This window comes from Poecilia reticulata, linkage group LG7, assembly GCF_000633615.1.
Source record: "Poecilia reticulata strain Guanapo linkage group LG7, Guppy_female_1.0+MT, whole genome shotgun sequence".
Classification (NCBI taxonomy): domain Eukaryota; kingdom Metazoa; phylum Chordata; class Actinopteri; order Cyprinodontiformes; family Poeciliidae; genus Poecilia; species Poecilia reticulata.
The window spans coordinates 16,810,639-16,882,727 of record NC_024337.1 but is presented as its reverse complement, the minus strand read 5'-3'; the positions used below and the strand labels follow the sequence as shown (position 1 = coordinate 16,882,727).

General features: G+C 37.9%; 3 protein-coding genes and 1 long non-coding RNA gene across 4 annotated transcripts; 3 read left to right on the top strand and 1 right to left on the bottom strand.

The window, feature by feature from the left end:
- Nucleotides 1–18,794: 18,794 nt before the first annotated feature.
- On the bottom strand, nucleotides 18,795–40,405 carry LOC103467762 (uncharacterized). Its single transcript, XR_534110.2, has 5 exons — nucleotides 40,366–40,405; nucleotides 39,336–39,407; nucleotides 39,129–39,236; nucleotides 38,757–38,825; nucleotides 18,795–19,095 (listed from the first exon to the last, which is right to left on the bottom strand). It is a non-coding gene; the product is annotated as an uncharacterized LOC103467762 (long non-coding RNA).
- Nucleotides 19,382–29,367, top strand: scrt2 (scratch family zinc finger 2). The gene is made up of 2 exons (XM_008414428.2): nucleotides 19,382–20,723; nucleotides 25,038–29,367. The coding sequence occupies exons 1-2, from the start codon at nucleotides 20,564–20,566 to the stop codon at nucleotides 25,835–25,837; spliced, it is 960 nt and encodes a 319-aa protein (XP_008412650.1). The 5' UTR covers nucleotides 19,382–20,563; the 3' UTR covers nucleotides 25,838–29,367.
- Nucleotides 40,406–40,458: 53 nt separating the features above from the next.
- Nucleotides 40,459–43,446, top strand: srxn1 (sulfiredoxin 1 homolog (S. cerevisiae)). The gene is made up of 2 exons (XM_008414429.2): nucleotides 40,459–40,754; nucleotides 42,041–43,446. Exons 1-2 carry the CDS (start codon nucleotides 40,515–40,517, stop codon nucleotides 42,248–42,250), a joined length of 450 nt encoding a protein of 149 aa, XP_008412651.1. The 5' UTR covers nucleotides 40,459–40,514; the 3' UTR covers nucleotides 42,251–43,446.
- Nucleotides 43,447–55,572: 12,126 nt separating this feature from the next.
- On the top strand, nucleotides 55,573–60,044 carry tcf15 (transcription factor 15). The gene is made up of 2 exons (XM_008414431.2): nucleotides 55,573–56,402; nucleotides 57,833–60,044. The coding sequence occupies exons 1-2, from the start codon at nucleotides 55,923–55,925 to the stop codon at nucleotides 57,893–57,895; spliced, it is 543 nt and encodes a 180-aa protein (XP_008412653.1). The 5' UTR covers nucleotides 55,573–55,922; the 3' UTR covers nucleotides 57,896–60,044.
- The last annotated feature ends 12,045 nt before the right edge of the window (nucleotides 60,045–72,089 follow it).

The following is a 72,089-nucleotide window of genomic DNA, read 5'->3' as shown; positions in this document are numbered from 1 at the left end:
GTGTAGCTGCAGCTCTTTCAGCTAGCAGACCTCCTAGCTTACATCAATAATGCCTTCTCTTTCAAAATGTATTGAAACATGAGGCAACATGGCAATTATTTACTGGAMTTTGATCAAATTTGGTCGTTAGCTACAGAGCAGCTTAGTGTTATCATTAAGACTGGAGATGCTCATATGCTGCTATCTGGAATAGACTTGTATAAATGTGGTATATTTTGTTTTGGAGAACTTTGCAGAGCTGTGAAATCAGCAGTGAGTCAGTGAAAAGCTGTAAAACTCACAGATTCGTCTTTTAATGGGACGTTCTGGTTGGTGAGTTTTGCCCCACAGGAACATGAAGCAACATTGCACAACACTAACTCAGCATCCACGGCTTTCAACGAAGCAGRTCTGAGTGAATCCAAGTGTAATCACCAAGGGTAAAAGCTTTGTGAAAAATAAATGCTATTATGAAATTCTTGTGTTAGAAACTTTCTATCCATTTGGATGTTTACAGTTGGACAAAGTAACGGGTAACTGGTTTAATGCAGATGCACCGCAGAACACTTTTACATAAAAATATGCATTTGTAAATATATACAGTTTATCCCAGAAGTATWCAAAGCAGAAATAGGTTTGAAGTAGTGGTTTTTGTTTTGTCCAACATGTACTGGAAGTAATATTAGCATTTTTTGAAATGGTTTTTAGAAGTTTCTTTTACAGTCTTTTGGAAGATTTTATGGCTTTGACTGCATGTTATTGTTGTCAAATTGCATCTTCATGTAGCTATAATTTCTATTGAAGAACCAACTTAAAGCGGAATAACAACCAAAGACAACCAAAAACCTACATAGAAGAAATAAAATTATCCTGCCAAATCAGAATCTAAGACCTGTGGATTATCATATTTAAGGCCAACCTATTTCCTCTCCCAAATGAATTTAAGACATTCTAATGCCTTAATTTTAGATACATGAATTTGAGACTTTTTAAGGATGCGCGGACAYCCTGCAGAGCTGGTTATAATGGGTTTAAATCCCTGGATTGAGGCTGGAACGCGTTTCTTTATCAGATTCTGCAGTTTAAAACATCATTACTGATTTACATTGTCTAGATGTGTAGCATCATAAAGGATACAGGAGCGACTGCTCACTTGTCAAAGGTTTTCATCTCGTATGATAATGAAATAAAATATATTACACCTCTACAATAACCACAAGGCATGCACAAGTCGGTAATTTTTTTTWAAAATGTGACACATTTTGATCTCCAGTTCTGCTTAGGTGCAAGAGAAATATTTATACTCAGCACAACTGTACAGAAGTGAAGCTGTTCGACTTTGCTCTCGTGTGATGAAAGAATGTGAATGCTCGGCGGTAATCATGCTGGACTGACAAATCTGCTAAAAATGCTAATCTTCTGCAAAGTATGTCAAGAAACAGTTCAGCGCCRGCTTTTCACAAACACGCTATTTTTGTTACAGTCAGTTTTTACCTGTCAGACGAGTGTACATTCAAGTGTCAGATAAAGAGAGCCACCATCAGAGCTTTATGGCTATTTATGAAAGACAATGAGGAACAGAGAATGGGAGCCTTATTTAGACAAAAGGGGTTTGCAGGRACATCAGACATCATCGTGTGACACTTCAGTCGCAGGCTCAGCGGTTGTTTATACATAATTCCTTTGTAGTTTCAGGATCGTACTCTGCGGCTGATCATTTTCTCCTCTGTCTGTGCTTCAGAAGCTGACCTGTTGTTCAGAGATGTGCATATTTACTTTATTCATAAGCTCCGCGCAGCTCACATGCTACAGGCACATGTTCATTACTAAGTAGCCTGTGGCGACTGTCATGTGTAGACAATGGTTGAGGACAAAAACAGTGCATCTCTTCCACACTTGTAGCCCAACTATGGAGATTGCACACAGGAGCAGCAGCAGCAGTCCTTTTAATCATATTCACATAATCTTGTGAGAGTCATTTGTGAAATCACAGATAAGCCTCCTTATGTTGCTCAGATATTCCTGCAAATGAGCATGTCTGAGAAATGTAACACCTTGCACAGACTCTTGCATTTTAATTTCTGTGGCATCTGTGACCGGTCCGTCATGTCCCTAACCCCCTCGGGGGACCCCCAACCTATCTGCTGCAGACCCCCCCACCACCCCAAAACCCAAGAGGATGTAAGGAGGGGGGTAGGGACACATTTGATTGATGATGGTGTGAATTAAACAGAAAGAGATGGAGAGAATCCTTTTATCAGGCCAGAAACACGAGTGGATTAAAATGTAGTTGTACAACCCCTCTGTATAATGCAGCAGCCTGGCCGCATATCACGAGGCGACAGAAGCCAAGATGAGAGACGCTTGTTATTATTGCCACCACCCTGACGTGAAACTTTGCTGAAGCAGGAAAACAGGACAGAAACGTGTGAAACAGGGCTGGAGATTGAGCTGATACAAATGGCAAAGGATTTATCTAAAACTCCTTTGACAATGAATAAATCATTCCTGTCATTGTTCGGCTCAAAGTGGAGAACACATTTTCTGCTTTTTATTATGTATGTTAGAGGGAAAAAGAACCAGACATGAACAGAGAAACCGAACGATGAACGGAACCAGACGGTTTTTAACTTGAGCTGAATTGATTGGAGAAACGATGGTGGGGAAAAATAAACAATCTTATAAAAAATATGTTTTCTACATTTTTAAGAATTCAGAAAATGTCAACGTTACATCCTGTAGCTTTCATATCTAGTGCTTAAAGGTAGAACATATTTGTAAGCATGGACAACTATTTAGGATACTTCAACTAGAAATCTTGTCACACTCTTAATTTAATTGACATTTGTTTAAAAGATATTTATTACGTTCCGTTTAATCGGCTTCCCTGTTGGTTGTCAAAGCTGCCTTTGTTGTTTCTTGCAGTTCCTTAAACAGTAATGATGTTGTTGAAATAAGTTACTTAATATTTAAATTGATCACATGATCTCTGTCTTTCCTGAGCTGGGATCTAAGCCATTTGCATTGATATACTTTGTTTCATTTTTCCACAACTATTAGGGTTGAATTTTGGGAAATATTATTCCTTTTGGTGCCTCCTTCTCCTCTCTTGTCTCCATCTTTTCTTTCTCCTTCTTCTCTCTCTTCATCGCTTTTCCAAAAAATTCTGCAATAAATTTGTTTTAAGAAACTTCTTCATTCCTTCAGAGGTCTAATTCTGTCAAAACAAATATATAAATAATAAATGACTTGATAAAGTAATTAATGTGGCAAATATTACATCCAAACTTAGACCTTAAATCTTGATACTGACCAATAGGACAGAAGCTGACTGACTGCTCGCCCACCAGCCTCTCCTCCGTCTTTAACACTTTACCACCAGTTCTTGAAAACGGCTTCAAACAGACGTGCAAATTATACAACTGTACATCTTTGAAAAGCATTAGTAGCGCCTCCTACACAACCACCAATAATGCAGCAAGTGGTTTCTGGATGGAAAGTCGACAACAAAACACTTGTTTTTTCCAGCAGCCATTGTAAAACCAGCTGACCAAACATGCTGGAGCTCTCCTTTGGTTGCTAGGTGATAGACTGGATTTCACTGGGGTTACTAGGTGACTTTACATTCCAAAGGTTTTTGAAAGGGTTAATTTTCCAGACAACAGAAAACTTTAACTTTATCGCCAAAAACTGACTTAGACATTTTTTTTTTCTTTTTCCAAGCATTTGCGCTGTTTCTAGAAGGAGTTGAGACCCAAATGGATTTAAAAAGGTATGCAAAATTTAAATTTTGCATAAAAAGTCCCCTTTAAGTTACGGACATACTCTGAAGAAGTTAGCATGACACTTACATCTTTGGACTGCTTGGTAACGTTAAGACGTTAAGATGGTAACTGTTGGAGGAAACGAGGATTGATCACTGGTAGCTGCACCTCTAGCGTTGTTGTTTTTTGGTAGCGCCCCGTCTCCCCCAGTCGCTCCCGTCCTCCGCCAGCTGATAAGTTTTTATTTTAGCTTTGTTTCCATGTTTTGATTACCTACCAGATAAAAGCCAACCACTGTTGGCTTGCTAGCAAAGGATTACGTTTTTACCTTAATAAATTAGATTTAATTAGATATGACACAAAACAAAAATTAAGCACAGACAGGGATCAGCTGGTTAACCGTGATCAAAGTAATAATTTAGCAGAGTTTGATACTTTGCTGCAGGCAGCTGATATAAAAGGCTCCATTTGTGCGCTCTCCAGTAAAAACCAGAAAAAGCAATGTAACCGAAACAGTCAATGACAAGAGGTCTGGTCCTGATTATTGAACCTTACATCTTTTCTATGGCCATACATCTTCCTCTGCCAGGCCTCCCAGGGGCTTCTGGCCATCCAACACCACAGGCCAGCTCATGAGAAGGAGGAAGGGACAATAGTACCTGCAGGTCCCTATCCAGACTCGAAAGATGCCACCGGGGGCCTCATTGACAAATTGTCCTTGTCTAGCCGCATGAGGGAATGGGGATTGCGGTAATTGCATATTTTCCTCTAATTGCATTTGTCACATGTGGGGTCTGCGGCTATGGAGCAGGGTCTGAGACCCTTCTCAGTGATGTGTTAAAGCAAACAGCTGAACTCTCACCTGCACCACGAGAAGGCGATGTGCACGAAGAGGCCTGCAAAGAGGGCAATAAATTATGTAGTGGCACAAAACATCAGCAGAGCAGCGGTGGAGACGGGCACAGACGGAGACATGCTGCAGGTCCATTAAAGACTCAGACGTGGCCGTGGAGGACTTTACTCTACGATGCTGATTAAGGACAGTCAAGGGCTTTGGCCTGAATGATCACACGACACTTTTACTGCAGTTACAGAAAAAAAAAAAACGCCCTAGTTTTACTGCAAGTTAAATGTGTCCGATAAGGTACTTTTTAAAATAGAATGCAACATACAATTTTGGATACAAAAATGATCCAATTCAACTGGTGAATAGTTAGGTTAACCCCAAAGAATAGAAAAGTTAACCAACCAGTAAAGGAAAAACATTTCAAGTAAGAAACGCTGAAGATCTTTGATGTTGTGCAGTTAATCAGAAATATCTGAGCTATTGTTGACATTTAAAAATATTTTTGCCAAATTTTACTGTAAGTGGAACTCTATTAAATTTTTTTAGCTAGTTAATTCAGGGATTGTAATTGATTGATCGCAATTAATGGCATTTTAATCAAAAACTATATGTTGACAATATTTTAAATTCAAAACCCCTTTTTGCTGCTAAATTACTGGATAAATAGACAAATGAGCTCAACAACAAAGATGTTTATTGATTTTAATCTGCAGCCTTCAGATTTTGCAAAATGCAATTATTCGCATTCAGCTCTCAAGTGTTGCAGGAACTCACAATACAAAGGCTTTGGACTGTTGCATGTAAAAAAGTAAAATGCGATTGATTCTGTTAAAATGTTTAATATGCTAAAATCTATGTAATTGACATGCTAAAGTGCCAGGTCTACATTTGACCAATTACTGCAAATAGCCCAGACAGCATTACTAACTAAAAGGACAGCAATAGTTCCCAAACTCTTTGGGAACTATTGCTGTATTTGCTTACTCACAAAAATCCAGTGTACGAGATTCTGGCATATACTACCGGTTGAAAATACAAACCAAGTCAGTTAAACAAGCAAACATTTTCTGTCTTAAGTTGTTTTAATCTCTGCCAGCATTTGTGGCATAAGTACACTAATATAAATTTTGCCATTTACCTTAAACTCAAGTCCAGCTTAATTTCCAAGACAGTACAGTTCCCTTAATAATTTTCAAAAGGCTGCAGGCATTTCTGTATCCAACATGCTCCATAACAGACAGAGGTTGAAGGCTTGAAAGGATAAAACAAAAACACTACGTTATATTTTGCCTTCCTGTTATTTGCTGAAAGTCTTGGTCTCTCTTGCTCAGTAGCAAACTGCATGCAGAAAATACATGTTCCTCTGACCTACAGAAGCTCATTTCTACAGAGAATCACTAACTTTGAGTCTTTTTCCTGCAGTCACAACTTCCACACCGAAGAGTGTCGATGTTAGCATGACCTAGCAACGGTTTAAGTAGAAGAATTGAAGCAGAAGAAACCAAAACAGATAAGACAGAGGGGCGAGAATGACAACCAGGAAGGTAGACAGACACAAACAATTAGAGCAGTTTTAGTCAATATAAGACCCACATTTGAGTAATTCCCCCTCAAATGTATAAATCTCCCCCTCATGGGGAATTCACCTCCATTTAAAGAGGCATTGTTATGTATTTTCCAGACAGATAATGTAATTTTTAGCACAATTAAGTAACTATGTTAACTTCAGCTGTTATGCAAATGTTGTATATATCAAATGTGACTTAAAAGAAATTTGACTTTGTAATTTAGCGCCTTGAAATTGGGCTTTATCTCTTTAAAAAGTCTTACTCTTTCTGAAACTCCGCCTTGAGGAAGTCATCACAACATTGCTCCTCTATTAACTGTCTAGGAAGGTTTTTACCAGCACTGAGACATAGCTTATACAATAAGCTCAGCTGATGCACAGTTCCACCAAGTATTTGCTAATTGATACTGGCTAGTCTGAAGGAGCTCAGTGGGAGAGGGCTGCTCTGTGAGGAGAAAGTTCAGAAGCTTGGAAACTGCACCTTGAAGGCGGGGCTACGTCCACCCAGGCATTTTGCAGAGCTAAATGGTTGCCATGGGAGATTCAAACAWGCATGAAAGAATCAAGGCAACACAGGTATGTTTGTGAGGAAGGAATAACATCATAACATGACGTAAAGCTAAAAAAATAGTTGTTTTTATTTGAAACTGCTCTTTAAAAAATGAATTTYAGGCTCTGATACTGTGAGAATCTCATRCTGACCCATACCTCCTTCCAACACTTGTCCAGAACTAATAGTGGTGGACATGTAAAGCAGATGACCTGCTGCATACTGTTGTCCCTTCTTTCATTGGACACGATAGATATAACTGGAGCAATGGAGGCAAAGAGCGTTACAATTTGAGCRCTGACCTGGTTTTCACTGTAGTCATCATAAAACACAGAGCCAGCATCCTGGGGACATGTAATAACATCAGGCCTTTGGTGTAATTCACTATCTCAGTGTGTGGCAATATAGCAAAACCCATTACATTTGCCTTGTAATTTGATGTCGCCCCAGCGAGGGATTCAGGTGACTGCGACCCCCGTTAATGGAGTTCCAGTGATAAGAACGGGTCTGTTTATTAGCCACATGCGGTCAAGCGTGGCTGGAACAGCTGAGCGCAGGCAGGTGTCAGGCCCTGCAAGGATTCAGGCACCGCTGGCAGGCCGTGGCGCTCATTTCACGCACGTTATCGCCACACTAGCTCCATCGAAAAAGGAGGTCGCCGGGTGCACAACAATATAACTGCTGAGTGATGAGGTTCGCTAAGARGCACGCCGCTATGCAAGACTCCTGGCGGTTTGGTTTGTTTGTGGAAATCAGTGAGTCATCAGCARTTTTGTCTGGCGTCAACATGGAGGAGGAGGAGCCCTGTTTTGCTTTTTATTTTGTTCCTGAAAGCACCCAATTTCCAAAGAGTCATCCAAAGGTATGAATTTATACTGCTGTGCAAAATCAAATCGCTGCAAATGAAAAATGAACATTTCATTAGGACCCAGAGACAAAAGGATCGCACTGAAAGGTTGTCTAGTTTGGAATGTACGCTTGCAGACATTTACAGAGCCTTGAGGAGAAAACGAACTTCAAATTAAAATGTCTATTTGATGCATTATCGTAATAGGGACGGATTGGGAGGAGTGGAGTCCACCGTGCTCTCATCCTTCAGCCTGAGGGGACAGACTTGGAGAGTTGTCATTACCAACTTAGTCCATCAAGATGAGCCTGTTGGGAGGTGGATTTACAGAGATTGTCTGCTGTTTTGACAGGTGTCTGTACTGGTTAATTTATCAAGCAATTACAACATAAATGGGGCCATATTTTCAAACCTGTCTGAAATTATTCAACTTTTGAATTGGACTTAAAATTTAAAGAAAAAGCAGCCAGCCAACGCRAGGAGTGTGTAAGCAAGATTGGTTTGCTTAATGTRTTTGCTAAGCATCTTCAATAGCTMTTAATTTGTCCTATATCTCTATAATCTCTTTCCTATCTGGTCCAATTTAGCTGGTCATCTAAATTTTATGATTTAACTAAAATAAAATGTCTATTATTTCTTAGAATGCCTTTTTTTTTAAATTAACAAGCTTGTTTCTAAAAAAGATATTAGCATGTTTTTCTGGCAAGCCAAATTGTTATATCATTTTGCTTATATAAAAACATATACTTTTTGTTGGTTGTGCAGGAGGCCCCACTTCTGCTTTTCAAAGACGTACGTTTGTATAATTGCGCATCTGTTTATAGCCATTTCTTGTGTGCGAGTGGAAACGTTGAGTTGGGAGGCGTTGGCAGGAAAAGCTTATTTGTAGTGCGTTCACACCAAACACGTTTTGAGTGTCAGGCGATTTGCATTCAAGGTATGTGGAGGTGCGTTGAGGGCCGTTGCGGTGCGTTTCGAGCRTCTAGTGGGGGCACGATTTGAACCTCATTTGGAGCGTTTGAAGCTTTGAGCTCATCCACGTAAACCAGACGCGCCTGACGCTGAAAACGCATTTGTTGTGATCGCACCAAAAGGGCACACGCATCAAACTTGAASCGTCMGACGCATTTTTGACGCGTGTAACGGGTTTGGTGTAAAAGCACCRTTAGATTTAAAGTGACAAGASGCCCTAAAACAGCTCAGATTAAAAGGAGTTCAAGTTAAATTAAAATCTAAAAATTACTTTATGCAAAAAATGCTATGAGCATGTCATGTATAGACCGTAGACCAACCATAACCTGTTCAAGGAAGCTTAACAGGAAAACTTTAAAGTAGCTGATACTTGTTACAACAATGAATTCAWTCATCATTAGATAAGCTTTTACACCTTAGATAAGCTTTTACACCTAAAGCCTACAAAACATCTTCCATGGCTTATTTATCATTAACAATTATCTGTATTTTCAAAAGAATAATTGTTCTTTGTAAAAGAATAATTTTGAAAGTACAGGCAGCATTGTTATTATAAAACTCAAGCTGGTTACCAAACTCCAACATGTTTTAATCAACTAACTGGTCCATTCTGGATTTAAAAAATATATTGCTTCTCCGTCTCTATCTGCACTATAGCCGTTATGGAGGAGCCAGACAGCAGACGGACAGGCAGCCTTTATGCAGCCTACATAATGTGTGACCCAGGAGCCCAGGCTTCCTGTAAGTGTGCCAACGTGGACGTGCTTCCAGCAATAGCCATGTTTCTGCCAGCTGCATCATCTGTGCCTGCACAAAAGCATGCCCTTTGAAAGACGCTCAACACACACAAAAGCAATGATGCGTGGCGAACATGCCTCAGCGTGCAAACGGGAATGCTCACATTACTCTTTACACAACTTAACACGTAWCCACCAAAGCTGGAAAATAGCACAGAAACTTGTAACAGAGAAATAAATTACCTCTCTCCTGATGAGTTTTTTAATTTTCGACTAAATGCCTGCTTTAAAAATCTTTAATATGACATCTAAAGATTGAGGCAGGAGTAACAGAGCTGATTTGTCCTCTAGCAGAAAGACTCACAGTGACTCATAGCAAGTGCACACATCACTGTAGAGGCGCTCAATTATGATTCAAATCTCCATAAAGGGGCAGAAAAGCCATTTGTCATGTGACCATCTGCAGCGCATCTTCTCAGATTCTGCCTGAATGTAGTTAGCCCCTCTGAAAGTGCAAAGAGCGGAACGCGTGGATTTATTAGTGTCAAGCTCCAACTGTAATCACCACCAAATCAGCACTGCGTCGATGGGAGAAAAAAWCCCTTCATTTTCTCTGAATTTTGTACTTTACTCTGGGAGTTTAGGTAAAGAAAWCTATCCCTCTGGCTATCTCTCTTTTTTTTCCCCTMCTCAGTTTTAAAAACAATGTGAAAGTGTAGAGAGAAACACCGGTTTTAGTCCCARCACTGCAATTATCGCCTGCTTTTCGTCTCCCAGGGACATTCACGGACAAGGGCCTCATAACAGGTGACAGAATGCCTGCCAGCCGCCCCCGGTTCCCCACCCCCACCCAGAATGGTTACTATTATAAACCAAAAACGTATGCTCTCAATATATATGCAAATGATGCTTGGTCCCAAGGTGAAGTTCGTAGAGCAGCAACAACGCTTGCCTCTGTTTTGCTCATTTGCAAAAATGTTGAGAGTAACAAAGACCACAGGAAATTGAAAAATTGTTACTAAGTATTAGAAAAAGCAATCATTTTCCCTTGGCTGCCTAATCCTGTGGAAATTGATCTCACCTCTTTCCCTGACACACACTAGTGGGGAAAAACACATAGCAGTAAAATGCCTGCCTGAGTATTGCCTTGTGGGAAATTTGTTTGGTTGCAGATTTCTTTCATTTCGTGTTTTTTTTCCTTCTTCTTCTTTTTTATACTGCACGGTCAGAAACTGGAACATCATTGCTTGTCCCTTTGGCTGCAAACAGAAAATCTTCAAAAAAGAAAATTAGTAACTGGTTTGTAATCGTTTTCCAGACCTGCTGAATACAACGCACACATCTCTCTACTTGGCTGGTCTAACACATGCAAATCTGACCATTTTGTTGTCCAATTTTAAACTGGCTGATATGATCTCACTAATGCATTTGCTCTTCCTTTGTGTGAAAGTACAAATTGGAAACGACAGTCTATTACCCAGCGCTCTGACCTTCATGATAGAACATAATGCGAAAAGACCTACGGTGGCTTTATTTGACGGAGGCAGGGCGAGGACACGGCGGTGATTAATTAACACAATTAATTCAGACTAAGATTATCTGAACAATTATTCCTCGATAAATCAGACCAAGATGTGATCATTTTTACAGTTATACTTTCATTACGGGTTAATTTGTTTCAAAAGGAACCGACTTGAGCAAAAATATTGAGAAATAATTGCAACATTAGAATGAACTAATAACAGTCTCAAAGCCCAAAACTGTACTGGGCTCCAAGCAGAATTTCATTTGGGGGCCCCCAATTCAAATTAAGCTCATTACTGACCAGATGCTAGTATCTCTTTTACATTACCCATGAATTATTTTTCTTCTTTTTTTTTTTGCATTGTGAATTTAACTAAATTTACCTTACAGTGAAGCAGAAAGAAAGCAGCAAACTCCTTCATCTAGAGTATCTTGTTAAAGTATTTACACCCTTAAAATTTTCACATTTTGCGACGTTACAACAACAAACCTCAAAGTTTAAGGAAAATGATGATTTGCCATTTTTTAATAAAAAAAAAACAACATAAAAATGTGTTGCCCTCTTTGTTTTGTGTCTCCAGCAACTTTGCACATTTTTTCCCCATTTTATTTTGCAAAGTAGATAAAGTTCAGTCAGATTGGATGGAAAGCATCTGCAAACATTCCTTTTTGAGTTTTCCTAAATATATTTGACATTTTAATAATTGTTCAGAATGATGTGTYGGTTAGTTTCCCCAACGCAGCTTTATACATGTAGGCCAATAATTAAAATTTGAATCTCATCTGTTCTTCCATGTTTGCTGTGTGGGCGTTCATTCAGGTTTGTGGTTGTGACAAAAAGGGAAAAAGCTGAAAGTGCATGGAAACTTTTGCAAGGTGCAGTAACTGTACACGGCAAGTTTAKAATCCAGACCAGGTAAATGCAATGAGAAGACCGCAAAAAAATGCAAATTCTGGTCCTCCTAAAAAACCTAGGTCTCTAGGTAAGCTAGTCTGGCACGGTTCAAATACATATGTGCACACCAAGTGGACCAGAGACTGCGCCGAAAACAGGAAGCAAACTATAATGCAGAGCATTCTGGGTAAATGGAACCTAAACAAACGTGARAGTCTAGTGCAAGTGGGAAAAATGGCTTGCAGTCTTTTACCAAAGACAAAAGAGAAATCCTACAACCACTAAATTCTGACGCCACTCCACTGAAGGTGGAATTTACGTTGATGTCTTCTACTGAGTTTTTTGTGTAATTTCATTCAGTAGTGTTTGATGCAGCGCCACYACAGGCGAGGAGGGGAACAGGTTTTTCAAAGGATTTGGTTTGTTTGACACGTTGCGGTGTGGAAGAGAACCGCAGCAGCTTAAAATGTGAAAATTGTTGCAATMGAATCCCAATCAAAACAAATCTACTGGAATATCAGGTGTGAAAACATCCTTGCAGTCACACACCAGACAAACACTTGGCCTGATCAGTCACAGATTTGCCACAATGACCGTCTCTACCTTATATTCTACCAGTTTCAAATTTTACATTTACATTCCCAAGCAGACCTTTCAACATTTAACAAAACATCAATATTTAACATCCTGGTAGAAAGAGGTTTGGGCACACACCTACGAAGGTAACGTTAACAGGAGTCTTCAGACACACCTCCAATAAGGAGACCCTGCGTCATTCAGATGAAGGAACACACTGACAGTCAGTGCACCCTGTAATCCACCACTTTCCTTATTCCTAGAAAAACCACCCATGYAAACACTGAAACCCACARCAACTACAGCTACTGGATGTTAGAGGCAGAAACCTCCAATTTTCTAAAATGTCTTATCCCTTTGCAAGAAAATATTAGRTCTGTGACACATTTCTGCTTCTTTTTGAGGCACACAAGAAGAAAAAGCATCAACATTTTCTGTTTGTAGCTCCATTCTGAGCATGTCTGTGGGCAGCTGGTAGATTTCATATGGTTTATTGCTCTCACTTTCACTAGGATTATTTATTGAACTGCCAGCGTGGCCCCTGCTCTCCACAGCCACCCAGTGCCTTGGTGTCCCTCAGTATGATAGAGGAATTTATGTCATATGAGCAGCATACTGAACTCGAGTTTAAGTGTTATTAAGAAGMATCGCTCATGCATAGAATACTATTTACAGTAATGCATTCACACGTGGTGTGGCTTCCTATGACGGCTCCTAAGAGAAGCATAATGATATGTGTGCGGGGTGTGAGGCTGTGAGAGAGTGCAGAGGGGGGCAAGGTTTCAAGAGTACCACARGCTAAAAGAAGAAGAAACATGCACCATACAAGACAGTGAAGGAGAAAAGATTATCATCTGGAGATGAAAGGCAGGGATAGAGATTCATTCACTGCCACACAGCTGTCTTATTTGCAAGGTGTTGAGAAACCACTTTTTTTTTCCTCCAAGAGGATGAAAAGATTCTTCTGAAGCCAAAAGGGTCTGCTATCATTTTTGGGCAGCTTGAGCTGTAGAGATGTTATTAGCATAAATTATCTCCCCCACCAAAGAGACAGGAACATGCTCGCTCCTTTCTGCTTTTCACACTTAATTGCCCTATTTACTGAACAGTTGCCTGTGGAYAACAAATGCACACACGCTCCGAGATTCATACAGGACAACARGCAGACACAAGCCAAATAGGGCATGAGTGATACACTGMACTGTCTGACAAACAGTATTAGATCCAGGATGACTTGGAAGGAAGTTAATGTCCTTTCATACTTCATATTAGGTTATAAATCAACAGAACAACGTTTTATAACTGGATTCATGACGTTCTTCACTGAGGCATGTCTCATGCAGTGCTGTGAAAAACGATTTTCCTCCCCTACACAGTTCTTCTGTTTTTGCATTTTTTGTCACACTTAAATGTTTCAGAGGCTTTGGGACTCCAGCGGATCACAGCGAGAGCCGTTATACACAAATGGAGAAAACATGGAACRGCGATGAACYTCGACAGGAGGGGACAGCTTACCAAAATCCAGGAGGTCACAAAACAACCCAGGAGAACATCTAAAGAACTTCACTCCACAGTCACATGTCAATAGGTTACGGCATCTTAAAGTTTTACAAAACAAACGTAAACTTACACGTTTTAGCATTAAAAAAGACATGAAACCGAGAGCATGGGGACAGTTCTTGGCATAAAGCTGTTGAATCCGACACRGAACAATGAAAAATTAGGATTTTAACTACAGAGGCAGAGGTGRAAAGTGATGAAGGAACAAAATAAACTAATCAGGGGGAAATGTGGAGCAGCTGAGGCAAGCAGGGAGACTATCGGGTTAAGCACTGGTGGGCTGAATGAAGCTGATGAGAGTCTGATGGAGCAGAATAATAAACACAAAAAAACCTAAAACAAGACTCAAAACTCCAGAAACCAAGCAGGAAAAAAAGCTTGACAATAAAACAATAAAATAAAAACTCAAGCTTGAAATACCTTCAAAAATACAAGAGACTAAGCAACAAAAATAAAGATGCAAACATAAAAGAATGAACTTATATGGCAACCCTACACAAACACAATGATACATGCAGAGAAAATCTGGTAAGACCCAAAAATAACCATGSGGGCCTAATCAAAGTCCAAATTTACATCTGATTGAAATCTGTCTTCCCATGCACACAGAAAATACTAACTACAACAATTCTGCAAGGAAGAGTGGGTTGAAATTCCTCAGCAGGAATATAAATGACTTATTACCAATTTTCAGTCATTGCCCTCATAGATGGCACAACCAAGTTATCAGGTTTAGGGAATAATTAATTTTTTTTTACATGGGAACAAATTGGTTCTGGTGTCATTTTTTCTGCCATAATAGATTAAAAAAGAATGATTTTATATTTCATCTTTCTTAAAATATGCTTGAAGGTCTGAAATTTCTAATGTGACAAAATGAGCTGAATTTTTTGCATAAATAATTCAGGTCTCTACACAAGCATTCAACTCTGGGAAAAATTAAGAAACCATTTAAAATGATCAGTTTCTCTGATTCAACATTTTATGTTTGAGTAAAACGAACATTGCTCTTTTACTCTATAAACTACTAATGACATGTCTCCAAAATTCAAGCAAAACTTTAGTATTTATTTGCAAGAAATGATAAATGGTCAAAATAATGAAAAAGATGCAGAGCTTTCTACCCTCAATAATGCAAAGAAAACAAGTTCATATTCATTTAGAAACAACAATACTAATGTTTTAACTGAGGAAGATTTTAGAAATGTCCCCCCTCATGTTGTTGTGTAATGGATGGTTGTACTGGAACTGCAATTCCGTTGTCTTTCTGACAATGGCAATACATTTCTTCCGATTCTGATTCTGAGAAATCAAGATTTGGTGGAATAAGCAGAAGGTTTTCAGTCAGGTTCAGTGCAGTGGGCTCTTTGTTTTTTTCAAAGATGTATATGTTTATTGTGGAAGATTTATATGTAAAGTTATCATGTAATGTAGCATTGGTTTGCAGTTTTTTGTTTTTTTTTGCTTGATTTTAGTGAGATCTGACCAATAAACTATTGGAGATGTATGTAATTAATTACTACACTGGCTTTTTTCAGTCTTACAGGATTACTATCAACGTGTCCAGGGACTGCACGTGGAAATTAGCATTTTTAGCTTTTAAAAGTTTCTCTCCTTTTAAAAGGTTAATGAAATGTTGCACAATGTTGTGTCTGTGTAAAATAAAAAGAGTAAATTTTATTTTAGTTCCTGCTTCAAAAAACAAGTCTTTTCTAAATTTAAACTTTGTAATGATTAGGCAGGCSTTGCCATTTTAAGCAGTGCATTGGCTTTGTATTGTACCAGCATAAAAAAGCCTCAGTCAAGTGACCCTGTAAGCAAGAGTGAGGTGAATTATAGATGAATACTCTTAATGGACTTTTAGTTYCTCTTCCCTTAGCCCAAAAAACCTTTATAAAACCAAAGCTAGCATGCAGCGCTAAAGTGTCAGGTTTTATGCATACGAGTCCAATTTTTAAATTATTCTATACGTAAGACTTGTCATTTAATTTGCTGAAAGTTTAAATATTGAACAGACTTCAGGTGTCTATAAATAGAAATGGCAAACTGACTTGTAGATGAGGGAAATGTAAGCAGTGTCTCTTGTGTGAAACAGCAAATCAACCAGCCTGATCTCATTCATTTGGCCAGCCAGGTCACATTTCCATAACCCTGGAGGGTGATACAGGATATTAATGAGGCTGATATTCACAGCTTCCCCTCTTCTGACCACACTACAGATTTTTACATCCTGTTCCAGCACAGCAGAGTAAAAATCCTTACTCTGGCCTGAAGRAGGGCAGCGACTGTAGAAACGCCCAGTCACCACATCTCAATGTGAGGATATTGGAACTTATCTAACRTATCAATGAGTTGCTGATATAATTATTTAGGAATAAATGATCATATGCAATGAAACAATTGCTTCAAAACATGTTTATGAAGGCATAGACTGGTGACTGTTTCACCCTATTTCACCTGTTGACAGCAGYRACAAACACCAGCCTCCTCTWAACCYATAATGGGATAAACAAGAAACTAATTATAAAATGTTCAGTATAACTGTTTAAGTCTGCTGGTTTGTGCTTTTACATTACATTAATACATCTATTTCCTTAACTGAATTTAAACACATCAACATGTAAGGAAAATGCATTGGATGTTGCAGGGTGTAATATGAAACTATTTCAAGCTGTGAATATCTTACAAAGCTCAGTTCAACATCTTATTCAGAATGTGAAGGAGGAACTGCAAACTTACCCAGACATAAACCATCAATCAATGTTTTTCATGCATATTTTACATCGCATCCAAGGTTGATGAAAATGGAAAAATTCAAGACAACGTTCTCAAATTGGTAAAAAAAAAATMATTTGAGGTGGTTTGTAGCTCTTTCGACAAAATAATTAAAGTGCCAATGGGGAGAGCATAACACATCTGCCRAATAAGTTCTAACTTTGTAAACATTTACTTYACACGACTGATCAACTGTTAGAATTGCATWTCTTTCTCTGCGTCTCCAGATAGCAAGTAACATCACCCAAACTAGTTTCCTACTACAGAAAAATTACAACAACACATTCYTGAAAAACCTTTCCAGTATTATGGTCCATGCTAGCTTACTTCCTTTACTTCCTGTTTGTTGCAGCCATGTGTAGCGTCAACTTCTGGTGAAATGACGCTCTGTGTAGCCTAGTTGATTTGCCCCAAACTAGTGGGTGGAAACACATAATTCACATTTTCTTTTGTTTTGCATCATTTTAAAAGAATGATTGAAATTTGCATTGTTGTTAGATAGAAACATATATATATATAGCTGTCCCTCTAATTTTGTCTCTCTGCATTTGTTTCTCTTGACTGAAGCAAACTGAAAACATGGCAGAATGCCACGTTAAGAGTATTTTCACACCTGATAGTCCTGTAGACTCAGTTGCAACATTTGTTAAATTTTCAGCTGGTGAGGTTCACTTTCACACCGSACWGTGTCAAACAAACCAAACTTTTWGATAAATCTGTTCCCCTCCTTGCCTGTGGTGGCGCTGCACCAAGAAATACTGAAGGAAACAAAAACCTCTGAACAAGATATGACCGCAAATTTCTTCTTCACAAAATGTGGACAAAGATAGAGTTTGATTAAAGTGGACTGAACAGTAGTACACAAAACATATATCAAACTATAATTTCTGTGTACTGTCACACCCCTACTAGCATTACCAAAGTAGTGGAAATTAATTGAACTGTCATGTACTACAAGTCTGAAAATATTGCAAAAATTACAATGACTAAAGCATTTCCCTCCAAGATGATTAAAATAAAAACCAAAACCAAACTGCACTTCAGCTAATTGTTTTCAACCCTTTCCTTCACCCATCTTGTCCTTGGCCCTGCACTACATGCCAGGCTTGGTGACAACATCAACTTGTTCCGTAATGTACAATCACATAACTGCGATAAATGCTCACTGCGGTGATTTAACATCGCTGGCCCCCTCTCGGCTCCAGCTGCGTCCGAGCTGCAGGGTCACTCTAGGTGGTGTGGGTGATTTAGAGCGACCCAGGTGGAAGGGCATGCCCTTGTGTCAGAGGAAATCTATGAGGCCTTCAACCAGATTCAAGCACTTTACCAAAACGTAAATAAATTAAATCAATAAATCTCTTGAGGTTGGAGTATATAATACTCTTTTTATTGTAAACCTCCAAATTTTTAAAATTCCTGCATTTCTATTTCCTATTTTCTATTTCCTAGTAAAAGTAAATGTATTTCAGTAATGTAATTAAAAAAGTGCACTTGGGTTCCTAGTAGGAACAATAAATGACAAGCAATGGGCTACAGCACAATCATACTGCATCCTACCAATCGCAACTGGGAAATGGTCAATGTCGTACTGCAGCACATGCATAGTTGAAGTACAAAAATCATCGGTTTGTTGAATTTGCAGCACAATCAATAAAAATGTAGAGTAAAGGCCTTTTTGTAGCAAGAATTCTTCTTGAAGTTTTCATTAAAGTAATATCAAGGTGTCTGCAGGTTTCACCAACTCAAATTTCCATTACGAATTAAATTAAGACCTAGATGTTCACAGAAATGTACAACAAATGTCAGTCAGCCAAACTGGTGACAAATTTGCACTTATCAATGATAGAGGCAAAAAAGCTACTGCTGGCTAGCAAGGGTATGTTAGCAGCTAGTTAACGCTAGCCTCAATAGCATTGAAATGCATTGAAAATGTCCAGTGATTCAATCTTTAGCCTGAAAGAAAAGTCTAGCAAGAAAAATAAACTGCACAGAATATGTGAGAATAAATTGTCCCGCCAAGACAAAATTTAAGACTTGTGATTAACATATTTAGGCCAACTTATTGTTTTTCCTGAATTTAATACATTTTTAAGACCTTAATTTTAAATACGTCAATTTAAGACTTTTTAAGGCTCTCTGGACACCATGGATATTAAAATCTCGTTCCCACTCGTTACACTCGTAATATMAATAATCTTGCTGCATGTCAACTRTTTTTAAATCTTTGGCCAACTCCAAAGTTTTTACCATAATTCTCAGTTTAATGAAACAATAGAAAAAATATATAACAGATGCAAACTTACTTTACTTTCTAAGTTTTTTCACCAACTCTTGTTTAATAGTTAGTGGTTTTATATTATACCATCAGGGGTTGYGGTAACCAAATATTTTGCTTCTTTGACAGGGTCAGCGTCTAGTGTAGCTGAACCACTGACGCAGGATTATTCGGCATCAGGTAACACTCAGAGTCTTGCCAACTTCTGATCACTTTGAAAACTGACACTGCAAAGAAAAAAAATAAACATATTCAGCTTGATGATGACTTAAGGTGGAATTTCTGTCCAGCTAGTTGAATATTGACTCAACAGAATGAAAATAAAATGCAATTAAATGTTAATATTAATGTTATTATGACCGTCAGACAAAATGACGGACATTGAAAAAGTCTAGCATGACTTCTGTATACCAGGTTAAGGTATTTTTAACCAAAGGAGTAGAAAGAAGTGAGGAGACACAAGTGTTTCCTGTTGATTCACAGTGAATCAAACAGGTGCATCATTTCTACTTTATTAAAAATAACRCTCTACCTGTTCTGCCTACACACTGAAAGACACAAATAAACTCTATACCAGCAAATTCATTTACACAAATACATGCCAAGAGATATGTGGCCAATTTAGAAAGCACAGATCTAATTCTGGATTTCACCCTAATCAAAAAAGATGTAATTAATTAATCAGATAATTCACTGCCACGCATGGCAGGACACACATCTGTGCAGCAGTAATGGGGAGGGAGACGGCAGCGCTGAGCTGAGCAGCTCTCAGACTCCTCAACGGTGCAGGAATCCAGTTCAACTTTAAAAGAGAAAGGAGCGGGGCTCTTAAACAGAAACTCAGTGCCTGCTGTTGGTTTGTGAGTTCAGTGCGGTGCGACCACGGGAAGGAAAGATCTGAGGCTATTTGAGGAAACGGAGATGACTTGAGGGAGGCAGAGCCGGTGCAAGACAAACATAAACTGTGCCACTTCATCTGAAGACAATGGGGGACAGGACACCGAGTGTGCTCTCATCCACATCTCCATTGTCTGCCCATCTCTTTTACTCCTCCTCTGAGCATGGAGCATAAGCGGGGTGAAAGGAGGAGGGGAAGAGAGGAGGAGGGGGAGCAGCAGGGGGCTGGGGGGGGTCTGGCTGTGTTCTTTCTCCTCTGTCTGTGTGCGAATGCACAGACGGTTCAGTAGTAATTTGATGTGTGTCCCTGGGGACATTTGATGGATTAAAGCTAAGCAGCTCCATTTCGCAGCACCACCTGATCTTCCTCTGCCTGTGCCCCATATAAAGGCTGGCGTGATTGCTGATCTCAGCTAGTCTGACAGTCTCTCTCTCTCTCTCTCTGCTGCACTCTCTCCCTCCTCTCTCTCTGTCTGTCTCCATCTCTTCTCTTCCTCACTGGTCTCTTAAGCCTGCTGCATCACAGGAGCTATCCAGTGCTGAACAGGATCGCTTTTATTTTTTATTTTTTTATTTTTTCTGGGGGACGCTGGGGGAACCAAAGAGTATCATCCCAGCACTGCCATCAGCCTCGTTCTCCGCCGGTTTCCATCTTTTTTTCCTTTCTTGTCTTATGTTTCTGACCACATCAACCACAAGGATTTACCRTCAAGCCAGCTCCGCTTGTTTGCGTCCTCAGAGGGTCTTTTATTTTCTCTCATGCGTTTCTCTCAGCCCCGTGTTTTCATCCACTGAAACATGCCCCGCTCTTTTTTGGTGAAGAAGATCAAGCTTGATGATTTTTCTTCGTCCAATGTGACCAACTCCAACCATCATCACCACCTGGACGACTCGTTCACTTTTGCCCGCTCCATCACAGACTCGGTGACCAGTCTCGGGGTTCGCCTCAGCGAGAATGGTGAGTTGCAACATGCCTCTAGTTAAAGATGTCCTGTAAACAAGCTCTGACGCTGATTTCAGCATGCCTGGGTTTTCTTTTGCTGGGCGAGATTTTTTGTTTGAGTCAGCTAAAACGACCGAAACTGTGTAAATTAATGTGACACGTTACATGCATCCAGCTGATTTTCCGCACCAACATCCAAAATAATCCGCTTCCGAGGCACCCCACCCCCATCGCCGTGCTCCCAGACTTTTGTTTTTTGACTCCGGCGAAGGACAGACACAATTCAGGTCACAGCCACGGATTAGTTTATGTAAATAGGGAAGCAAACATGTGTCTAATCAGGAGAGCTGGGATACGTATTTGTAGAACTGCTAGAGTCCTGTGGTGGACAAACACATGCAAGGCTGGCAATTTCTGCTCATCATGTGGAGTAAAAAATTCATGAATATGAGAGATGAGTATCAGATGATACATTTGTCCTTAGCTGTTATTGTCCTTGAGTCCCATCATGGTCCGATCCTCCCTTGCCCCCCTCTTCCCATCCAAATGGAGCAAGCACACAGTCTCCCCACCCCCATCGCTCCGCTACATCTTTCTCTTCCTTCCGGGCATTTGAAAACTAGCAGGGGTTAGAGTTTCAGCCGAGCAGGCCTATTGCCGCCACAAGAGACATCAACACACTGTACAGCGGAGCTGAGAGGGAGGCGGGGAGCTGAAAGAGCGCCGAAATGAGGCAGAATAAGGATAGAAAAATGCTCGGGGCAGCAATGAGGCAGATCACGTGACGGGAGGTTGTACAGTAAACACGGAGGCGAGGCGCATAACTGCGCTGTGGTCAACGCTCGGACTGGCCGGGCTTCCGGTCAGAGGCGAGGGGCGACCTTCACTTTCGCAGCCTGCTTTGGGATCGTCGCTTCCATTTTGTGGCCACATTTTGGTGGGCCACATGAGAGCCTTTGTTGTGATTCCCCAAGTCGTTTTAGCAGAAGGAGAGGAGTCACAGAGCACAGCTAGACCCTGTTGATGATGCCCACCTGTTATTCAGCCATTTCACTGACAAGGTGAAATTTTAAGCAGCCAGATTACAATTATTCTTATTGTTTTGCAAAAAGAAAAAAACCCAGCAAATATTCAAAATAAGCAATAAACCAACATTTAAAACTCAAGATATGCAGTGATAAAATAACTATTTATCCTCACAGGGACGTGTCTCTGCATGTGCTGAATTTAAATTATTCTTCCTGCACTTAACAATCCATTTGTACAGTTTTAGTCACTCTATTGTTCTTCTCTCTATTGTTCAACGGCATGAAAAATAAGCACTTTTATTAACAGAAGAAGAGAACAATAAGTCACCATAATAATCTGGACAAAAAGCTTTTCATCTGAAAGAGAGAATTATCATTTTCCACTGAGTCCAAAATAAAGGAGATAAAATAAAAGATTTCTCAGCGCAGCTGAAAAGCCTAACGTCAGCACTTCTGCTGCTCCGGGAGATTTTCTTTCCCCCCATTGTGGAGACATTTGACTTGAGTGTCTGTCGAACAACAAAGAGGGGTGGCTGAGAGGGTCCATTAATTACATGCTTGCTTTGCATTACAGAAATGAGTCTATGAGCTGTAAAGGCTGATACAGCGCGAGTCCTAAATGGTGAGCTTCGTGTCTGACCTTGAGTAATTGAAACACGGTAAACACCTCTGCGTACAGTGATAGCACACGCAGCTTTTTGTTGGCAAGAATAATAAAAAAATATATACCTCGCTATAATGCAGAGCAAACACTCTCTGTGCCTGCTGCTAATGTGGCTGTAAAACAGGTGGATTTGGCTGCTCATCACTACTGCAACAGCAGMATTTATGCATTTAGCAGCAGCTGTAGGAATGAAGCTGACAAACAAATCCATTTGTTTGGTTTTCAGAAAGAAAGTGACGCCGTCTCACAGACAAACACCATCTGTGCGGTTTAAACTCGTGAAGCCATGCAGTGTAGCATAATGSCGCGTGCACAGGCCTGTAGTTTCCTTGTCCCCGGGTGTCACGGTCACGTCTTTGACAAAGGGGGTGTGCGAACCGAAACCCTTGGGAATGGAGAAGCAGTAGTAAGAGAGCACTTAAACTGATTTCTTAATGGCTTGTTTCTTGAAAGCACTTCAGCAAGCTCGCTGCTGCAGACAGGTGACCCTCTTTGGAAACATGGTGCGTGATGCCATGTCTCACATTATCAGTCCTCCAGCAAACTGCATTCAATAAACTATTATTGTGTCTCTGAGACACTTGATCTGTTCCACGCTATTATTTCTATCTTCTCCAGCATTGGAGTCAACCAACAGATGCACTATTTTACAGATGATAGGTTATTGATCAGTTCAAAACTTTGAATTTCATTAAAAAGCAGTCAATACCTAATTTCCACTGCTTGCTGCACGCAGCGCTTAGGAATGCCTTTTTTCTGCCTCATCTGTCTCAGGAAAAGAAATTCACCACATTTTGAGTTTGCGCTTGAAAAATATCAACCCAGAAGACAGAATGCATTTAGTTTTTTATTGAGCTGCACACCGTTTCAGCATCTATCAACCTCTGTTTGGGTTCATTTAGCTGCCAGCAAGCCTTTTAGCTGCTCTGTCTTCGAGTTTCTCCGGAGGTAAAAACGAAGGACGAGAATTATGGCGACTAAAATGCATCCTATAGTGAATATGTTGAAGGAAACACATAAACAGTTCACGGTGTCCTGTGGCTACCTGCGTCATCTTAAACCCTGCTTATTGCAGAACTAAAACATGACATAAGCAGGTTAGTTTAAACGATATCCTGCGTACTATAATATGATGTAATCATGTGCCCACTGTCGCCACATGCTTGATTCAGAGGAAGAACTGCTGTGAATATCACCGACTTGCAGCAATAGCAGTTCTATTTCTTCGCATCATAAATGGGTAATATCATATTATAATAATGAATTGCACCTGGTTTTTCTAATAGAGATTATTTTTGTGATGAGCTTGCAGCTAAAAAAATTATTAATAAAAATGTAAACTATGATAAATTCTGAAAATCAAGGGGAAACGGTTTGTATTTAAACAGAGAACTAAAATCTTCTGTGATCTTTAGTTCATTGGCCCGTTTATATCCTACATGCTAAATTTCACTGAGTCATTATGAGAATCTAACAATATAATTCAGAGAAATATCACAGTTTTGCCACAGCTCGTAGTTTTCCGACTTTAGTTTTAAAACAGCTTTATTGAGAAAGGATGAGAGTCAAGGACAAGCTGGATGGCAGTGAGAAGCAACAAGTGGGGCAGGGATGGCGCTGAGTTACTCTATGCTTCATTGTTGAATCTCACAAGTAAAGACATTTAAAGCAAAGAAAGATAAGACAAAATCAGAGGAGCACCAATGAATCAGCCCAAATTTCTTTAATTTCCGGAAACGGATCATTTCTACTTCTGCAGAGTTCTAAAAATTATCCACTGTCCCAGTCAGAGAGGGACTGACGGACCGGCCCACCAGGCCACGTCTGAATGTGGGGAGTTAGCAATGTTCACCCCACTGATCCCAACTTAGCGACTTTCTTGCTATATTTAGTGACATTTCAGACAAAAAAATCTGTATCTGCCAAACACAGAATCGGCAGCTCAGGCTTTTTAAAGATTGGTGATTGGTCAGAAAACTGCAATTGGTGCATTTATCATTTAATGTGAAAATTTTCTTACACTGAGAATACAGATTTATCGTTTTCTAGATAAATTTTAATTAATAAACAAAACCAAACAAGACAGTATTATCAATAAGTTTCTCCACTACTTGTTCTATGAAAGCATCAATAAATATCAGTAAATTTGAAAATATAATTAGATGCTGTTAGAGTATGCGATTTAATAAGTGGAGTCCTGAAGAAGCTTGTTTCAAATGGGAATGTTTTTTAAGAGCAGTATTTGTGTTTGTGATGCTGAGCCATGCAGGTACAGCCATACAGTTACATAAAAATGTGGGGTTTTTTATCAGAATTTTTATCGTTATCACAATAACAACATAAAATATTGCTATAAAATTCACCTATCCTTTCCCCTTGAGAAAATATTTTAGTGGTTTACAAACAATAACTCCCATGGTGCAGCTGAATGATGGTAACCAGCCTAAATGTGTCACTTTTCTCTCTCTTGCTGAGAATAACTGGAGTTTAGTAAGAGACTCGGTGCTGCCACTCATCCTTTCACTGCTTTGAGAAAGGGCTGCCATCCCAGATTGAAATAATGTAATCACAGATGTGTCACCGTGTCCTCATCCATCACAACCTCTGGCCAACTGCGTTTGTTTGTCTCTTACACAGGATACATCCAGGATTACATCACACCATCTGTATACCAGGGGGAGAAGAAGATGGAGCATAAGCTGGCGTCGCCGGTGTCGGACCCCCTGTACACCCAGGTGAGCAGCGGAGGGGAGTACTGCGACCCGGACCTGAAGCACCCCGACAGCCCACAGTCCGGCATGACGGCCAGCGGCTTCTACACTGGTGAATCGGAGGCTCTGGCCGAGGGTTACACCATGGATGCCTTCTTCATCTCCGACGGGCGCTCCCGGCGAAAGGGAGAGGGCGAGGCTCGTGGGTCCAGCTCGAGAAGCAGCAGCGCGAACGGCGGGGTGCAGGAGCGGGGGGCCGGCGTGCCTCGCCACACCTGCAACGAGTGCGGGAAGACCTACGCCACCTCCTCCAACCTTAGCAGACACAAGCAGACGCACCGCAGCCTGGACAGCAAGATGGCGCGCAAGTGTCCCACCTGCAGCAAAGTGTACGTGTCCATGCCGGCGTTGGCAATGCACATCCTCACCCACGACCTCAAGCACAAGTGCGACGTGTGCAGCAAGGCCTTCAGCCGGCCCTGGCTTCTGCAGGGCCACATGCGCTCTCACACGGGGGAGAAGCCCTTCGCCTGCGCCCACTGTGGCAAAGCCTTTGCTGACCGTTCAAACCTCCGCGCCCACATGCAAACACACTCTGCCTTCAAGCACTACAGATGCAAGCGCTGCAATAAGACCTTCGCTCTCAAGTCCTACCTGAACAAGCACTATGAGTCAGCTTGCTTCAAGGGCTCTGCGGACGAAGACGACTCTGGATCAGAGAACTAACACACGAGACAAGCAGAATTTCTGAACCCCTGTCGAAGGTTCACAACCAATAACCCTGATCACTCTGCCCTCCATGCCTTTTTTCTTCCCTTTTTTTAGAAAGCAATATTTTCACTGAGATTACGTGAAGAAACTGATTATGGCAAAGACAATTTCAAAAGATGCTGGATTTTTTTTCCCTGCACAGTAGCTAATCGTCCACAGAAACATACAATCAATCAACCTTTTCCCCCAAATAGAGACTGTAGATGGTAGTTGTACACAACTCAGCAACGTGTCCTCACACCAACGTGGGAACACGTAAACACACACACACACACACGCACGCACACACACACGCATACATGAATGCACACCCACACTTACAACACAATTATATATGAGGCCTGGCATGTGAATTTTTATCAATGACTATAATAATATTGATATCAATAGTAATAATATTTAGATTCCTGATATTTTATAGGAAATAGTAACAAAAAACAAACAAAAAAAACATAAAAAAGGACTAACAGTGTTCTTTTGTTTTTTAGAGACAAAATGACCTCTTGTATTTTTATGCTGCTTTTTATTTGCTAAGAATTGAATTCTTTTGCAACTGCCAACATAAACTTTTTACAAAAATGTGAACTATGACAGTATTTGCAAAAAAAGGGAGATCATTTTAAAAAGGTTAAAAAAAAAAAAGACAAACCCTCCTTTTTTTCCACACCAACGTTTCAATTCAACGGATGTTATTTTTCTATTTAATTTTTCTAAATTTATTTTTTTGTGCTTTTTATCTCTTGTTGATCAAAAGCTTCTTTGTAACTGTGGGTACATGAAACAGAGCTCATCTTAAATAAGCTATAAGACGACCATACGTCATTCAGATCAATTCTGCAGGAACAGCGATTTTAAAATGTTGGCCTGTTGAGCAGGTATTATTACTTCCATCATCCGATCCGATTCATAGTCTCACCCTGATGCACAGACTTGGACAGAAAAAAAAAAAAAAAAAACCACACACTCACAGAGAGCCAGACCAAATGATCTAATAAGTGCCATGAGCGGTTCACTCATCTATAGCAATTAAAACTCTTGTTGTTCTTCCTCCACCATGCTGGCTAGCGTAAACGCCGCTGCCTCCATGGTGCCTCGTCCAGTCTTAATGAGTAATCTCGACCCCATATTTGAGGTGCTCCCCCCCTCCACCAGTATTACCTCAGAGTGAACGTACGGACTCGCACACCCTCAGTTACAAAGTGACAAATTTTTGTGTTTGTCTGTTTTTATATGTCGCTCAAAGCTACGCCCATGGTTTAGTAGATGCATACCATCTATTTATCATGTAAATACTTTATTTATCCTCCTGTTTATCTATTTATTTATTTATTCATCCTATTTTTTGCTTATTTATTGAATACTTATTTATCATGTATTTATTTATTGTTTGTAATTTAAAAAAACGAACATCCATTGACCTTGTAAGATGCTGCTGATCTTCAAAGAAAATGTTTATATGCATGAAAACTGTAGAGAGTCCATGGGACTTAGTTTTAAAGAGGAACAATGTACAGTACCAGTGCTAGAGGACTTCCAATGAATGAATGCAAAATTAGTTTTATGTTTTGTGGCAATAACATGACTGAAAAAGCAATTGACATGGAAAAACAATCACAGCTGTTCTGTTTTTGTTCAACTTAGGGCAATAAAAAGAAAACAATGACAAAAAATTATTGATTTTGTTTCCCAAAAGCCCTCCATCTCCTCACAGATGGAGATTTTTGGCCTCTTTTTTTTGTTTTGTTTTGTCTTTCAATCTCAGGCAATAAGTCCTCAGAAGTGGTCTACACTGAAAATCAGAAAACAAAAAGGTCTCGGGTGTGTTAAAGCCGCAGAGGCGCAACAGCAATAACGACGCCAAGATTAGCAGGTCACGACTCCAAAACTGACACGAGATTATTTGTTCACCTAATAATTTTTATTCTACTTTAAAAACACAAGACAGTAATAATAATAATAATAAAGTATTTAAATACACCAAAGTGTGTAACCGTTTGAAGGAAGCTTATGTATTCTCTTTAGCGGCACTGTTAAACGATCTTGGCATTAACTTCCAGGGAAAAGAAAGTTTTTCAAATTGCTGTAATAAAATGACACGCAGCATTGCACTTCTAAACCGCAGCTCTATGGGGTTTTTTTTGGTCCCCCTCCCCGCTTCCCTCCTTTACGCAGCAGCCGTCCTCACCCTGTCCCAACTGCCTCTGAACAGACGCGGCAAGCATTAGATGTGCTGAAGTGGGATTGGCGGAGGGTGGCGGAGTGTGGGAGGATAACAGGTGTTTGTAGACAGACTGCAGATAGGGAGCGTAATTGAGTCGGTGAGCGACCTCCAAGGGGAAGGTCAAGCACCAGCAGGCAAATGCACTGTCAGCTATTTGCATATTCCAAATGGATGGCACTATCGCAGTAATGCTGAGCTCGCTCTGGAGAAAAAAAAAGAAAAAAAAAGCAAAGCTGAGGAGGAGAAAGGAGAGCAAAGAGGAGCTTCTGTTCTATTTGTTCATCCTCTTCTCTCTGTTCCACCATCATCCTGTGTAGTGCTACAGCTGAATCACTGCATGAGAGCATCCAAACCACCTGTCTAATGATCAACGTGTAGGACACACAATCTGGGACATCGCTGTACACAAATGCAAAAAAAAAACAATTGCTTCCAAAAGATTTTTTTTATGTTTTTCTATATTAACATGCAAGAGGACAATAAAGCCCCTSCAAAACATGGGGGATGTGTATTAAAATGACAAATACATGCACTGAGCATATTAAGTAAATAAACCATCTAAACCTGGCAGTATTAAAAAACTATTTCCAGAAAAAAGGGGCACAACAAGCAAAMATATTGCATTTAGATGTAGGGAAACATTGTTCCTCTTTGATTTTGTAAATATATTTGTAAATATATCACAGCAATAATATCACAATGCATGTAGACATTTAAATGCTCTTTTTCTATCCATGTCTTTTTTTTTTCTATTTAAAAAGAAAAGACAAATGCAGGTACCAATTGCAGTCTGGTTGGCCATGTGAATCAGGGAGCGTCTTGATTAAGAAGCTATCTGTTATAAGTTAGAACAACAACTTTCAACTCTGTGTTTTCTCAAAGATCTGATCATGTTGGGTATGATTTTTTTTTAATTTCCTTTCTTCTTTTCTTTCTATTTATGTGCCCAGCTTGGCTGCGCAATGAAAAAGTGCCAAAAAGTATGATTTCCATGACAAAAGCCTTCAGCATATGGTTGGCTGCTTGAAACCATCCATATGGTCCTCAAAGAAAAAAAAAACTGATTAAGATTTTCCACCTTCTTACTCATTTTCTCTCTCTCTCTCACTCTCCTCCTTATCTCTCTCTCTTTCTCTCCGTTCCAGTATGAAGAAACTTAAGCCATGATTGCTGAGGGGTGTTTTCATTTATCTTGTTCTGCTACAATTAATAATGATGACAACAATAGCAATGATAACATTAATAAAAACAATAGCACAAGGAACCAGCAAGTCCACTTGTATTTCTTTTCAGATGCCCTAATTTCTTTTTAATAAATTAGATTTTCTGTATTTTTGTACATTTCAAAACAAGCAAAAACTCCCATATTGTGTCTTGCAAAAGMATTTTGCTTCCTKGCAACCAGAAAGTTTAAACATTTTACTGMGACTTTATGTAATAGACAAACATAACATGGAGAATAATTGCGAAGTGRACGCAAAATTAGGGATTTCTTCTCTTTTTATACAGAAATTTGAGAAGGGTGGTGTTTGGAAGGAATATAGTCTCATTAGAGAGTCAAACTATTTTTTTTAGACATTACTGAATGCAATTATGGATATACATTTATTTCCACTTTAAATTTGACTCCAAAAATTCCCCTTCAAACATTTTGGCTTGGCAATCAGCATGAGATTGAGTCGAGCGGCTTTTAACCAATCAAATTACGCTCCTTTGATCACGTGACACCAGCGTGTTGGGTTGGGCCAAAGGCGCATTTCTTAACAATTAGTCCCAGATTAAGCCACTTGACTTAATCTGGGACTGACTGCTTTTGCTTTGGTCACCAGAAGGTCAACACATTTACAGGTGAATTTGTGCAGGCAAATTTAAAGTAAAAAAAATAAAAAATCATATACAAAATTGAACAGAATAAGAATTTAGTGTGATAAATTCAACATCTAAAAATTATTCTAATTAGACGATATTTGTTTTATACTGGTGTGCATAGCTATTCAGCCCCCTTTACATTGATACCCCTAAATAAAATCCAGTGCAACCAAAAGTCTAATAAAGAAAATCTATCTGTGTAATTTAATCTCAGTATAAATGTGGCTGGTCTTTTCTTTTCTCAGAGGTTTCTTAGAGAACATTAATAAACAACCAGCAGACAGAAGATGGTTATACACTCAAAACAAGAGGCTGCACCTGAAAAATACTTTTAAAAGTTGAGTTAATTTGTTACATATAACCCAATTAAGTTTGTCAAACTTCATTTATTTACATTTGTTTAACATGACAACTTAAAAAAGTCAATGTATTTACTTGGATTAACTTAATTTGATTGCTTGCAACAAATTAACTCATATTTTTTAAGATAGTTAATTTAAAACAGCTCACTCTAAGCACACCAACATGGTGGTGGCAGAATCATGCTGTGAGGTCAGCGCTGATTGGAAGATATTTGGAGTGAAATAATAATCCTGAAATATAATCTTTAAGACTCTGGTGGAGTTTAATCTTCACATGGACAGAGTAAAAACGGAACTATTTGTTTTGTTTTAATCAAAGCATATTCTCGTGTGTGTCAGAATGGACCAGTCAAAGTCTAGACCAAAAGTTATTTGAGATTCAATGGCAAGACATGGATGTGCAGAGAGGTTCGCTCTCCAATTAAGCCTTTCGCAATAAACAGTTAATCAATTCATTGCATCATAAATTAAAATGAGCTCAATTTCCGTTCTGACAATTAACGTTTTTTGAAGGGCAATTTTGTTCGCAGAGACATAATAATTCATTTTATTTATGGTTTCTGTTGCGTGTAGTTTTTATTCCCATTTTTTAAAATTGTTTCTGGTTGTTTGTTTCATTTTTGACATTTAAATATCTCCTAGTTCCAGTTTTTTGTTTATTTGTGTTTGAGAGGGCAAACTTGCCTTATTATGCCAATATCAAATTATTACTTGAAAATGGTGTCAAAACAACATTACTGTTCATCGCAATTATTTTTGGGACAATTTGTATATAATCTGCTTGAATCTGACTGAGCACAGAATATTTTGAAGAGAAAAATTTCAACCTCAAGATGTGAAAAGCTGATAGAGACATACGGCTCTGGAAAAAAATGAAGAGCCCACTGCACTGAAGCCCACTGGAAACCCCCTGGTTATTCCACCAGATATTGATTCCTGAACTCTTCCTGAGTTAAAATACCAGTATTGTTGTTTCTAGATAAAAGATACAGTCTTAAAGCACTGCATCTTTTTTGTTATTTTGACCATTTCTCATTTTCTGCAAATAAATACAAAAATATTTGCTTGGAAATTCGGAGACATGTTGTCAGTAGTTCATAGAATAAAAGAAACATTTTCATTTTACTCAAACATAAACCTATAAAAAGTAAAATCAGAGAAACTGATCATTTTTAGTGGTCTCTTAACTTTTTTCCAGAGCTGTAATAAAAATGGTTTTACAAAACGTATGTTTTTAGTAAGTTAGAAAGAAACAATAATTTTTCTACTTCATCTACTAGTTTTTGCTGGTCTGTCACAGATATTTCCAGTAGATAAATTGAACTTTGTGGTTTTGAATACTTTTGCGGGTGTGAATATTTTTGCAAGGCACTGCAATCTGCAGATGTTCATACTCAGAAGATAGTGAGTCTGGTATCTGATTGAAGTAGCTTTTAGTCAACATTAACAGAGTGAGTAATTATACTTAGACAATAACATGCCATCAGCTGCCACCTCTTCTGCCAATATTTGAGGGATTGGATGAGCTTTACTGTCAATTTCCTAAATCTTAATTTCCCCACTCTGAGGGGGAAAAAATGCCAATATCTTTAGTTCTCAAAGCGGGTGAAAAGGAGAACCATCAGAGTGGCTGACAACACCAATATCGCTTTGAGTGAGAGTTCTTGAGATGCCGGCGTTCTCAAAAGCAGAGGCATCTGTTCCGCCACTATTAAGCCCTTCCTGGCCATTAAATTTTAATGGAACATTGATTTTATGCTGGAACTACCCTTCCTGAGTGACTCAAAAGCCGGAGAAAAATATGGAACAAAATAAAAATGAATCACGACAGTGGACAGGGATTATTATTCTGGGGGCTTTTCTTGATTGGTTTCCAGGGAATATACAACACTTGAATTCAATCGCTTGTGTCCTTCAGTGTCCTCCAGCAGCAGAGCAGCGGCATAATGAGACAGCAGAGCGGCGCGGGGACAATGTGCTGCACAGCATTCTCCTCCATGATTGTGCTTACTGTTGCTCGCTGCGTTGCTCACATTTAAACAATAAATTGTTGCTTCTGTTTTTACATGCTGAGTAAAAGATGAGCAACAAAGTGCTGGTCTGACTGCACAGAGTGCTGCAGCTCCTTTGCACATCAGCATTCATACGCAGTATTCAGTCAAACTTTACCCCAACAGATGTTGCCCCCTATCAGATTTTATGATGAAAGTAAATAACTGATTTCATTACATGGCAATGAACTGTAAAATAGGGACCCATGGAATCCAATTACATCACCCATGAGAGTGCTGTGTGTAACAACAATCAGCAGAGAGAGGCCGGTAGGGAGGCTGTGGCCCTGCATACATATCTCTGCAACAGTCTAGAGAGCGACGCAGCAGCCGGCGCCTCCCACCGCCTCTAACACTCAGGGCACATCAGGTAAATTATTAAAAACAGCCCTGCAAAATTGAGGATGCTACACTCAAACTTCAGAGATATTGACTTGAGAACATCATCGCCGTCTGAGTGACTATCGGAGAGAAAATATAAGTGCTTTCTGTCGGATGGAGGGGGTGTAGGGTAACCACAAGGTTACTGCACAAATCCTCAGCGTTAATGCGACTGTTTAACCCTCCTCAGTGCGGCTGAGATTACTGAGGTAATTAAAGGAGCGCAATGTAGTTGCACCATTAGCAATTACTTATACAGCAAGTTCTGATTATAAACTATTTTTCCTTAAAGCGGATACTGAGCATTTCACAGCGTACTTGTTCAGGATGAGGGATTGCTGTAAAGTTAACGACTCAATTCAATCAACTGGGCTTGCTCAGAAAAAAAAAAAGTTTAACCACTGCCATAATCAGCTAAATGTGATTGCACTGCATCATAGCTCTACCCAAATTGGATAAATATAAATCTATRCATGATTGGAATGTATTGGAGTTGTGGGATTTTATATTTGTAAATGTAAATTAGACCAATCTGTCTCCAAATTCTCCAAGATGAGATTTGTTGTGAAGTGTTGCTATATAAATAAACTGAACTGGCCTTACATTAAGTAAAAAAATGTAATCTTTGGTGATTTTTATTCATATATTGTGATATTAAAATAGGTCTTACGTTTACATACAAATTTGCAATGAACACTTTTCGTATTTTTCTGGCATTTCCTTTATCCAAAAAAGTCATAAAACAATTACATTAATCACTGCTTCTTCATCTGAAGCTACAAAGATACAGCATAGATGAACTATCGTTCTTTCTATTAAAAAAGTATTTAAATATTTATTTATATAACTCCTCAAGCTACAAGAAAATTCTACATCCTTTCACGTAGAATCAAATAACGTACTTGAGCTAACAATCAAAATATATATTTTTTAAATTAAATACATGCATGATAGTTTGATCCTATTTATATTACAGGTCAGTCAAAGTCAGGTTATAATGGCAACAGGTGAAAACGTTATTTAAGGAAGTGCAGTGCATTGTGTTGAGTCACTCACTGAATATCTAAAAAGTAAAATTCATGAATCATTCTATGAGTTACTTTATAAAAAGTGATACAATTTTCATTCCTTCAGGAGGCTTGAACTGCTGATTTGTTGTTTTTTGCTTATTGAAGATTTGTTAATAAASTAGTAAAAAACTGAAGACGATTGTACCACAACGATAATGTGACCGAATTMAATAAATAAAGTGTTATAAGTGAGTTTATTACAGCTGAACAGCAACCAGCATTTTCTTTTTATGGTAATTAGATTAACTCATCTTTAACTCACCCTCATTTTGACCCTTCCCTTGCACCTGGCGCCCTCTGTTGGCTGATTTCCAAAAMTTACAAATAAACAAATGCATTACCAGCACAACATTGTGGATTCAGCTGAAGGAAGAGTGTTGGGAAGTTCTCACACACCGTTTTAAATCTTAGTATCCTTTACATGTTAGCACTGGTCAAAAATGCAACAAAATGTGTTGAACAAGAAAAGGTTACAAAAACAAATCAACACATTATTTGATGGTTGCGTCTAAATAACATCAATGACAATGAAGGAATTATTAATGATGCTTAAATAATAGGTACAGAAGTACGGCTGAATCTCACAATTATTTTAGTAAGGAATAGTCTATCAATTATTCTGACAATTAATCAATTAATTTGATATAAAATTGGTACATTCTGCAGATTTTTCATTTAACCACTTATGTATTTTTTAAAGCATATTAGAAAAACAAATAAACAGTCCAATTACTTTTTAAAAMAAGAAAAACTGTTTCTTGCTTAAACACAACACCCCTTTAATGAACGCTTGAATTTTTTTTTGTAACTAAAGATGCATCTGCAGCTAAAAAACACACAGCAACATGTGAAAAACCATTTCTAATTATTTAACATCAATAACAGTGTAATGTTGATCTGTTGACTATTTGGATTAATTGATTAATAATTAGATAGCAAAATGTGCTTAATGTGATTTTTTTAACTGTGATAATGTGATTATTTGAACTGAATTTGAGGAGTTCTGGGTTGAACAAGTTTACCAAAAAAATGCCTATTTTAATCTTAAATACAAAATGTATATATTTTTGGTAAAATTTTTGTTTAATTACTGGACTGAATGTGTTCTTTTTAGCAAAATGGCCATTTTTAGAGTGTGTATCCTCCAACTAATGATTAATTAATTCTTAAATCATTTCATCCCTATATAGAAAGGTACAAAAGAGCTACGCAGAATTAAAAAAAATTGTACCACAATCTGCACATATCTTATTTTATTGACAAAAAAAAAACTAGTTTCCGTCCAGATGCAAACTGTAAACCAGTTAGCATTAATACTGACCGCCCAACAAGCCGTTCGAAGAATCATCCTGCACAGCCAGTCAGGACCAACCAACTGTAACTTCCCCTTTAAGAGCGAACAGTTTGTCTTTTCGCATTCTGCATCACAGGAGAGATGCTCATTAAAAGCTCCTCCATTCCTCACTGTTTCATCAAGTGAGACTGCCAAGCTCTTTAACTCAGTGTTCTTGATGTTTGTGCTGTTTGTGTAAAAACCCATCTGTTTCCTCGCCTCTCTGTTGGCAGAGGGTCCACCTCATCCGTATGCTTCTCTTTTTGAAGTCATGTCAAAATCTCATTTTTATGCATCTACGATATCCAACTTGTCATCAGCACTCAGGCAAAAGTCAAAGAGGGCACTCCTTAAATAGCTCCTTTCTTTCCTTTATGTACAATGCATGCAGAAACAAGGACAGGAAAAGATTCACAGCCAGAAGATTTTAGGATTTGCAGAGCTGCTGTGATTAGTTGTTTAACAGACCGAAAGGAGATTAAAACGCATGATTGTTTTCTGGTTCAATAACAATAGTTAACAGACATTTTAGGAAATGAGCGGCAAATATTTGTCATTATTCGTTTAATATTTGTTACACAATAGACAGTTCCAGTCAGAAGTTTACATTCAGGAATGTATATTGTGTTAATTTGACTTTTTAGTGATTCATTTTATTCGTTCTAACATTTATCATCCCAATATGTTTAAATCTATATACAGAGTACAAATCTAGTTTTTTGGCAGAACATTGATGAAAGGAAGGAAGTGAGGCAAGTTTAACATCAACAAGCACAGAGAGAGAGTGTTGTGGTTCCCAAACCGACGCCGTCAAGTTAGACTAACATTTGCAGCAGCTCAAGGTTTTCAAACCTGACAACACTGTAACAACAGCCAAGCATGGTAGTGGTAGGATCATGCTGAGGGACTGCTTCACTCCCAATGGTCCTGGTACTTTGCTAAAGGTGAGCGGAATGATGAAAAAAGAGAACTACTGCTTAATTATTCAACTTCACTGTTAAATTAACTGATAAAACTTGGACATGGTTGTTGGAGAATTGGTCCAAACACACATCAGAATTGATTCTGTATGTCTAAAGCTTCTGGAATGGCTCCAACCTCGACTGTACAGTGGATCCCCGGCTATTTGTGGGTTTTCTTGTGGAGCGTATCTAAAGTTAGCTGAAAAATCTAAGCACAATACTACTTGACTGGGAGCACCATTCATTTTCCTAGGAAGGAAGATGCATAGATTTCCACTGTGCGCATTAATGCATGTTAAGGTATATTTGGTGTTTGAATTGTTAAAATAAGCAAGCGTTTTCAGATGGGCCTCAGGTATTTGTTGATTTTAGCTTTTTGTATACGGTTGTTGCCCCTGATCTCTCTGAGAGTATGATGTATTGAAATTGTACAGCATGCCAGAAATGAATCAAGTTATATCATTTCTGGTAAGAAACTGGGTCAACATGAGGTTTTAATTACATCACAAGCTTATATTTAGATAAATATCATGCAGTTGTATGTAGATATTTTGGTCTATATGTAAAATCTTGATAATGACTGGTTTAGAGAAAATCCACAATGAATTCAAGACCGTGCCACCAATTCTTGTTTATAAAAATCATTGAAGCTGCATCATTACACCCTGAAAAAGAAACTATTAAGAGTGAAGACCTGTGACTAGATCTGTGGTTAACTAAATATCTAAGAGTTATAAGGCCTTTTTTTTATTGGCTGTTACAAGTTACAATGAAATCAATCAAAAAAGAATGAGGTGATTAGTAGCTAAAGGAAATCACTGGCTGATGGCACCCTAATGATTTGTATAATGTAAATTTAACGCTTCTTCTGAGGCTTTCTGTGCTTATATTTAAGCATTAAGAGCTGAAATAATGTCCTTGTGCTTCTGGTGGTACTGTAAGGTTAATGAACTGAGCTAAGTGTAAATGAAAAGAAAGACAGCAGCTCAGTCCACACCTAAATAACCTCACTCTCAAGCACCACTTGTTCTCCCTTTGGATTTGAATACAAGGAGCAAATTTATTTCAAGGCACCAAAAGATCATTAAACAGAAATCTCATTCTGAAACGTTTTACTGCGAGGAGGAAGCAGAAAAATAATTTTGCAGATTCAGCCAGCAAAGCCTTTAACATCGCTGCACGAATCAGTCACGGAGAAACATCCACTGTTGCTAAATCGTGTTGTGATTTCACAGGCCTCGTCTGTCACAAAGCTATACTTTGAAGGCTGGAAATCAGCATTAGAATAATTATCACTTTAAAAGACATGTCAGCGTGTAGAAAAAGAAAGAACGAGGGAAGAAAAAAGGCAGGAATAAATATAGCCTGCTTCTCCGGCTAAAAGCTGGCAGGTAATTTTCTCCAGCTGCTCTATGTGTGACAATCCCACAGGGAGCGAAATCTAATATTAACAGCAAATTATTATGTGGGAACTGTTCTTCCATGACCTGCTGTTGTACCTGTGTGACTAACTCAATCTGAGTAATTGAGATATGTTAGCAAGTAGAATGTGGCCCTGCTGTGACAGCAGAGGGTCGTGTGGAGTGTAGCAGGACTCCAAAAACACCAAAACACCGGAGCTAATTTGCATGTCTATACGCCTTAACTGACAGGGTTCCCTCTCATCATGTGATGCTGGTTTATCTTCAGTGTTTAATATGGAATCTGAATGACAGCAAAGCAGAAATTTGACTATGTTGTACAGAGAAAAAGTGCAAATTTCAGAGTACAAATACTGCAGATACAAGATTTTCTTCCCATTTGTATTACAAATAAAAATCCAAAAACTTATGTTTCTCTAACCTCATTTAGTCAAAATAATTTTGTAATCTTGCTCCAGTCTGAAGTTATTTGCAGCGTCTAACAGGATTGCATTTCACCTCATCTGTTTTTCTTTAGCATCCATGGTTCTGCTAAAGAAAAGCCTCCTCACAGCATGATGCTGCCACCACCATGTCACACTCAATGGTGTGTTCAGAATAATGCACAGTGTTCGCCTTCCCTCAAACAGCACTTTGCTTTCAAATGAAATCTACATTTTGGTCTCATCTGACCAGCACATGTTTGATTTGTGTCCAACAAAATTTAAGCAAAACATGCTATGGCTTTATTTTGACAGTTTCATTCTATTCTATATTTTTGGTGTAGTTTTTAAGCACTTTGGTCAACTGTTGTTGTTGTTGTTTTTAAATGTGCTATAAAAATAAATTTGATAGTGAATTTTAAACTTCGCGCTGATATTGAGGCCAAAACATTTAGCACATTTACCAGCACCTGCATCACACAAGACATTTCCTCTGCTTTATTAAAGTTTATACCACACTGAAATCACAGTAAATTATTACAAACTCTATACAAACCTCCTTTATGCTGTAACTGATTCCTGTGTGACCAATTAATCAGCATGAAAAGCGCTGTCACTCTAGTTCAAAGAATTTCTAATATTTCAGAATAACTACCTGCCTCTCCTGTCCAAAGAATCATTTTTAATTGTCTCATTAAAAGCTGTTGTGGCTTTGTGTAGGGAAAACAATAATACTACCGTTTCTGCTTGAATGCAGCAGATCTTTAATGATTTCTACTTACCTGTGCAAAGCTACGAGTCCCGATGTCCTTTTTGTAACCACAGCAACGCAGCTGGTTTGTTAAAAATTCCTGCAAAAATAGAAAACCACAGAAAACTTTGATCGCTTTGAAGGAGCAGGCCTACATCACACAACCGCCGACAAAACAAAACAAGGACCTCATTAAAAGTACTGTCATCAAAGGTTATGTTTTACTTTGTAACCGGCTGACTAACTGCTGGAATGAATTTTAATGACAAGCATTTCATCTAAGCAGGTGTTTTGCATTGGTTTAGTCCTACATAAACACGCTAATAATAACATTTTTATGTAATTAGACAACCTTAATAATTGGACAGTTAAAAAAAATAATATAATGTTTTACTAGTTTTACCATTTTATCAGCACTATCATCACTTCTTTATCTATCCAACTCTACAAGAGTAGGTTGGAGAGTTGACAGATCCTGGAGACAATCCCATAAATGCACAACCGCAAAGAGCTATTTGAATACAACATTACGCATTAGTAAGAGTAAAACAAAAATATGATCATTATTATTTAATCTACGTTTGGTATGATACTTAAAATGTCTTCTTACCTGGAAAGTCAATGTTCTGTGGCTCCAGAGCCTCGGGCAGCTCTTTGGGCCATTTACAGTGGCACAAAACAACTGAAACAAAAAATATATTACAATTATTTCTGAGAAATGTAATCATACTAATTTGATCAGTTCTTCTGTTTTCCATAAAACAGCTGGCTGCAAATAATCTGTTATTTATTCAGTAAATTAATTTCGATACTTCTTTGTGATTCATCATTATAGAAAAAACTCAAACAGCTTCAAACACATATTTTTATAAGTTTGATATTTTTCTTTTGTCCTAAAATTAGACATGAAATTGTTGCTTAGTTTTACCAAAGAAAAAAAAATTTWACGTTTCAAACGTAAATCTTCTGAGTTTTGTAGTTCGAGACAAATTTAAATCAGGAAATGGGAGTACAAAAATCACTCTAAGATTGTAAATTTTCCTGATCAGGGGATCGATATTTTCCCATGTACCGTAAACATTGTTTGTTACTTAAAGTAGTAAATAATATATAAATAAATTGCCAAACTAGCAATGAAGTCTTTAATGAAAAAATACAGAATTATCCAAAATCTCTAAAATTCTATTTTAATTATTTTTGTTCATATTTTTTTTATTTAATTATTTTTTTAAATTTTGTTATTGTTTATTTACATCATAAATGCAAGTCCGACAGAAATAAATTGCCTAACCCGGGTAAATTTGCATTTAACTTCTTTCTTTATTAATTCACCCTGACTGTTTAAATATAAATAAATTGGGGGAAAAAACGCTGTTAACATTTAAAAGCACGGAGGCATGCACCTCGCAGAAGTATGAAACAGCCTCACTTTGTAACAAGTGTTAACATTTTTAGCTAGTCCGCCATTAAAGCAAAATGTAAAGACGACAATAACTTGTTTAAATTTCAGTAGAAAGCAATTTTATTTTAGTGTTATTTTGTTAATAGGCATTTTCTACCAAAAATCTTAAGAAGCTAATAATATGAGCTAAAAAAAAACAATATTCACAAAGAAAAAAAAAACAGTTGACTTCACTTACTCCAACCTAACCAGTAACAAATAGGGCGGGGCGTTTTTATTGATCGACGCTGACGGCGACCAATCAAATCCCTCCGTTGGTAACTGACGAAAAAGTTCAGGAAGTAGCTTTCTGCAGCTGGTAGTGTTTATGCCAGGAAGTTTTAGCCAATGTTTCGGGTTTTTCGGGCGGATAAAACACAGCTAAAACAGATTTTTCTGTTCAGTAGAAAAATGTCTAAAATACCTACTGAATGTGGCACGATAGATGTTAAAAACAGTGGCGACAACAGGTCGGTTCATTCGGACACCATCCAGGAGGTTCACAACGTTCCTATGCAGGTAATCATCAGACCGTTTCCCTCGGAGCTGAACGAGCAGAAAGTCCAGAGTCTGATGGATACCATTAAGGTAACCTAATTATTTTTAATGAATACATAAGCAGTCGTTTTTGTGTTATAACTGGAAAATATTGTCTTGAATTTAAAGCAAAAGCTAACACTGTTAAATGTCTTTCTTTGCAACCCTCTGAGGTATTTAAACAGTGATTATCTGATTGGTGGTTTGGGACCTTTACCACTGTGGTATAGCCAGTCTTTATCATGTTTTTTATACATTTAACTTTATAATTAATATTATTCAATTCATTATAATAATGTGTTAATATAAGGTGACACATGAATTCTTACAAAGCCAAAAATAAACCATTACCAGAAAACATTTTAAAAAATAGTTTAAGACTAAGTAAATGTACAAGTTAGCAGGGAATCACAGTTTAAAGTACAGGAAAAACGTTTGTGTATTAGTAAGTGGAGTCAAATTTTGGTATTATTTGAATATTGAACTTGGACAATGTCAAAACATGAAACTATTAAAATTGTCATATGAACAATATGGCTGGATATAATATATAATGTTTTTAGTCAATTTTTGTTGCTGTTTTTGTTGTTTTGTTTCATGCTGAAATTTAAATAATGATTGTTCTTTCACTGAAGTTAAAATTAAATAGGTACTATATCAAACAACTATTAAACACAGGCTTTCATACGTATGGATTATAAATGCAGTAAATGTAAGCTAATCTAGGTGATTAAGGAGTGGGAATTGTGACATGTTTATACTTTCACACACCCTTAAATATGCAAAACAAAAGTTTTGACATTATGCTTCATGCTACATATTGTTTGTACATATTCAAAAAATAAACAAACTTTACAAGACGTCAAGTGATTTAGTTTTTTATGTTTTTTACCTCCCTATTCTTAAATAAAGTTTTAATTTTCAATATAAGCATATCGTTTTTAACATTAAACATCAGCTGTGCGGTTTTAAATTGTACCAAATCCATAAATTTTATAAGTTGTGATCTGCAACGATACAAACATTGTGTGTCATTTTTACTGCTCTTTCTCGCACTGTGCATATTTTTGTAAAGAACTTTTATATGTGTTACCCCAGACGCAATACAATAATCTAAACATGGCAATAATATTGTACAGTAAAGACTGTGCAAAATTTCCCTTGAATCATTGTACTACTGTACATAAAACTCTTGAGTTAATAATAATATATTTATAGTTTAATTGTGATGAAATAATGAAGGTTATTTCACTTTAAAACATGTTTTTGTAATACTTGCATGTGTCGTGCTTTGGTGCTATTGTGTGCCCTAATTGACGTTTCGCCTTTCCTTCCAGGAGACGCCAGACATCAGCGTTGTTCCTCCTATTGATGTTCTCTGGATCAAAGGCAGCGAGGGAGGAAATTACTACTACTCCTTCGGAGGCTGTCACAGGTTTGCTGCCTATCAGAGGCTTCACATGCCAACCATCCCAGCCAAACTCATCAGATCAAACATCTCAGACCTCAGGACTTACTTGGGGGCTTCAACGCCCGATCTACGATAATCTTTTGGACTTTTTCTTGTTTTGACTCGCTATATCAGAAGTGTCCAACTCCAGTCCTCAATTGAATTATGAAGTTCTGCAGATTTCTAGTAGTGAGCCACTCATTTCATCTAAGTTACATGTGTAAAACTCGAGGCTCGTGGGCAAAATCTGGTCCGCCGCAGCTTCTTATCTAGATTCCAGAGGGACATATGAATAGAAACTTCAAGATAACAGTTGTGTGATTAAATATTATTTTATAATCAAATCACTGTCAAATTACATCAGTGAGTTCCTCCAGTTTTTTGCGACTCTGCAATTGCGTAAATCCAACAAATGCCTGCAATTTTTCACGTTAATATAAAATTGTGGGTTTATTGCAAATTTTCCRCTAAAGTCAAAAACATTGTGTTAACGTGACGCTAACTCCCACCAGAAGGTGGCAGTATGTCTTCCTCATACCACACTTCTCCCTCAGCCTTACTTTATGTACAAGTTATAGTCCATGATTGATATGACGTGTAACAAAAAGACAAATTTACCTTCAGATAAGCAAAAAAGAAAAATTACAAAATTCCTTGCAGATATTTCTAAATTGGCTCCACATAAATGTCTGTGGAGTTTTTTTTTTATCACAAAAACAATTATGAAATCCAGGAGGGACTAATCAGTGTGAAAAGATACTCAAGAACTTATTTAATGCAGACAAACTATTTATTAATATTTTAGCAGTTAATGGGCTTAGCCTATATATCCTGACACAACTGGCTGTTTAAGAGATGGAGGTTTCAAAATGACTTTGAAACCCCTGATTTAGATGTTTTCAATCATTATAATATGTAAAATGCTTATGACTCCAGACTTTGTCACATCACTGCTGTTTGCTCAGGAGGATCATACCGTGACTGCCAGCTGCAGCAGGTGATTGCAATGCACAGGATTTACCAGCAGGGGGAAACAAAGCTCTGGACTTACACACATTCCTCATGTCAAATCGCTGCATGTTTAAATGTTTAGTTTTATTAATCAGATACTTCCTTCTTAAATTTTGCATAAGAAACTGAATCCATGATTCATCATGTGGTTGATTGTTTTTCTGTTGTGGCAGGTTAAGCTGTTGTAGTTGTGAATTTATTTAAATAAAGAAGAAAATATATTGTTTTTTTTCTTTTATTTACCTTCATTTGACTTAAATAAAGTATAGATTTACAAACAGAAAAAAATGTACTAATATTTTTTTATGTTGAACTTTTTTATTATTATTATTACAAACACAGCATGACTCTGCTAATTTCTAATATATTTAATTGATTCTGGAATGAAAAGAGTAAATTATAATTTTAATTAGCCCACATTCCATAAAAATACCAATATTCTAATATATCTTAAAAAATTATTTTTTTGTTTGTTAGACAGTTGAAGTTTTCAGATGTTCTCCCTGTTTCTTTACGCACAGTCGGCTTTAACTCTGACGCTGTAGACACCTCAGGAGATTAGAGACCAGATGTTTTGTTGGAGGAGTCAGATGTTCAGAGAATATCCAGATGACACAATGCAAGACGTTGTTGAGTCTTGCAAAATTATCCCATTCTGCCTGTCATCAGACTTCTGTTTCCATTGTCTCTTAGAAGGATCAAAAATCCTCCCAACAAAATATCATGTAAAACCTTTACATGTACATGTACATTTTAAATAGTTTGTGCATAGAAGCAATAATTTCATAAAAGTCCCATGTGTATGTTTTTATTTTGAGTCGTTGAGAGCGGCTCACTAAATCAAGTTGGACAGCTGCTCCCCTGCCTGCCTCTGCCTCGGTGGAAGGAACTGAGGTTTTGCCGAATAATATAGGTAAAATATAGACGAGGCTTTTCCGACGTTAGTGCTCTCACAATGTGAGCTCGGAGCCGTTTGACGATCTCCCTTTGTGGCCATCGAGGAAATGAAGGGCGACCCGGGGCCAGCTTTAACCGACGGGCCCTAAAGGACTCTGAATCGTCGCGTGTGAGAAGATTTCCTGTAGCTCACTCACTGTCTGGAAGTAACCATATCCTCAAAGGGGGTTTGACACGCAATACCGGTCTGAAAAAACGCATTGCACCTGTTGCTGCTGGGACCGCTTTCCATGGGTGGTTTTACACGCTTTCTCTTTGAGGATTTCAACCAATCAGAGGGCCGAGGGGGACGAACTGGATCAGGCCGTGTCTTTTTTTTTTTTCCTTTGTTTTGCTTAGTTGTCTGTATTTGTTTGTTTATTTGTAAAAGTGTTGATTAACGATATTATTTGTAAATTGCTTACCTGTATTTTAAGGTTTTGTTTTTAATAGATTCTTTTTTTCCCCTTACTTTAAGTTTGCTGGACAAAGTTCAGTTTCTCATGAACATAAAATAATAATAACATACAGATGTGGAGAGATCCTTTGCTCATAAATCTGGTGTAGAGATTATTATGTCTCATAAATTGGATCATAATTGTTGAAGTTACAGAATTATTATCAGACCTGGACATGGTTGCCTTGCAGCAAAAAGGTCTTTGGTTCAAATCCCAGTCTAGAGCTTTTCTTCCTGGAGTTTCCATCTTCTCCCCGTTCATGTGTGGCTTCTTTCATGCGTGTTTCAGAAATCCTTTACTCTCTCTTAGCAGCCAGTCAGCTGCGCCGAAATGCTTTCTTTCACAAAGCTCTGCCTCTTTGTGCAGTCTTCACAGACCACCCGTCGCCCACTCTGCTCCTTCAGACTAGTGGCAGCAGCAATTAGCAAACACCTGGAAGAACTGTGCATCTGCTGAGCTCTTCATATGAACTACTTCTCAGTTCAGGGCTCTTAAAAATGGTTGTAAACATCATACTGGAGGAGCGCTGTTGGATGGCRGAAAGAGTAGGAGCTTCTTAAAGAGACAGAGGCCCAATTTCAAGGCATCAAATTATGAAGTAAATTTTCTTTTAAGTTATATTTAATATATGCAGCATTTTTATAATAACTGAAACTAAGGTAGTTACTTGATTGTGTCACAAATTGGCTCTGTGTGCCTGGAAAATACATAATACTGCCCCTGTAAAAACATTTAACTTGATCAAATCTTTAAATAATTTCTTTAATCTTTAAATGAAAAGGTTCAATTTAAGGCTTTCTTGCATAACTCGGTGTTCTAAATATGAGAAAAAGATTGGGACGTGAACAGAAAAAGGACTTTAAACAGAAGATAGCCTTAGAGGTCCAGCAGGTCCTTGCACATTAAATCAGCCCTAGATAAACTAAGCTGCTTTACTCTTTGCCTTGGGTTTTGTTGTGTCACCTGTCAGTGAACCGGACAGCGTTCCTTGACCCGTGGTTCTGAACGTCCCGTTTCTTAGCTCAGTGGAGGAGGGAAATCACTGCGCAACATCTGTTCAACCCGGCCTCAAGGTTGACTCTCCCGGGAGGGTTTTCTTCTGGTACTGGCATACTCTGGGTCCAGAACCAAATGGTGACCAATTTGAAAAACTGTCCTGCTCCATAAGCTGGATTCTAGTCTCTCCTGCAGGTGAAAGAGGCAAAAATAATCAGAATTTTAACCCAGTCAGTCCGGGACGGATTAATCCAACTGGATTCCTTTACTTTTACTGGTTCTGTAACTCTTAGTCTGTAGTTTTCTCATGTGTCTCTTTAAGCTATCTGAGCATTTACCATCTGTCACCCCATCAGTAATCATTGGGAATTAAACATTTATCTTTTCGATGTTAAGAAATGTTGTTTACGTCTTTCAGAGACTGTTTCATAACTTCAGATAACGCTGGCAGGACCTGCAGTGTTCCTCCTTCAAGGTCTCACAGTATTGAAATGTTTCAAGCAGGGACAAAATAAAATCTGCATCTAGTGAGACATTTTGAAGTCATAACTTCCACAAAAAGAGCAACAAACAATCCTCAATAAGACGTTGAAAACATGTTGGTTATTTTTAAATGCTTTGGAAATCATCATCATTTTTCACCTACTTAAAATTTTATATTAAATTCCCCTAAAATACACTGAATTGTAGCAAAGTTTAAGTGGTATGAATGACTTTGCAAGGCTATAGCTTCAGATGGATTTAAGACATTTTTTTAATTCTTCTGGTAGAGCCAGGATAAGTCCTATTAATCAATTTCTAATTGTGACAGACAGGTTTTAAAGGGAACCTCTTATGCAAAATTCACATTTTACACGTTTTTAAACTTCCATTTGAGTCTCAAGTTCTGCTAACAACAGCCGAAGAACTTAAAAAAAAGAAAAACCAAAACTTCTCGATTGTTAAATCACATTCAGTGGACACTGCTCCGTTACCTAGCAACCCCAGGCAAGTCTAGCCCGTCACCTAGCAACCCAAGTAGAGTTTAATCACTTTAGGTCAGCTGCACTTTACAATGGCTGCTGGAAATGAATATTTTTTTGTTGTTGTTGACTTAACATCCAGAAACCACTTGCTGCATTCTTGCTGGTCGTGCAGGAGGCTCTACTAATGCTTTTCAAAGATGTACAGTTGTATAATTGCAAATTCGTTTGCAGTGATTTTGACGCGTGAGTATAAACGTGGAGTTGGGGGGCATGGCCAGCAACAGTTTATTTGGATTTAAAGTGACAGCTCATTCTGAGACTAAAATCTCATTATGTAAAACTTATTTTGTGCTAAAAATGTAATGAACAACCATAGACCTACCCTAAGCTGTCCAAGGAAGCATAATGGGTCACCTTTAAAATAATCTACTCTGGACAAATTACAGAACTTCCATTTAAGGCAAGCAAATAAACTCCACATCTAGCAGCAGATAGCAATTTYATAAGTAATAAGACATCCAGTAGGTCATCCTGAATCCCAGTTTTTGACTTTAAAGGATAATAAATCCACAGATGAACCTTACCTAGAACTCTGTTGCTCAACCTGARGCTAACCKGATCAATGACCCTCTGCAACATGTGTTTAAAGTAATGAACTTTGCAATTTAGCAGTCTGTTGAATGAAATGTTGCTGTAGCAGCTCATGTTAATGTCATGATGAAACTTTTTGTGCAGTCTTGGTCAGTAAAGCAAAGTGAAGTCAAGTTTTGGGCGTCTTTACTACTTTATAGCTAATTTTAAAGATTAAACCTGTTTTTCCCGATGCATGCATGGATTCTCTCCAGGTACTCTGGTTTCCTCCCAGTTCAGTTCAAAAACATGAATGTTGGGTCAATTGGTCTTTATAAATTGCTCTTAGATGTTTGTTTGTGTGTGTGCGTGCATGTTTGTCTACCCTGTGTGTCTCTGTGTTGCTCTGTGGATGAAATGGTGACCTGTCCAGGCCCTGTGACCCTTGTGACCTTTGTGACCCTACCTCTTGCTCATTGACTTCYGGAGATGGGCACCAGCTCACTTGTAGATTAACTGTCAAAAATATACAGTTTTTCTTCTTCTTTTTCACCACTTCTACAGATGTTAGTCTTTTTATTTTGTGCCTCTCTCCTCTTTTCTGTATTTGGTGATTTCTAAAGTCTGAACAAGTTTTCCAAACATGTCTCTTGTCAGATTACTAATTAGATATGATTTATTAGTTTTTCTTTGCATCGTCTTTCTATCCAGCAGGATATGTTTTAATTCAAAACTTTGTAACAAAAGCAACAGTCAACATTTAATGGCGCTAGATATGTAAAAGCCTTAAGATAAGTCTGAAACTGAAAGATTGGATTCATCACGTGGGGAAAAAAAAATTACATTTTGGTAATTCTTCACCTGTTTTCCCAAAATGGAAAAGACAAGTGAAAACACCAATTGAAGCAGATGTTTTCTGATTGTTGTAAATCAGGAATTGCCTCCAAGCATTGGTGAACAAACTGTATTACAGAAAGTTAACGCAATAAAACATACATTATCTGCAGCATAGTTCATTAAAATGACACACTTTRTCGATGYATGAGAGAAAATATAAATAAGTAGGCACACTTGATATTCTAGACCTCGGCCTGTTGCAATAGGCAATAAATCAATTAATCGCATGATAAATTAAAACRAGTTGAATATTTTCTGTTTGCATAATTTATAGTTTTTCTCTTTTCTTTCTCTCTGTCTACCAAAAACTGGATGACAAAAGTCTTCAGGTTGGTTCTTTGTGAAGGAYAACTTTGTTYACAGAGACRAAAAGTTCATTCTATTTATTGTTTCTGGTGTTTTGTTTATTTATTTTGCATATTTAAAATGTCTTCCAGTTCCAGTGTTAAATGTTGATTCGAATTTAAAGATTATTGATTTTTGAGAATGTGTTCTTACGTCATTATTACCATTATATTACTTTAAAATGGTCAATATTATYGTTTATCGCAATAACTTCKGGGACAATTGATCATCCAACAGAATTTGTGATTGTGACCATTTGACCTTCAGGAAATGAAGTCAGCAAGTAATTTCTTTACCTCAAGTAAACATGTGGTACCTCTGCTTTTACTGGAGTACATTTGTGCAAGTTTATTTGTACTTTTACTTAAGTACAATGTTTACAGAGTGAGTATTTTTTTCCATAGCTGCTTACCATGAAGTTTTCCCTGTAATATTAATCAGTCAATGAAGTTTATTTGTATGGCACATTTAAGCAATAAGGCAGTTCAAATTGCTTTAAAAAAAGTTATAAAAACATGATACAGTTACCAATTGTGAAACCAGCGACAAATTTACTTGCTTTTTGTCGATTGACTTCATCAAAATCATTGGCACAAATCCAATAAGTTGGTCAATGTTCCATTGATTTTGGTTCTAAAGCAGCTCTAAGCAGGCGGGGTTATTAGCCTTCAATGTTTCAGCTGTTTTGCAGTTTTCTGGAAGTTTGTTCCAGATTGGTGGTGCTTAGAAGCTGAACACTGCTTCGTAAATGCTGGCGWGTTTTTAAACTTTTACTTCTCTATTAAAAGATTTATGTCGTTTTWGTCTCTTTATGCGGCCAAAAARCATGAAGGGAGCCACACRTAAATAAAACTCAAAATTTGTGTCYGTTTAAATCTCAGAAGGCTTTCAGTAGCTGGACTGCGTTCAAGAAATTAAAAGTGAACTCAGTTTGGACAGGAACCCCTCTCTCCAGTTTATTGTTGCCCTCTCATGGCGTTTGTCAACATTAAAAATGCAAGCTGAAAAATGATCTCCGGTTCGCCAGCTCGCACATTTGTTCCACTCTGGAGAGCGTTCCAGCCAAATCCTCCTGAGAGAGTTTTAACTGTAGGTGTTTGAGTGGCTGAGGATTTCTCACAGCTTCCTATCCGGAATTCCCTCTGCCTGCCGGTGGCAGCAGGCGTGTAATTTGTGCCAGATTTGCAATGCCGTTTCCACTGATCCTCTGACCTCACCGCACAGAGACACTGCAGTCCAGCCTCTCTCTCTGTGTAGCTGTGTAAAAGTATACTTGGGATGAAATGGCAACAGGTTTTATTTGGCACACAGTCTTCAAACGTAGGGCCGTGATTCAGCCGGCTTAAAAATTTACACGGAGATTTGACCTGCCAAGGAACGTTTCCTTGGCATAAAAAAAAAATGTATGGCTACAACTAATGATTATTTTAGTCATTCTGACGATTAATCGAATAATCGAATAAAAGATTCTGCACATCCTGCAGATTTTGCATGAGCCTTTTAGTATAATTTTAGGAATATGTTCAAAGATGCAAATAATTCATTTGCCTTTTTTAAAAATAAGAATATAAATATTTTATTTCCAAAAATGAAACGACATACTGCAAGCACTTCTAACATCAACATTTGAAAAGCTCAATGCTTACTGAACATCATCATGACTGAACATCAGTACACTGTACGGCTGATCTGTTGGTTTATTATTTTTGATTAACTGATTAATAATTGGATTGCAAAAATGATTGAGAGATATTTTTTAAACAATTTTGAACCAGGAGAAACTTGAGTTCTATAGAAAATTTTTACAGATGGTTTTTAACCTTAAGTGCAAAATGTGTTTTTTGTACAGTTTTAGATTAATTATTGCTTCGACTGTGTTTTTCTTTCAGCAACTTGCCTTTTTTTAGAGTCTGCAGACTCTACACTGCAAAAACACAGAATCTTGCTATATATTTTTGGTCTAGTTTCTCGTGCAAATATCTTAGTTCACTTGCAATAAAACAAAACTAATTTACAAGTAACTTTTCAGGAAGATTTAGTCGCTTGTTTTGGGTCAATTCTTTAATATTAATGAGAAAAATACTAATTCAACTGGCAAATTATTTCACTTATAACATGGGAGACATGTCTTGAAATTGGTGAAATAATTTGCCACTGGAACTAATACTTTATTATTAATATTAAGGAATAACTGACTTTAAACAAGCTCCTTTATCATGCTGAAAAGTTACATGTAAGTTAGTTTTGCATGAGAAACCAGACCAAATTAAATTAAATTACTGTATTGATCTAAATGTGTTAACAAAGCACAAAACACGTCTTCTGTGTTCTCACCCAGGAAGAAAACAAATCACCATCTTCTGACAAGTTGATTGTTTTGAACCATCAAACACGCTGAAAATTAATTTTAATGACACTAAATGGGCAGATTTTAAAATCTCTCAACCTTCTCAGAAGTAACATGGAAACACAGGTTGAAAAGACTCACTGAGACAAGTATATCTGCGGACCTTGACCTCTGCGTTAGCAGCCCGCTGCCCTGCATGTTTCAGATGCTTCTCTGCTACCTCACAGTCAGAAGAAGCCTGCTAATGTCCTGCCGATTTAAATCAGATGTTTAGGAAAATATCTAAAACATGCAGGAACGTAAGATCCTTAGAATCACTGATTCTGGAGTTTCTCACCAACATGCTCATGTTCATAATGACAGCTGAGTATTTAAAAATGTGTGCAGAACTCAGAAGATTCACTAAATGTTCTGTGTGCAAATATGCTAGGACTGAAACAATTAATCTTGAACTAATTTAGTAATAAATTAAGCGTAACTGGAGTATGCAGACTCAGAAAAAGACCATTTGCTTCTAGTTTCTAGTGCAAATATATCAGTACACTTGAAATAAGACAAAACTAACTTACAAGTGACTTTTCAGCAAGATATAGAAGCTTGTTTTAAGTTAGTAATTCCTTAATACTGATTTTAAAAAAGTACTAGTTCCACTGCCAGATTATTCAACTTATAACAAAACATTTTTCCCATGTTTTAAGTTAAATAATTTGCCAGTGGACGTAGATCCATTTCATCAATATTCAGGAGTTATTGACTTAAAATAAGCTCCTATATCTTGCTGAAAAGTTATTTCTAAGTTAGTTTTGCCTTATTTGAAGTAACATAAGACATTTACACTAGAAACTAGATCAAAATTTCTTGGTAAGATTTTTATTTGTTTGTTTTACCACATAAACATGATTAATTTAATTGTAAGTGTCATGCTAAAAGAAAGATGAAACTATTCAAGGAGTTTTAAAGAAGGAATTTGTCAAACTAAAGGACCTTCTGGAGCCTCAGATGCGTCTCGTTTTGGGAGTTTTACTGTGAGAAGATCGCAGTGCAGCCCAAGACCTTCACTAGATCATTTGTTTGATTAATTTCATTTGATTTGTCAACATTTATGTCATTTAACTGAAGAGGGAGATGAGATTGTTCATTGAAAAATACAAAGATTGACAACTACAGGTTATAGTTCAAACATCTGAATTCAGGAATGCTGTCTACAGAAGCTGTGAAGACTTTTTATCCAAGAAAAAAATAGTATTGTAATACCAAAGTAATCAAAGAACCAATATTTATGGTATTATTTCATCTCTGAATCAATGCACCTGCAGCCTGGGAAGGAAAATGTGTTTAAACAGTTTGCTGTGTCTTAAACAGAGCTGCTGTTTTCTCCCAGAGCTCAGAAATCCAGCGACCCGGACCCCAGCGGGTGGCTAAACCAACATGCTTTCGCCTCATCAGGATTAACAGATCTCCACAGTCCAGAAGGACCCAGCAGCATTTCATGGCTCCATTTGGACGCTGCATGCACCCACAGCCTGCTATCCATTAAAGCCGCAGCAAGAGTTCATAATATGTGCAATTAGCCAGAGACGAGGCTCGCAGCATCATTTGCTGGCTAATAGTTTGGAGGATTTGTTGATATTTGGTGAGTTTAGTCACTAGATATTCTGAGGACAAGAAAAAACTACCTCAGGTCTCATTAACCTCATCAATAACAGGAAAGTAGATAATTTAAATTTTAATAGAACCCTATAGTGGTGTTTCTGATTGGCTTAGTTAAATTTATAACGATTTTTTACTCCTGAAGCTAGAAACGAAAAAGTTTCTGACAGGAAAAACACAGAAGGAGGACACTGCTATAAAAAACCTTAACTGTGGGGATTAAATAGAATTTGATGGGATTAATATAAAAATGTTTATGTGGTTATATATTCAACATCAGATTAATGAAGTCTGAATGACCTGGTAAAATATTTGACCTCAGAACCAGAGGTGGGCAGTAACTGGTTACATTTATTCAATTACATTTACTTTAGTAATTTTATTTTGAAGTATTTTTACTCTTGAGTAAAATTTCTGGATTTTCTACCCACTGAGTGAAAAACAAACATGTTTGAACCAAAAAAATCACCAGACACAAACACGCACCTGCAGTTTTTGTTAAAGTTTCATATGTTTTTTATTGAAAGAAACTGATTTGAAAAACAATTATTTTGCCTGATTTTGTTATTTTTTGTTACTTACATAAATTATTGGTCCTTAAAATACAAAAATTTCCACTGAACCTTATATTCTATCCATCTGATTATGTAATTTTTAAACATTAAATGATAAATTGATCACTTGAGTAGATTTTTTACCAAATCCCTTTTTACTTTTACTTGAGTAAAAACATGTTGAAGTATTTCTACTCTTACTTGAGTACAACTAAAATCAGAAGGTATGAGGCAGCATTTATGCTAAACGAATGTAATAATTATTAAACAGTAGATAAAAGTGAGAAAGGAAATGCTAAATTCATAATGTCTGTACACATTTTGTGTCACTGCCAGAAGTTACTGTTGTTTGCTGGATCATGGCCCAGTTTGGGAAAACCTGCCCTGACAAACCTGTGTGCTCCTTCAGCCGGCAGTCAGGGCGTCTGATCTCTCACTGTTGATGCAGCTGAGGCACCTTGAAGTGTCTGAATTGGCTGCCAGCTTGAGTTTACGTGGCTTGGAGGGACTAAATCATCCATTTGCCACCGCTTTGTTGTTTTGAACCCGGGGCAGCGAGCAAATAAATCCCTGTCATTCCAGGATCATCTGTTCATTGTTTATTTACTCACACTTAACTTTCTCCTGCTGTCTTAAAGCAGGAGGGCGTCCCAGCAGGAGCCACTGCTCTAACAAGCACGCTAGCTTTTTACAATAAATGCACAAATGTAATGTCTGTCCCCGAAGAGAGAATTTGCATTAAGGAACGTCTTACACTTTTTGTTTTACCAGCTAATAAATGCAGATCTCGGCATGTGGCAGAGCAATAAACATATCAGGACAGAAAAATACACTGACTATAATTGGTCCCTAAATGCCTCTAAAAATACTCCAAACTTCCTAAAGTCCTGGCTAAGAATAATTGGTGCAACACTTAAAGCCTCTGCTATTGCACACAGTAACAGAAATGAAGCTACAGTGGTTTGCAAATGTATTTACAGACCTTTGTTTCACATTTTGCCACTTTGCAAACACAACTAGTTTATAATTTTATTAGGATTTTATGTGATTAATCTGAATAAATACACAGCAAAAACTATACAAAATCTTACAAAGTATTTTTGGTCTAGTTTCTAGACAAGTAACTTTTCAGCAAGGTAAATAATTACTTAATATTGCTTAAAACGTACGAGCTATAAGTGAAATAATCTGCCAGTGGAGCAAAATATATGTTTGTCCCATATTACAAGTTAAAATGTCTTCCTCCACTGGCAGATTATTTAATAGTTTTTACTTTTTCATCCATTCAGTTTGAGGAAATTATTGACTTATTGACCATCTGTGGTTGCGTCCAAATGTGTTTCAGTGTAAAAAGTCACTTGATGTTTGTGGCACGACTGAATATGAAATAAAAATAAAAGCAAAAAAAAAGGCTAACGAAAGAAAAATTCTTTTTGTACTTAACATTTTCCATTTAAGAAAATATAAACTTGCAATAAAACATTTCATCTTAAAAATAATTACAAAAAGTGTTCACCTGCTTCAGCTCCGAATGCCAGAGAGCCGAAGTTGTGCCGCTCTTGATTTGCTGTCAGTGGCCACACAAAGTCATTCCAAGGACCACAAACTGGCCCCGAACCACACTTTGGACATCCTGGGTTTCAATGAACAGCGATGTTAATGTAGGTTTGCAGTTCCTCTTTCCTTTTCTGCATTTATGTTAAGAATACCCACACACACTGTATTCACTAATATAAAGGGAAGTGGTAGCACTTGGTTTTATTTAGGGTTATTACAGTAAAAGGGKGTTGGATATAATTGAACACTTTCACATTATTTTAGCAAAAATGTTTAAAACTTTTTACCATTTTGATTCCATTTCTCAATAATGCACTACTTTATGCTGATTTGTGACTAAAATGTGACAAAAAGTGCAACTTTGTTTTTACACTCTTAAAAGCTCCTGGAATAATTTATAAATAATCATCCTAAATTCAAAATTACATACTTCTATCTACTAATAAACAGCTCCACCTTTGACAAAGGAGAATATTTTCCTCGTATTTATCTGCTGTTTTCAAGATTTTCTCAAGAATTATTTTACAGCTGTAGAAAAAATTAAGACCACTTATACTTTACTGAAATAATCGACTTTATATGACGACCTTTATGTTCTCTGACGAGCAAATACTGCTTAGATGATTCCCTCAACACACCAGTACAGAAAATGATAGGGCCAATAAAAAAAAAAATCTGATTCTAATCTCAAAATTCTCTTTAATCTTCTGAGACCAAAAGTCAAAATTCTGAGATTGAAGTCAGAACTCTGAGGAAAAGGCAGAATTAAAGTCAGAGTTCTGATATCAACAGTCAGAGCTCTGAGGGGGAAAAAAAAAAATCAAATTCTGAGAAAAAAAATTGGAATTCTGAGATTAAAAGTCAGAATTCCGGAATCAAAGAGAATTCTGTGGAAAAAGTCAATATTGTGAAGGAGGGGGGGAATCTGATTTGTGAAAAAAAAATCTGAATTCCGAGTTTAAAGTCAGAATTCCTGGATTAAAGTCAACATTTTGGGATTAAAGTCAGATTTATCAGTGACCCTAATCCTCTTCCGTACATGTGAATGACTGATGGAAAGGATGCCRGRMSSMWKRMYWAAAMYYMARGKTTWWTYCYYCMAAWWWKRWTTTTTCACTCTTCCTAATCTAAMACATCGTTGGTCTGAAAATGCTGCTGATTTATGTAAAACCACCTGCTATTTTCTTATACTAATAACTTGATAATTCATATTAAAATMAWAAAAACTAAACATTTTGCATGTGACACTGGAGTGAGCAGGCAGCTCCTCCCATCCAGCTATAAGAGCCCAGCTGACCTGCGGGTCCGTCCACCCTGAAGCCGGCCAGCTCAAGCTGCCTCATGAAGGCTTGGGCAGCTTTCTCACAAGCTTTGRTCTGAGGATCTCAGTCGCACATGGAAATGTAGACGCAGCCCGCCGGCCTGGTTTGTCTTCCCGGAGCGACTCTGAAGYGGATTAAGGAGGCACTGGTAACTTTTAATCATGACTTTCGCCATGCTGCGGCCCGTGGCGACGCACTTGATCTACTCGGACTTCACGGTCACCAACTCCGAGGACGACGAGAACCGCAGCGAGAGCGACGGCAGCTCGGAGCAGAGCTACTGCGGCTCCACGGAGAAACGGAGGCGGATCCCCCGCAAGCTGGAGGGCGACTCCGCGGTGGTGATGAAGCAGCGGAGCGCGGCCAACGCCAGGGAGAGGGGCCGGACCCAGAGCGTCAACACGGCGTTCACGGCCCTCCGGACTCTCATTCCCACCGAGCCGGTGGACAGGAAGCTGTCCAAGATCGAAACGCTCCGACTGGCGTCCAGCTACATCTCCCACCTGGCCAACGTGCTTCTGATCGGGGACGCCGGCGCGGAGGGACAGCCGTGCCTCGGAGCGGTCCATGCGCAAGGCGAGGGCGCAGGGAAGCAGCCGCGCACCATCTGCACCTTCTGCTTGAGCAATCAGAGGAAAGGGGTAAATATATTTATGCAACTACTTTTACATTTATTCTACATAAACACAGCATGAGAACATGACAGATCCATGAGGAGGACACTTGCGTATTTGAACGCTCTTTGTACAATCAGCGGTAATGTAAATCTTTTTGCACTTTAAGCTGTTACTGCAAAGTCAAAACACACAATAATGCAAAATAACCCCAGAMAAAACAAGAAATACCGAATTAAAACAAACAAAAACTCCCAGAGTTCGAAAAATGTCCAAAACTCGTACGGATTGTTTTTGACGGTATGTATAAATTCATATTTCAATTCAGAACAGTTTTTTCCCTCTTCTTTCACATACATTTGTTTTAAACTGTACAGAATCCACTGAATGCAGAAAACACAGACACAACTTATGTACCTTCACTGTGGGATTTGTAAATTGTTCTTTATTATTATTATTATTATTATTATTATTATTATTATTATTATTATTATTATTATTATTATTATTCATTTTGCAATGACGTTTTCTCATAACTTTATTGCACAGCTGCCATACATTGACACGAAATGYTATTCTTTTCTGTTCTGCATGTTTCTCTTCTTACATAAAAGTTTTGTTGGTGTTCAGCCAATTCAGAGCTGCACAGTAAAACTTTTTATGGATTTATTAATGTTGTTGCACCGATCTGGGTGTTTCTGGCACACACCATGTCTTTCTTTCTTTTTTCTTTCTTTCTTTCTTTCATTTTTTCTTTCTTTCTTTCTTGTAGTTAAGAATGTACTGAAGGTATTTTGTTTAGAATCAAGCAGCAAATAAACAAAATTACAAATTATTACTATTTATCCCTCAAAGCATATGTCCCTAACTTTTTTCTGAATTCATTTAATTAAAAAAAAAAAAGTGTATTAAACTACATTCTGATGGTTGACCAAATAATATGSGGATTCTTGGATATAACAGGTTGGAAAAATCAAATAATTTATGATTTACTTCCTGATCTACAAAAATAAAACCGTCTGGWTCCTATTCCTCTCTGATTTATTGGTGCATCTCCACTTTAACATTTTTTCTATCACTCGTCGATGACATTAAGCAAYGCATTCTTTTTGTTTTAGAGTGACATATTTCTCCTGTAGCTGTGAGGGTGTTGCTACTCTTTGCGCCTCGAATCGCCCCTCAGTGATGAATGAACTGCTTTGAATTGAACTGAAATGAATTGAATCCTGGACACCTTTTAATGCACCACACATGCTTCAAGCTGGCTGAGACATTCCTCAGACAGATGGCTGCATGTTTTTAATTTTCATATGGTGTGACAGACAACACCTCCAATAGCRAAGTTGTAAATAAAAACAGTGTTTGGGGAGGAGGAGAGTAATCTGGAGCACATTCATTCTGTATCGCTTGTTTTGCTTTTTTAATCACTAAAGCATTTTTCCTTCTTTCTTTTTCAGATTAAAGATGGGAAAGACTGTTTGAAAATGCGAGGACTCGGTCCGCTGCGAGTGAGGCGCTGACCGGACGCCGTCGGTGGATCGTTTGCAACCTGAAAACCCTCAAGACTTTCTCAGGGAAAGAGCTGAATCCGGTGCAACAAAGAGCGCTCGCTCTCACGTACCTGTACACACATGCTGGATCAAAAGGTGGCACCAAAGAAGAGACTATTTATACTTGACTGAGACATCCGAGACTGTAAGACGTTCAAACATGCAGTGCATTCGTTTGAAACTCAGTGGTCTTGTCTTTTTTTWATTTTTTTTATTTGGAAGATGTTTTAAATAAAATATATTTTATCAAAATGAAAGGCATTTTTACAATCTCATTTGGTGACAATGGATGTGTCACAAGCTAAGGCTAGTGCAAAACAAACATTTTTAAGACTCCCAGTTGGATGAATATGAAATGTTTCCTGCATCTCCCAAACCTTGGCGTCTCCATGGTTTCAGCCAGCATGTTGTTGGGAAACTGCCGGAGCTTACAGCAAAATGTTCAGGGTCTCCAGTGTCACTCCCCCCTTCAAATCTCACCATTCAGTGTTTTTTTGAAGTCTGTTTCCGATTAGTCACGGCAAATAGTAGCCCACACTCTGCTCGGAGCCCCAACACAGCTGTTGGTGTGTCAGAGGGATAAATCACCGCCGTGGGCCCACTGGACAAGACGAGACGGGGTGAGAGGTGAAAGGTCGCAGCTCTGAAGTGAAGTGAAATGTAATGATGGCAAATGACGCAGTTAGACTTGTCCCTTTTTCATCTTTTCTTGTTAGTGGTTTAGTTCACGTTGTCAGAATGTTTTCACACATGATAGTCCGGAGGACTCGGTTCRATTTGGGACCAAAATTGCAAAGTTAGGTATATTTTCAGCTGCTGCGGTTCGCTTTCTCAGCTGGATGAATATGAAATGTTTCCTGCATCTCCCAAACCTTGGGAGATGCAGGTTTGGGAGATGCAGGAAACATCTCCCAAATGTTTCCTGCATTTGGGAGATGTTTCTCCCAAATGCAGGGATTACACCAGTCAAACTTCAAGGGTTTGGTAAAATGAACCAAACCCTTGAAGAACCTGTTCCCCTCCTCACCTGTGGTGGCKCTGCACCAAGAACCACTGAAGGAAATGACAGGAAAACCTCAGATGAAGACATTGAGCAACTTCCTCCTCCACAAAATGTAAACAAAAWTGGAGATTTTAGTGGCTTTATAAATTCTCTTGTTGTGGGTAAAAAACCGCTGGCGCTAGCTTGTTTGTTTTGGTTGTATTTACCCAGAATGCCCTGCGCTGGAGTCCACTTCCTGCTTTTGGAGCTTCTCTGGTTCGCTTGGTGTTCACATGTGCATTTGGACCGCCCAGAATTCACTTTAATCGAAGGGAGAACTAGCTTTTCAGATGATGTTTGCTTTTTTGGTCCACATTCACACCAGTGGTGGGCAGATTGATCCATAATATTGATAAACATCGGTACCAAGTCGATATCAGTATTGGGTTGAAAGATCAATACTTTAGATTSAGATTCAGTCTTGAAATGTTATTTTACTTTTGTGTCATAGTTTCTCAACTCTACCTCAAAAAGAGATATTGTTTTGCTCTTTAATTTTTTTGCATTTTGTTTATTTAGGAAAAATGTACACAGATCCTGTTAGAATAGAATATACTTTATTGATCCCCGGGGAGAAATTGATTGCTATTTGACAAGTTACTCCATCTAATGTGTTAAATATTAAATATAACTATAAGAGGTCAAGTTTATAAAGGCCTAAGATTGATGTAGGTAATTCAATATGACTGAATATAAATAAATAAAAAGCATGCACATGCAAATATGTTAATCTAAAAATTATTATTAGAATAATTAAAGTACTTCCTAGACACTTATTTGGGTAAAACAAAAATAATTCAAAGGAAAACAGGTCACAAAGAGGCTGATTCCTAMTCCTCTCTGATTGGTGCATCTCCACTTTAAAGATTTTTTTTTTAATCACTCGTTTGTGGCATTAAATAATGGCGTATTTTTGTTTTAGTGTGACATATTTCTCTTATAGCTGTGAGATTTGCTGCTTATGACCAAAAGGTCATAAACTCATAATATATATCAAACTTAAATGAAAAGTATCGGTGATACAGGCCTTGTATTTACTTAGTATCAGATCGATACCAAAACATGCAGTATTGCACACCTGTAATTCACGCCTCTCCAAATRAACCGGACTTTCTAGACAAAASTGGACTAAACGGGCTTCCTTAGATTCCCCACTGATCCACGTCAATACAAACAACTTTCACTCGAAGGCAGCGGAAGCAGCCCGGTCTCTTTGGGCTTCTTTCTGCTCTATTTCTTGCAGCCGAGCCAGAGTTCCTGTCTGGCATCAATTACCGTGAATCTGCAGGTTTGGAGGCGTCAGGCTCCCCGGTGGCTCCCGAGGCCGACTGGAAAGGTAATTTTCGGCAGGTAAAGGTGCAGGCTTCCTTCCGTCTCCGTGTCCAACCCGTCCCCGTCGGGATGAGTCAAACTCGTCCTCCTTGTTCGGAGGCCGAGGCCTCCCTAAATGGCTCCCTGAGGCTCCCCCAGGCAGGAAGATGTCACGTAGGCAGAGGAAGGGGGGAAACAGCGCGCAGCCGGCCTCTCGGAGGAACTCTCTGTGCGGTGGGCTTTGGGTCACCGCCAGTCCTGACATCATCCGGCGCTGGGACCCAGATGTACGGCTCTCTGGTGCAGAACAAACCCAACGGTGAAATCTGAAAGAGAATTTTCTCTTCTGCAGTTGGCAGGTATGAAATTGATGTGCAGAAGAGATGAGTCAGAGCAAAGACAGAGAGACGGCGGACATGATCGGTTTGGGTCTGTTTAACATGTCCGACAAGCGAGGGCCCGGCGGACCTGTCTGGGAAATCAAGTTGACCTCATCGCTTTGCTGAGTTTCTCCTCTTCCTAACGCTCGTCTCTTAAGCGTCCAACACAGATTTSCTGCTGTTGCTGGAAAGATTTCGGCAGATTTGAAATCTATCTGAAAGCTTTTGTGACCTGGCAGTTTGTGCTGAAAACCAGAATATTTGGGTTTTTAAAGCAGCTTCACGAAGCAGCAGGAGGAAAACGTCAACTTTTTCTTCATTTTCATATTTCTGGCTTACGTGTTGCAACTTTTAGAGAAATCATTTCATAAATGCAGATATAAATCTTACTAAAACTTTAACAGATTACTTTTTTTTAATTAAAATAGTTGGCTAACTTTACTAATCAGTTAATTATTTTTTTAATACATACAAAATTACAGCATAATGTCAAAACTTTTGTTTTAAATATTCAAGGGAGTGGGTCTATTTTTATATAATCATATATTTATTATGTATAATCCATACATATAACAACTAAAACTGTACTTAATGGTTAACTCATCAATATACAATCTATTTAGTTTCAACTACAGCAATTAGTAATTATTACTTATTTAAAGTTCACCAAAAAACATAACACTAACAATATTGACTAATATTACATCCAGCACTGATCATTTGTTTACGTGATAGTTGAACCTATTATGTACTTTAAATTCACAGAGATCTGTACACATAAAGTTAGTCGGTTCTGAGCTTCAAAATAAAACAACACATCAGATGCTAATATTGGACATTTATTTATAACACAGCAGCTTACAGAAGCTGGAATTTTTTTGTTTTACCAAAGCATTGCCTCTTCTTTCAATTTCTGAACAATGTTTGTATAACTCTGGAGTCCAAAAGCTGCTTTATAGTTGTGTAATAGTGACTATGTAATAATTACATAGTCTAAACAAAACAAAAGAGTGCAGTGAGGGCAGCTTAGCGTCAGAAATATTCCCTACAGAGATTACATCCTCCATGCAAACTCTGTTTTAATATCATCCTGCTAAAATGAATGAAGTCGTTTCTGCTTGGATTATCTTTTCCAACCTAATATGAACACATCATAGTTACTGATTTTTGCACCAACATACTCCTCTTTTTCTGTTTTCAACAACGTGTCCCCATTCCCTATCTGATTTCCAGTCCGCTAAAATTTCTTAATTCCTCCTGGATTTGACTCATCAATTCATTCGGTTTTAAGATCAAAGTTGTCCAATTTACACACAGAGAGTTGTAATTATGTATTAAATAATCTTCTCTAGTTAAAATGGAAAACTTTCTAATCCTGTCAGGTTACACTTAACCACATTATCCCTTAATTAACCAACAACTGAGGGAAATTTTCTGGAAATTTTTGGATTTCTCTTTAAGCTGAAATTTTTTATCACTTTTCACCTAAAAAAAGTTATTAAAAATTATATAAGAATGTGGCTTTTATATTGTAAATTTCGATATAAAAGGGTTAAAACAAACAAAAAACAAAACATTACCTTAATAGTTAATAGAGAATAATTCATATACAACGCAAATAACAGCAACTTGTAAGGAAAACTGTCAGGAATCAAGGATAACGCATCAATCAGTGAAATACATTACATGGATATTATAGTGTAATTGTGCACAAAAGTCACATTTCTGTACACATTTTGATTTTACATTAAAAATGTAATACTTTTTCAGTCAAGAAATCCCTCTGACCTTTGGGAAATATGACAGCATCATTTGTTTTGTTGTATTTCCTGCAGCGTTTTGCACTGGCTGAATGCTGCAGGCAGCTGGATTCTGACTTTAGCAGATTATTATACATAACAGATTAGGCAAGCATAAACTACACATAGTCAAAACACATAAAAACATACAAGTTTATTAGCATAGCACAATTCAGCAACAAGGCAACTCAGAGTGCTCTAAATGATAAAATCATAATGATTACAAAACATTTCAGAATATGCATGTTGTAATGCTAAAAGCAACATTACTCCTGAATTTATTTGATTTAGGCCAATACACAAAATGTACGGTGAGAAAATGCCAAAACAGAGCAGATTAGCATGAAAACTGTCAGAATTAGACGGAAATCTTAATCCAATTCTTGGCTTATTAAATCAAATTACAGTTTTTGAGTTGAGACTTGGATTACTACAAGTCAAGCAAACAAGCTGGACATATTTTACAAAAGAAGGCTAATTTAACGTATGATTATTCAAATTCACATGTTTAATTTCTCAGAGCGTCTCTGTGTTTTCACCATGTGACGTTTTATTTTTTTCCGACTGTTCTGCCTCGGAGCGAATGCGAGAAGGCGGCGCGGCATTCGTGTTTCTGGAGACATATGCTGAAAAGGCTGTTTTGTCATGCTAATGCACGGAACAGGAAGCGGTTGTATTTCATTTAGGAAGGACGGTTTGATGAATCGTGTTGAGCAACGGCTGCTTGCAAACACCTTTACAGATGAATCACAAATCACAGCTCAGACAGCTCAGAGCCGTCCTGCTCAAGTCGGGGGGGGGAGAGAAAAAAGAGAAGAAAAAGTAGATGAACCAGAAACAGGAAGGATGTGAAGCGTTTTTTCAGCATCATCTGGGAACGCTGTCCTGATTCCCAGATGGGTGTTTTTCCTCAGCATTTTGTACTCTTGCCAAAGAGGTCTTGTTAGACAAACTGTGCACATGGTAATATTTTAATAGCTTCTGCTCTCTGAGTCCATTTCAGCTTGAGATATTGATGGCGCTGTGTCATTTTGAGGCTCAGTCGCCTCCCTTCCTCCTTCCACGGACGCTTTTCCACGCGGAGGAGGAAGTCTGTCTGTCTGCCGGACCGTCAGCTGAGCTTCTGTGGGGGAGAAAACCCGTCCGAGAAGCCGGTTGCGTCTGCTCAGACATGCAAGAACAATTGTTTTCATGTGCCAGAAAGTTTGGCAGGGCCTTCAGACAGAGGGAGGATGATTGAGGGCTGCAGAGAGAATAGAGCGGGTGGGTGGAGGGAGCTGGTCTGAGGAAATCCCAGAGAAGAAATTAGGGAACAATACAGATCCTGGTAATGCTGCTGCTGGCTCGGCCAATCAACCCCCAGCAGTAAGCGGCCTGCCAAAGCCCAGAGGCTGAGGTGAGAATCCTGCAACACATTACAGAGGGGTTTTCTTTTCTTCTTCTTCTGCTTCCTTGGATAAACAATTGAACTGGCATCGTGATGCAGCTCCGTGGGCTCAGCTCTCTCTCAAAAACAGAAATCATCCGAGGCTGGTGGAGCTGTAATCAGCATAACAAAACACGATCCAGATCAAACGGAAGGAAAAACATCATATTCAGAGTGGCGAAGCGAACCCTCCCTGCTGCATGCGTAAAGGGTCATTGTTATGGAAGTGCATGTGAAAAGAAAAATATTATGATTTATGTGTTCGCAGCACATGGGGCTGGAGAAACAGGCTGCAAACACAATGTTGACATAGTAACGCCTCATAAAGCTCATGTGGTGAAACTCCCTGAGTTACCTTCGCCTGCATGCTGTGTGGATCCGTAATCCGTGTTTTAGTTGTTTAGCACAGATAAGACGTGCAGGTGTGCATGGTTGTTTGTCCTGTGTGTCTCTGTGTTGCCCTGCAACAGACTGGCGACCTGGAGAGGAAACACCAGCAACCCTCCCGACCCCACTGAAGGACAAGGATGCAGGAAAATGGATGGATGGATAGTTCTACTGGCAAATTGTTTCACTTATAACATGAAAAAATGTCTTATAAATAAAAAAAATCTACTTTTTAAAAAATCAATATTGACAAATTATTTACTTAAAACATTTGCGTTAGTTTAATTTTGAGTCAGTAAGTGCTACATTATTTCATTTATAACATGGGAAAAATGTCTGCTAGAAATAATCTTTCAGTGGAATAGAACTGGGTTGCTAGGCGACGGGCTTGGCTTGGCTGTGGTTGCTAGGTAATGACGTAGCGCCTGGCCCTCGCTCATGAAATAAGTTTAAAAAAAAAAATCTAATACTTTTTAAAATCAATATTAAGTTAAAACAAGCTCTTATGCTTCCTGAAAAGCTACTTGTAAGTTAGATTTGTCTTATTTCAAGTACACAAAAAAATGTTTTAATTATAAACTAGCTAAAAATGCAGTTTTGCTGCTCATGATTTATATGCAAACATAAATATACAAACGCTTAACAGTTGGTCATAAAGTGACAGCTAATGTTTACTATAGTGTTATGTATCATCAGCTAACTTCCTGTCTGTCACTGTGATGGAAACACAAGCTACTCTAAAATTTCCGGCTGCTTTGAGATTTCAGTACAAATTGTGGACCAACACCAGAAGACAACATGGCTTCTCAAATCCCCACTGATTGGGAAAACATTGGAGTCTTTCCTCTCTTCCTTCAGACTTAATATGAGCAGAAATACTTCATAATACAATTATTCAAGTAAAAGTAAAGAAGTACAAAGTGGTAAAAATACTCCTAAAGGTCTTGTTTTGTTTTGGTTATTTTTTCAAAAGAGCTACTCAAGTCAATGAAATTGACTTAAGTAGCTTTTTAAACTACCAACTCTGCTGGTAATGTAAAATGACATGTATGCTAACAAAGTTAACTTAATAATAATAAACTTAATATAAAACATTACTGTAATGTTGTACTACTTTACTAGTAAAGATACAGTAGTCTAGGTGAAGAAAGCTAATTTTATCTGGTGGTGTCGTCTGTCTTCCTCCCTGGCGCTGAAGCTCAGTGGCACTGCTCGGGTCCATCAGAAAGCCATATATCTGTCAAACCCTTGTAAACATGCTGTGGTCTTCATGGGAAAGTCTCTGCGTACAGGACCTATGGGAGGGACGGCGGAACCATTGGGATGTTTCATTTCAGCAAACGGAGCAAACAGTCAGAGGATTTCCTCAATCAGGGGCGACAGAGTGTGCAACGAACAAGCTCGCTGACAGAAACATGGAGGCCCAAGCTTGCAGCTGGGCGTGCTAACAACCTCTGGGATTTACCGCGGTAACACCCTTTAGCTCCAACACCAAGAAGGAGAATGCAAACCCTTTGCTCTGTCACATTTACACCAAATATTAAGCCTAGAAGAACGCACCTTTTAATTCGTCCAACTAGCCTGCAAATCCTTTTCCGCTGACCTTTTATTTCTGGTGATAAGCGGTTTGGATGAACTTTAAAGCTCCCCTGTGTTTCATGATGGGTGTTTTTGCTAAAGGCAGCACTGGAATATCAGCACATCTGCCTCTGACTGATATTCCAGGAATGCTGAGAGTCGTGCTTTTACATTTGAAGTTTATGTCCAGCTCTGGGTTTACTCCGGGTCATGGAGCTAAAACTGCTCGCAGCTGCAGTCGCTGGTGTCCAGTGGGAGGAGGATGAAAAACAAAGCAAAAAAAAAACTCATTTTCCCTAAAATTCAGTTGTAAAATCAGTAAAACTTTCTGTGCCTTTGCTCTTGCAGTGCCAGCTGCTGCTGAATGAGGTATTGTTTGATGCAGTTGGGGGAATCCAGAGACCTCTCTCTTCCCTTTTCCATAAAGTCACTCTGCTATTAATAACCATATATCGCCCTCCTTTGTCAACAGGAGCGACACATACAAATAATATGGCTGAGAGGAAGACAATGGTTAGTTCCCTGTGGCCAAAACAACAGGATGAGCCTGACACTTAAGTGTGTGTGTGTGTGTGAATGATTGATGCGGGTCTACTGTTAGAAGAAAGAGCTCATTGACCCTCTTAAATCCTCTTTCATTTCCAAAAACATTTAACGTTACTGTCTCTGATCTCACGTTTGATGTGCAGTCATGAAAGAAAGTACAACCCTTCCAGTTCCAGAGGCTATAGCAAAAATGATTCAACTATTAGATTTGCAAAGATGATTTTAATTGAAACTCCATGGTTTTATTTATTGAATAAAATATGAAATAGAAATGGAAAAGTGTCTGAAAAACCCAAGAATTTTAAGGAAAGACACTTTGAACCCAAATTAACTGGGGAATTTGCAAGTTGTTTTGATGCTAACTACCCGTAGCAACATTAGCTAGCCAGCTAGCAAAATCTTTCTCTCTATTTTATTTCTTCAAACACTAAATGAATATGAGAACAAACAGAAGTTATGCAGTAATGTGTGTAATACTAGTTACTTTCGGTACAGAATTGCTTATAAATACTTTAAATGTATGGCAGCCATATTGGATAGGAGCTCTGGAATGCTACATTTCTGACTTTCCCTGTAATAATGCATATTTAAGTGGAGCGCTACATTAGTATTTTCAGCTACAAAGAATGTATAAATGTTATAAGTACAAAGGTAAGCACTGTACTGACAAGTCAGAAGACCAGAGTTGCAAATTTTGTTGCAAATTTTTGAACCGCTAACTAGGAGTAGCAACGCAAGCTAATTGCAACATTTCTCTCTGTTTTAAGCGTTGAAACACTGAAGGAATATGAGAACAAACAGAGGTTATGCAGTACTGTGTGTAGCACTAGTTACATCAGATACGTGCTGTTATATGTGCTAATAAATGCTTTATTCCAGCAATTTTCCCTACGTTTAAATATTGGATAGGAACTTAGGAATACTTGACCTCTGACTTCCCCAGTGTTAATGTTGACTTCAGGGGACGCTACTTTAGGATTTTCAGCTACAATGAATGTATAAAACCTGATTTATGAGTACAAAGTTACGCTCACATTAATCCTAATCTGGTCAGAAAACCAGAGTGAGTTGCTAAGTTTTGAACTGCTAAATAGGAGTAGCAACACAAGCCAATTGTAACATTTTTCTCTGCTTTCTGTATTCAAACACTGAAGGAACAAACAGGAGTTTTGCAGTAATGTATGTGACACTGTTTACATAAGATACAAGCTGTCAGAAGTGCTAATAAATGCTTCCCCACATTAAAGTGTGTGACAGCTGCTAACTAGTATCAGCAACACAAGCTAATTGCAACATTTTTCTCTGTTTTATGCATTAAAATGACATATTGAGAAACAGATTGCACAGGACTGTGTGTACCTTTGTTTTATAACACACAAACTGTTATAAGGATTGTGCTGTTCACTGCTAGCAACACAGGCCAATTAAAACAAACATATTTCTCTCCAGTTTATGTACTCAGTCATTAAAAGAACAAATAAATGCTTTTGTACAGTACTATGTGTGCCTCTGGAGTAATCCCATAAAATCCACCAAAGGTGCAAATTAATAGTTTCTACCTGCATCTTTAGCTGTGTGTTGTGTGGCAGCCATATTGGCTACTGAACCTCAAGCTGCTTAGCAACCTCTGACTTTTCCAGTGGGAATTGAAACTGCAGGGAGATTTCAGGTTTTGTTTCTGACTAGTAACACAGAAAATCAGACTTCATAATTCAAAGACAAGATAACATGACTGAAACAGTAGCAAGATGTTGTGTGGTTGACTATTATTAGCAATTTATTAATTGTTTGTAGTAGAATTTTTTCCTGTTTTGTACAGTGATTCAAGACCAGAAAAATAAATTTTACTTTTTTAGACTTTTACATGCATTGTTGGGGTTGTTTGGCTGCACAGTGGGGCAGTTGTTACCATCCAGCAAGAAGGTCCTGGTTTGAATCCCAGCCTGGGTCTTTACTCCAACTTCCTTCCACAGTATATGACTGTTAGGTTATCTGGTCTCTCTAATTTTCCTTACACATGAGTGTGTTCATAGTTATTTGGCAAATTGTAACCTTCCGAAAGTAATAACCTAAGTAATTTTTTGCCAAGAGCAATTTTGGCAGAAAAAAAAAAATCACTTTTGGCAAGAAGGAGAATGTGACGATATGTCTGTGATAGACTGATTGACCACCGACGATTGGCCCCAGCTTTAGATTTCACATGCAGCTCTGCAAAAAACTAAGAGCCCACTGCACTGAACCCCACTGAAAACCTCCTGGTTATTTCACTCTGACATTGATTTCTGAACTCTTCCTGAGTTAAAACATTAGTGTTGTTTCTAAATGAATATGAACTTTTTTCTTTGCATTATTTGAGGTCTGGAAGCTCTGCATCTTTCTCATTTTCTGCAAATAATTACACATTTTTTACTAGAATTTCAGAGACATGTAGTCAGTAGATTATAGAATAAAAGAACAATGCTCATTTTACTAAAACATATTCCTATAAAAAGTAAAATCAAAGAAATTGATTTTACTCAGATTTTTTCCCAGAGCTGTATTTCATATGTATGGCAGCCATATTGGATACTCAACTTGGGATTGCTTCCCACTTTTTAGGCTAAGCTTCTGTATTTCTGAGTATTCATCAATATTTGCATAATTTCTGCAACAAGGTAGTTCAAAGTGCTTCACACCATAAAAGCAGCACAGAAACAAATTATGAAACAACTAATAAGCATTACATTTTATTAAATCCTCAAGCAGCATCAAACAGCAGATCTTTGGTGTGTTTAGGTGTTAAGCCGTTCAGTGATTTATAAACTACCAACAGTATTTTAAAGTCTCTGCGCTACAGGGAGCCAGAGGAAGGACTTTAGAACTGGGTGATGTGCTCTAACTTCCTGGTTTTAGTCAGAACAGCAGCAGCAGCAGCATTTTGTATCCGATTGATTTTTAAAGCAGACCTGCTGCAGTAATCAATGCAACTAAAGGTAATGCATGGAGGAGTTTCTTTAGATCTTACTGAAACATTAGTCCTCTAATCCTGGAAATGTTCTTCAGGTGATAGAAGGCCGACTTTTTATCTGTCTTTATGTGGCTGTGAAGGTTCAGATCTGAATCACTAGGTGCTTTTCCTCACCTGGTGTATTTATTACTTTTCTCCCTTACCATCCTGCTTAATGTGCAGCAAGATAATCCTGGGGTGGGAGAAGATGGTTGTTGCACCTTTGTATTTTAGATTTTCTTTCTAGTCTGTAAATTTTCTCAAATTACAGTTAAATTTTTCTAAAGTTAATCTTTTCATGCATCTTTATGGAAATGCCAATAATGGTAGATGTTGCTTTTAAATTTCCACTCTCTGTCTTCAGAGGACTGAAATGTTTTTTCTTTTAAAAAAGTAAAAAAGTTTAAACCCTTAGAGAACATTAATCTTTTTTATATCCTGAATTGTCTGCCTTGTTTTAATATAAATTGAATAAATTTCCTCTTCTCAACAGCTAAAATTACAGAAAGGCTGCAGTGTTCTCAGGCGCCACCAGGTGGCGTATACTCTCCATAGATTTATTCTTTCCTGTTTCTCAGGAAGCTTATGACTCAATTTGAAGTAAAGTGAGAAAAAGACCCCACTTTCACTGTAAGCACGGGAGGCAKATGAAGTGTGGAATATGTCCCAGGTGATACTGTTCATCGGCGTAAGTCAGATTTAATTGTTAAAAATGGTCTTTTCAGAAAAGCTGTGTTGTTTTGACTGTTTCTGTTCATGTTGTCTCAGCTGCTGTTGGTGCATCACACAACCCAGACACATTCAGAAGAAAAAAGATGCAATGCAGATGCTACACTTAAGTGTCCAGTTTTCAGCAGCAAGGATTTCTTTTCACTCACTTGGTACAAGGTCAGTTTCACTCTTCCATAAATAATGCTGCCAAATTTGATCTCTCACTGCACATTGTCCTATGAGAAACCTGCGTTTCATGGTTTTGTTTGTTTATTTTCAACAGGGTGATATTCCTATTATCAGGAGGCGCAAAGATCAAACACAGCCCTCCAACTTCTCTCGGGATGTCGATTTTGGAGAGAACTTCAGTCTCTTTTTGCCGAAAGTGAAGCCTGAAGATTCAGGAACATACAAATGTGACATCAGAGCAATTGTTGGGCAGAGAAACAAAGAAGGCTACGTCCGTCTAAGGGTTAACGGTAGGTTTTGAATTTATACAGGACCCTTCAGGAATGCAGGACATTTAAACTAAGCTAAATATGATTCTGTATTCACTTTGCATCAAATATTCCTGTTTATGGAGCTACATAAGTACCAAGTAATATAACATGCAAGATGGAAACCGAATGGAAAAAAATAATTGTTGGTTTGTAACCAAAGTCAGTTATCTCCTGAGATAATTCCCTCATTTATTAGATCACAACATTTTTTGGTATTTATTGTTAGAGCAGTAAAAATAACCATGAAAAAACAATTTACAACCCTATGTAGTCTTATTTAGTCAGCTGTTTGGTTGCATGTTAATGCAGTGAAAGCCCGCAAACAGAAGCAAACATTTTGAAAAATGCTTCTTTTGAAAATCATTGATATTAAAAATTGTGATCAATGTAGCTAAGCTGCAAACATTAAATGCATTTAATCATATTTTTGAATTTATTTATCTTTATTGACGATCATGGGATCAGCAGTGGAGAAAAAAAAACACAGTATTTGAGATTTTTCACTTCAAAAACATAAAGTCTCACCAAGTATATTCTAGTTTCTAGTTAAAATATCGTTGTACAATTGAAATAAGAAAAAATTAACTTACAAGTAATTTTCCAGCAAGATATAGGAGGTTGTTTTATCAATATTTTCATCAATATTAAGAAATTATTTACTTAAAACAAACTCGTATATCTCACTGAATAGATATAGTTTTGTCTTATTTAAAGCGTGATAAAATATTTGAACTTGGAAAAAAAAGACCAGAAATACTTGGTAAGACTTTGTGTTTTTGCAGTGTTCTGAACATGATTAAGTTTGAATTAAGTTAAATAAAATTTCTTATCACAATAGAACTGTTTCATAGTAAACCAACAAATGCCAAACAAATCTCCAATCTAGTCACTGTATATTTCCAAAGGGGAATTCGTCTTCTATGCTCTGGAAATCAGTCGATTTGCATCCGGACCAAACTTTGATATGTCTAAACTAGACCATCCGTTTTTTTGGTGCTGTTGGATAAAGACCATAAAATAATCTGGATTTGGCATTAAATACATGGACTTTATGAATGATCCAAGTTTAAAAGTGAATTTTGCAGCTCCTGCTTTCTTTGCACATCAACAATTGACAACATATGACCTACAGTATGAAACTACTTATACAAAAAATAGCTAAATCAAAACATTACTGCTCTAATTAGACATATCTGTTGGTTAAATCGAAAATTGTGTCTGTTGTGAAAATCAAATTTACTTGTCAAAACTAAATGTGAATTCTGTAGTTTTTGGTCATTTCACCTTTTTCTGTTTGCATTTGTTTTGGGTATGAAACAGCTGATTATCATGGGACATTTCACATAAATTCGTTTTAAAAACAAGAATTGGATGCATAAGTTTGCATTGATGTTACAGCAAATCCAGAAAGTATTCACAGTGCTTTTTGGGGATTAATAAAGTATTTTTAAATTTGAATTTTCCACAGATTAAATTAATCTCTTTCCTCAAAAGTCTA

Bases quoted from the DNA above. Each gene is read 5' to 3' on its own strand.
- scrt2 (XM_008414428.2), top strand. From the start codon at position 20,564: ATGCCCCGCTCTTTTTTGGTGAAGAAGATCAAGCTTGATGATTTTTCT. The intron at 20,724-25,037 runs GTGAGTTGCAAC...TCTCTTACACAG, and splicing joins GGTTCGCCTCAGCGAGAATG to GATACATCCAGGATTACATC.
- srxn1 (XM_008414429.2), top strand. From the start codon at position 40,515: ATGTTTCGGGTTTTTCGGGCGGATAAAACACAGCTAAAACAGATTTTT. The intron at 40,755-42,040 runs GTAACCTAATTA...CTTTCCTTCCAG, and splicing joins GTCTGATGGATACCATTAAG to GAGACGCCAGACATCAGCGT.
- tcf15 (XM_008414431.2), top strand. From the start codon at position 55,923: ATGACTTTCGCCATGCTGCGGCCCGTGGCGACGCACTTGATCTACTCG. The intron at 56,403-57,832 runs GTAAATATATTT...TTTCTTTTTCAG, and splicing joins TGAGCAATCAGAGGAAAGGG to ATTAAAGATGGGAAAGACTG.